Source organism: Silene latifolia, chromosome X (genome assembly GCF_048544455.1).
Source record: "Silene latifolia isolate original U9 population chromosome X, ASM4854445v1, whole genome shotgun sequence".
Lineage (NCBI taxonomy): Eukaryota > Viridiplantae > Streptophyta > Magnoliopsida > Caryophyllales > Caryophyllaceae > Silene > Silene latifolia.
The window spans coordinates 250672819-250744907 of NC_133537.1; the positions used below are offsets into that span (position 1 = coordinate 250672819).

At 39.8% G+C, this 72089-nt stretch overlaps 1 non-coding gene across 1 annotated transcript; it reads right to left on the minus strand.

Annotated features, from left to right (window-relative positions):
* Window positions 1–35097: 35097 nt before the first annotated feature.
* On the minus strand, window positions 35098–35204 carry LOC141626042 (small nucleolar RNA R71). The gene has a single exon (XR_012535773.1). It is a non-coding gene; the product is annotated as a small nucleolar RNA R71 (small nucleolar RNA).
* Between the last annotated feature and the right edge of the window lie 36885 nt (window positions 35205–72089).

Sequence of the window (72089 nt, forward strand, 5' to 3'; positions counted from 1 at the left end):
GGGATGCGTGCAGCCATTTCGGGAGCTAAAAGCACAAGTCAAAGCTTCACTAACGAGAACAAGTAGCTGCTGAAGTTAGTTTTCACTCGATTGAGTGATTTTCTAGTCGATCGAGTGGTTTTCGGTCATATAATAAGTCGATCGAGCACTTTATATGGTCGATAGACCAGTTGCCATTTAGTGTTTAGTCGATCGAGTGGATCTTTTGGTCGATCGAACGGTTTGAGCCTTATTTTGCTCGATCGAGTAGTTTTAAACCACTCGATCGAGTGGATTCTCTTACGGGCATGGGCTTTTTAGTTTATTTCCGTCATTAGGTTAAATAATTCCTATTTTCTTATAAATAGGAAGTTAGGACGTCATTTGCAAGTGTGCTTTTTGCTGGGGGAAATCACACGTTCCTTTCCTCTGGTTACTGTTTTAATACTACCTTCTGTTCTGCCTCCTATTTTTCCGAATCCTTACTCTGTAACTTTCTCTTCCCTTTTATTCTTCCTTGTTTCTTTATTGCTTTTATTATTTCTCTATTTAGTTATCATGTCTTATGTTATTAGATTAGCAATTGCTAGTGTAGTATCCCGAGCCATGCGTAGCTAATTCCTTTAATATGTTAGGACTAGGGAAACCGTGGTAGCAATATGTTAGGATCGACATGATTAGATTATTTTTGCGACAAGAATTGTATTAAGCAATATAATTGTGATTAGGTTTAATCAATGCATGCAGGAGACCGATTAAATAGTTACCCGCGACCTGGATCGAAAGATTGGAAGGGAAGGCTTGCTTAATTACAATAGGTGATACCTAATTAGGGCGAAAGCTAAGTTAGGGAGACCCTAGGGCGATTAGAGACCGAAAGGGTATAATCGTAGGTTTAAGGACCGAAAGGTGACGACCTCGCTCTTCTTATCAATAATTTAATCGATTCAGTTGACCCAATAGTGTAGCTGCCACGGTAGACCGATTCCCAGCATATTTCTTTCTTTTATCTGATTTACCGCTGTATTTCTTCATTATTTCCTCTTGCCTTAATTCTATTAGTTTAGTCAAAACATTTAAAACCCCCGATTGTGACATTAGACATATAGAATAGACAAGTAGATAGTAAACCGCCTCCCTGTGGAGATCGACCCTACTTATCGCTAGCTTCTTTTAGGTATATTTAGGTATTTATTTTTGGTACATAACGACCGTATCAGTTAGTATACATATAATCTGTTAAATCACATCCACTTGATTTTAGTATCAATAATTGATCCTTAAATCTACCAACGAACGATAACAATGTTGTGGTTCTAACTTCACAGACAGAGCCCAGCTCTAGAACAGACGCAAGGAGTGTTGCGCCCTCTTCCAGAAGACGCAGCAGATGCTGCGCTTGTTCTGGCTGGTCTCTGTCCCTGAACTCTTTCTCGCCTTGACGTAGTTCCTAATTACGTATTAAATCGACTATTACTCGTATTGTCGCCTCTAATCTAACATATTTTCATATCTTAAATTCCAATTTTATTTTCTTTTTATTTTCTTCTTCGAAATCCCGTTTTTGAGCGTGCTTTTGACGTAGATCAGATAAAGCCTTGTAATCTCTTGTAATTTTATTTCATTTATCGTTATTATTATTTATGCATGATTTAATGGCATTCACATGTAATGAATCTATCATCAACTTCGACCCAATTGTTTCCTAAAACACGTGTTCACCGACTTAGTCTAATCTCACATGATAGGATTAATCTCTGTTTGTTCCATTGAATGCATTGCATCGACGACATATCAAATATGAACGATTTCCCTAATCATTAGTAGAGGCCGCTATCGAGGCGGGCGGGATTAGGTGTTCGAATAAAAGCGCTTCCTAATACGTACCCTCACCCCTTACTCAGTTATCTCTGGACATCTGTGTCCATTGGTATCTCAAGAGTCATTCTAGACATAAAATGCTAAGGGTAACGAGTTCTTAGTGTTCATGTCATTACTTTGTATCTTGACATGGCACGAGGAATTCGAACGGTTTCCAATTTTTCCACAATAAATTGGCGGCGACTCCACAAATGCAGGCTTATTCAACCTTTCACTGGTTTCAATGCCTCACAAATCGGTAACGCCCCATGACGTTCTTTGGCAAACCAAGGTTCCGTGGGAGAAGTGTCGCCGCCTCGAAACCAATGTGCAGGTGCGCGTGGCGCGGGTGGCCCACGTCCACACTCTCCGCCCTTGAACCTACAAATATCAAAGAAGCTCTAGCTGAACCAGATTGGATCGTTGCCATGCAAGAAGAATTGCAACAATTCGAAAGGAATAAAGTGTGGCACTTAGTTCCTAGACCTAAAGATAGATCAGTTATTGGCACTAGATGGGTATTTAGAAACAAGCTGGATGACACGGGAGTTATTGTACGAAATAATGCTAGATCGGTTGTACAAGGATACAATCAACAAGAAGGGATTAACTATGACGAGACCTTCGCTCCCGTTGCTCGTCTTGAAGCTATTGGATTATTAATAGCTTTTGCAGCTCACAAAGGAATGAAATTATTTCAAATGGGCGTTAAGACTGCACTTCTTAACGGTTATTTGAATGAAGAAGTTTTTGTAGAGCAACCCCCAGAATTTCTGGATAGCATGTTTCAAAAACACGTTTACAAATTAGATAAAGCTTTATATTGTTTGAAACAAGCTCCCAGGGCTTGGTACGATAGATTATCTAAGTTTCTACTTGAAAGCAATTTTAAGAGAGGATCTGTCGACAAGACCTTGTTCCTAAAATCCGAGGATTACGACTTATTAGTTGTACAAATTTATGTTTATGATATTATTTTTGGTTCAACTAATAATAGATTTTGTAAGTATTTTTCAGATTTGATGACCTCAGAATTTGAAATGAGCATGATGGGAGAACTAAAATTTTTCCTAGGACATCAAATTCAACAAACTAGTGAAGGCATTATGATCCACCAGCAAAAATACATCAAGGATCTAATCAGGAAATTCGGAATGGAAAATTCTCATTCTATGTCCACTCTTATGGTCATAGATAAGAAATTGACATTAGACGAAGATGGTAAGTCTGTCGATAAAACGACTTACCGAGCTATGATTGGTTCACCTCTTTGATTAACTGCTAGTCGTCCAGATATTATGTTTAATGTATGCGTAGGTGCTCGATTTCAATCGTGCCCTAAAGAATTGTATATGAAAGCAGTTAAGAGAATCTTGGGGTATTTAATTGGTACATCCAAGTTTTATCTGTGGTATCCTCTTGAGTGTAATTTCGATCTCATAGGGTATTCACATGCAGATTATCCAGGTTGTTCGCTTGATAGAAAAAGCACTCCCGGCATCGCTACATTTGTTGGTCCATGCATTATATCGTTGGGGTCAAAGAAGCAAAATTCAGTTGCCTTATCTACTGCTGAAGCCGAATATATTGATGCTGCCTTGGTATGTTCTCAACTTTTATGGCCTAAGCAACAATTATCTGATTATGGTGTGAATGTTGGATACATTCCTATTTTATGCAATAACACGAGTGCTATTATTATCTCTAAGAACCCCGCGCAACACTCGCGTACTAAGCATATAGATATTAGACACCATTTCTTAAGATACCAAGTAGAAAAGGGGAATATAAAACTTGAATTTTGTAGCACTGAAAAAACAATGGGCTGACATTTTGACAAAGGCGTTGGCTAGAGAACGTTTTGAGACTTTGCGGATGGAAATTGGTTTAATCTGTGGCACCAAAACTATCATAAATATTTCCAAACCGTATGACTACCTAGTTAAGACGAGATTGTATGTCTGTGTCCGTATTTTCCGCTGCAAGTACATTCTTATATAGTATTTTATTATCTTATGAGAATATTCCATTTGCTAGTCTTTTATATTTTGTGTTGTATACAAACCATAATTTTCGTTCATCACTTATACATTCTAAGGTTTAGAGCTTCATAAACCAATGACATTCATGATTGGTTTCATTTAGGATGTGAGTAGTACTCCTTACATAACATGTAACACCAAATTGCATAAGCATGAAATTTGTCTCTTATTACCTGTATACACTCGGTTTTGTGTTGGTGATACATGTGGAGAGGCGATTCTTCCTTTAGGTTTTACCCACTAACCTCACATTAGCCAAATTTGCCTCGTTTTGACCCATTAGACTACGTATAAAGGCTCGCCAGCCATAAGAAGGAGTCATACCTGAGGCATCTTCGGGATATGCCCTTGAATCTTTTGCGCGCAAAGGCTCGCCAGCCGGTGTTGAAGGTGGTGCATTTTGAGGCTCGCCAGCCATAGGAAGGAGTCATAGCTGAGGCATTTTCGGGATATGTCCTTGAGTTGTACTTTGTTTGCAGACAAAGGCTCGCCGGATTGTGAAAAGGAGTCGTACCGGAGGCATCTTCGGGATACGTCCTTGAGTTGTATCTTGTTTCCGGACAAAGGCTCACCAGCCATATGCGTTGTAAGGCTCGCTAGCCATCTATGCTCGAATGATCGACTGTGGAAAATAGCATGTGTGACATCTATTTAAAAATCGGCACTCGCTGGGGAGTTACAAACTTCTCAGGACTCGCCGGGGATATGAGTTGCTACTCGCTGGGAGGTAGCGTAAGCCATGTAATCGGCGGAGTTAAAACTCTTGGACTTGATAGGTCGCCGTTTGTTGGGAAGAGCCCGGTACTCAGTTGGAGTGAGTTTGTCTTCTCAATATTACCTGCATGGTTAGTGACAACACAAATCCGCAGTCGCATAGACAAGCACGTTAAATGCAAGCATATAAGCACGTAAGTACATAAGCATGTGAGCAGTTAGCATATAAGCAAGTAGCATGTAATATCTCACGCGAAGGGAGATAGAAGTTTTGAATGTTATGGAGCTTAAAGGCGAGCCTTGTTACTCGTAGATCTATGATTTAATAGATTGGAGACACGTGACCGTTGCGATATTGACTCGCATGGACGCGTACCGACAGACTGACATAAAGGATGTCGTGAACGTGATGCAAATTCAGTGTCGACACGACGCAAGGGTGAGTCTAGCAGACTTTGGACATATGAGTGCAACTCCTAGCCAAGAAAGGGTGACAACACGTATCAGATCATCGGAGTAGAAGATCCGCTCGGCTGGGGAATAAGAATTTATTATCTCCTCCAGACATCTTCGCCTCTATTTGCTTGTTTGAGATCCCTTCTCAAGGTATGATGATTCGGAGAGTGGAACCAAGACCTTGTCATCGTCCGAACCGAGCACTAGGCCAAAGGTGGTTTTATTTCAGACTGTAGTTGAGACTCAAAAGATGTATGAGGATAAAGGATGGGTGGCGTCTCGAAAGAGAAGCCCCCCAGAGTGATAAGGTGGGAATTTCGACAAAAGGATGGATGGGCGACGTCTTAAGGAAGAAGCCCCCAGTAAAGAGGTATGAGATTAATTTTTGCAGCAAGGTGGGCTGCTTTTGAGGATTGATGCTGATGGTTGAGATTGTAAGGGGTATACGGTTGTGTCCTTGTTGAGGGACTGCCTACGCATTCGCGTGTTTCCTAAATTAAACCAGATCGTAGTTCTGCTGGGTGTGAAATGGGTTGCAAATTAGAGGTTTGAAAATTGAATGTATGTGGGGGTGTGGTTGTGTCCTTGTAATAGGACTGCCTACGTATTCACGTGTTTGCGAAATCAAACCAGATCATAGTTCTGAATGCGTGCCTAAGCGAGTTTTTAGGACCTTAAAGTGATTTTGAGGTCTATGGTTGTGTCCGTGAAGGACTGCCTACGTATTCATGTGAAATGAAATCAAACCAGATCGTAGTTCTGAGTGTGTGCCTAAGCGAGTTGTTAAGACCTTAAAGTGTGTGGGTCACAACGGTAAACTCCGTTTGGTGACTCGAGAAATTAATTTGAGATAATTCCTCCTTGATCATGAATCGAAGAGGTGTAATTTGTGAAAATGTTCCTTATCATGTGAGAACACTAAAATGTGGACCCTAAGGGTAGATTGGGTATGTCCCGTTCTCGGTAGCAAAGCATTCAAGGACTCCGTATCTGGGTCAGGGAGAAAATGGCTTCGACATTATGGAATGTGGACCTTGGTAATAATAGGTTTTTTTTACAGATAAATATCAGGAGTTGAGGGTCGCGACGGTGAATTTTGTTTGGTGACTCGAAAGTTGATTGGAGAGAATTTCCTCTTGATCATGAATCGAAGAGGCATAGTTTGTGAAAATGTTTTTTTTTTTTTGTGTGCACACTAAAAAGTGGCCTCTAGGAATTAAATGGACATGTCCCGTTCCGGGGAGCGATGTATTTTTGAAGACTCCGTATTTGGGTCAAGGTGAAAAAGGCTTCGACATTATGGAATGTGGAGCCTGGTAATAAGAAGTTTGTTTGACAAATAAAAATCTGAAGTTTGTATTTTGTGGTGTTTTGGCCGATGGGTTACGGCTTGCAATGTGGTGCGGAATGGGGTATAAAGTTTGATGTGGCCTGAGCATGAAATGGTTGGTAAATAATGTGGGATCAGATACCCATATCTGGACCTTAAAGGTTAAGGTGTGATATTTTAAACTTGAGGGGAATCCTTCGAATCCTAGATAGGTCTCCCTGTAGCAGTCTCTAGAAGGACTTAGGGGTGAAGCAGTGCTGGTTGAGGTTTTGGTGTTTGTGTTTTGGACTCATCGGTCCGGGATTTGGTGTGTTGGACACATGGGTCTTAGGCTTTGGACTTGTTGGTCCTGGACTTGGTGTTTTGGACTCATAGGTCCTGGATTTTGTGTGTTGGACTTATGGGTCCTGGGCTTTGGACTTGTTGGTCCTGGACTTGGTGTTTTGGACTCATGGGTCCTGGGCTTTGGACTTTGTTTTTTGGTTTGCTTTGGCATTGGGTTGATCGCCTTTCGGCTTTGGGATGTAAGGCCTTTTGAATGTGACCTTTGCTTTGGAGAAATTGGGAAGGGGGCTTGTTCCTTATGTGTTGTCGTTGTTTCGACATGTCGGTGATATTCATCGTTCATGGACAGGGTCATGGTCGAATTCATGAACAATATGAAGTTCCAGGTTTTGTAGATTTTTTTTTGGGTTAGACTAACATTTTTGTTAGACGTTGGTTTGTGTTTTTAGAATTTGGTAGACCTAGATCTACTCGTTCTTTGCTGTCCTTCATTCGAGGATGGTGAAGGTGCAGATGGGGATGTACCCGTTGGTGAGAGGTTGATATTTGGTGATGGGATGTTTTTGTGGGGAATGTGCTTGGCTTCCGTAATTGATCGTGAACAAGGAGATGTTCTTGTTTGTTATCTAGGTTCGTCGTAGAATCCCTTAGATAAAAGCTCGTTCTAAATTGGGTACTATTGAAAGGTTTCTATTACCAAACATGGAATAGGTAAAGAGAATGGACAAGGAGTTTCGAGTCCTCTGCTTACTCGGTACGGAACGTCACTCGAGTGTAGTCACATTGAATTGGAACATATTATTTGTTTTAAATCAATTCTCAAATCAATTCTCGTTGTCAACGGGAAATGGTAAAAGGGAGAATATATTATAATTGGCAATCGTGCTTTTATTTAGATAAATAAGAGATTAATAAAGACTCGATGAATACTTGTAACTCATGGGGACAGCCCCGAGTTGTCACTTAGGAATAAAAGGACAGACACTAGGATAGATATGAGAAAGCCTAAGACTCGGACTCGGACTCGAACTTAATCGTAGATACGAACTCCTAATCATCATGTTCCTCCTCAAAGGTCTCTTTCGCAGCATCCAGTGGCTTGAATGTCTGGTCTTGAGCATTGACCCACTTGAGCACTTCACTCTCATTGTTGGGGATGATATGAGGATAAAAGTCCATGAGGATTTCATCTCCTTGCAGAAAGAGATGTCCATTAGGGTTGTCTTCATCACTTTGTTGGCAAAGGGATGAAGCTATCAGTTCGTGGTTGTCGATCATATTTTTAATAGCATGTTTCAATTTGAAGCATGTTTCAGTATCATGACCTTTTCCTTGATGATATTGGCAATAGGCACTACCGTCCCAGAAACGGGTTTTCCTCTATTCAGACGGGTCCGGAGTGGGCCCGATTGGTTGTAGCTTCCCTTCAGTCACAAGCTTTTGAAGAGTTGGGCATATGTGGTGTTGAGGTTGGTGAATGTCCTTTGAAAACGTTCAACCTTGCTGTTTGGCTCGAGACATTTACGAGGATTGTCTTAACTGAGAGGTGAAATTATGATTTTGCCAGCTTCAATCATATCTTGAATGACATGCTTGAGTTTGAAATAGGTTTCGGTGTCATGGCCCTTGCCTTGATGGTATTGGCAATTGGCATTACCATCCCAGGATCGGGCTCTTTTGTGTTCGGGTTTGTCCGAAGTCGGACCAATGGGTTGGAACATTCCTTCTGAAACAAGTATCTTTAGAGCGGTGTCATATGTTATTCCCAGATCTGTGAATACCCTTCGATGTTTTCCCATGGTTCCAACATTGGTGTTTTTGGGGATGTTTTTGTGAGTTTTGTTTTTGTCAACCCCGAGCGGAAACAGGATTTGGTCGTTATCAATGAGAATTTTTTGGGATGTGGCTTGATATTTTGAAGGGGATTTTGGTGAGGTGCTTTCAAGTTCTTTGTTTGTAGGTTCGTGGATGTGGGAACCATCGGACGACTCCTCATTTTCAACAGCTGTTGGTTGGTGAATAGAGGGTTGGTTTTCTCCTTGGTGGTTAGGTGCATTTTCGGTGTTACCCAACCTTTTCTCCAAATTAGCTACTCGAGTGTTCAAGTCATCGATAGCTACTTGCAGCTTTGAGAATATGTTGTTGATAGAGACGGAGAGCATCATTATACCGCTTTGTATGCCATCCTCATTAATTGCACGAATTTTTTCATCGTCGGGAAGGATGAGATGAGAGAAATCCAAGGAAAGTTCCTGACTGTGTCCAATAGGGTTTTCTGGAGGGTTGTTTTTGTTGTTGTCAAGTAGCCGGCTTTCAAGGAGCTTAACCCTTTGCTCAATATCAGAAAAGGGAAAATTCCCGGTTATCATTTTGTCCTCAAATTGGGAGAGACGAGTGCACAAGTTTTCCATGGTAGCTATGAGTCGAAGCACCAAGTTGTTTGTTTCGGCAGAAGTCATGGCGGTTGCAGATTGATCAGCTTCTTGAGTTTCTGGTTGACAATCGATGGCACCCAAGGGATTCCTATTTGACATAACGACGGGCGTCATAACTTGTCTTGGCAAGGTATTGCACAAACAAAGGCAAGTGCGACACATATGTATAAAAGGCAGTTATGTCGTGGAGACGCGATAGTGTGACTAGGTTATGAGTTCATTAAAGATCGTGAATGACCTTTTGTGTTTGAACTCCTGGTGCATGACTTTGAACTTAGACTCGAGTGTCGACTTTGGCATAGTGATGCCTAGACAGACGACTTCTAAAGAGATTTGGAGGTTTGTTAATGGCGTGACGCCGTTAGACAAGACACGTACACCAACTTGACCTTTGACCCGTAATGTAGGGGAAATGCGGGTCTGAAACCCGACATGTTTTAACTCTCCTAACGCCATTGGAGATGTCTAAACAATTAGGAGACACGACCTAGACCACAAGGTAGGACTAATTTTGGCGGAGATTCGACGTTATCTAGACGACTTGACCTGAAATCGACTGGACTCTAATCCACTCGAGGCTGGATCAGAAAGGTGGACTGAAATTTTCGAAAAAAAAATAGAAATTTTCAAAACGCTTCATTTGTCATTTTATTGACGGCTTCCGAAGAGTAGGGATCTTTAGAAGGTCGGCCAGTTGAAAGGGTTGTCTGAGGTTTGCTTTCAAAAGACGGTTTAAGCTGAGATTGCGGCGGCTCTGAAAACAATGTGTTGTTTCCGAAAGCGGTTTTTTAAAATTCCGAATCACGGATTTGAAAATCGTATTTGGAATCGTCATCACAATGGCCATGAAAACAGTTAAATTTGTTTTCAAAGACTGGGTTTGAATTGAAATCTGAAAACGGTTAAATTTGTTTTCAAAGTCTTGATTTTGAATTCGAAATTTGAAAACGGTTAAATTTGTTTTCAAAATTTTGATTTTGGATTTGAAATTTGAAAACGGTTAAATTTGTTTTCTAATGGTTTGAAGTTGGATTTGAAATATGAGAACGGTTAAGTTTGTGTTCAAATATTTGATTTTGAATTAAAATTTGAAAACGGTTAAATTTGTTTTCAAATGATTTGAAATTGGATTTGAAATCTGAAAACGGTTAAATTTATTTTCAAAGATTTGATTTTGAATTGAAATTTGAAAACGGTTAAATTGGTTTTCAAAGATTTGAGTTTTGATTTGAAATCTGAAAACGGTTAAATTGGTTTTCAAAGATTTGAAATTGGATTTGAAATTTGAAAACGGTTACATTTATTTTCAAATATTTGATTTTAAAATTTGAAATTTGAAAGCAGTTTAAATTGCTTTCGATTATTTGAAATTGTAAATTATGAGGATTAAATTCGTCATTACGACGGGTTACAAAACCGTTTTAACCTTTAAAAGGAGGTATACAAATCGAAAAGTGTGAGAATAGAAATCGTCATTACGACGGCTTAGAAAAGCTATATTTGATTTTGAAAACGAGATTTGAAATTTGGAAAGTTTTACGGGTTAAAATCGTCATTACGACGGTTTGAAAAACGTTTTTGTTTGAAACTTGACTTCGAATTTTGAAAATTCGAGGGTAGAATTTGGCATTGCGATGGCGTAAAAGGGCGCTTTAACAATGCAAACGGTCGGCGAGGGACCGAGGTTTGAAATTGCCATTACAACGACGTAAAAGGGTATTTTGAAATGGCTTGTAAAAACCGAGTTAGAAATCGTCATTACACCGGCATGGAAAGGCGTGTTTAAATGGTTGTAGAAAACCGGGTTTGAAAATCGTAATTACGACGGCCTAGAAAGGCGTGTTGAAATGGTTGTAGAAAACCGGGTTTGAAAATCGTCATTACGACGGCATAGAAAGGCGTGTTGAAATGGTTGTAGAGAACCGGGTTTGAAAATCGTCATTACGACGGCATAAAAAGGTTCCAATGGTTGGCGAAAGACCAAGGTTTGAAAAGGCCATTATAACGACACAAAATGTGTTTTTGAAAGTTTGAAATGACACGGAAGGACTTATGATCACATAACACATAAGTCTCACAGTTCATTATATTATCCATAATGCTGACACGGGTTTTGGCTTAAAAGGGTGGGTTACACACCAAGCGATCAAGCCCCGATCTTCGAGTGGGATACCAGTCCAAACAAAATGTGTAAGGAGAATGCCCTAGCCTTGTGCTCGAAGGTGATGAAAGCTCTTTGACGAAACAGAAATGTGTAACGTCAATGGTATGCTTGACTCAATCGAGATTCAAAACGCGGGGATGAGAAAACTCACGCCGACGAGACGAGATAATTGGTCGATAAAGGTTAGGTTGTGGGCCCGGATAAGGAATCCGACTTATGACCGTAATATCAATTAATGCACTTTAAACACGACCTCGTTCGAGTTTAAACTCTAAGGATCACAAAGACACAAGTGTCCTAGTTTTCCCCAGCGGAGTCGCTAATCTGTGGACATAGGCCACAGGCCGGTCTGTGGATTTGGGCCACCTACCGATATGCAGTGACGGGCCACCTGCACGCCAAGCCAAACTGTGGACATGCAGCGGTCTTTTGAAAGCCACGCTCGGTGACGTAAAAATGCTTTCGACCGGATCGCTTTAGATCGGTCGGTTTCGTCTCGGTAAAGGTCTCGAAACGATACAGAGATGTTCGGAGTCGCCACCAAGCATTTGTGGGATGCTTGAAACCCATTCAAATCCACTTTATACCTAGGTCAACCAAGGCAAAAAGCGGTGTTTGACATAGGTACTAAAGATAAGGAATCGTCCCCCTTTTAGCATTATATGCCTAAAATGACTCTCGTACGCCCTGGATAAGGCCATCCACTATCCAAATGTTCTGAGTAAGGGGTGAGGGTACGTATTGGGAAGCCCTTCAATCGGAGACCCAATCCCTCCCGCGTTAGCGACCTCTACAGATCGATCCTGGTTGTTTAAGTGCAAAAGTTGATAAAACGGTTTAAATGCATGAATGCGCATCCAAAATTTTAACCTAACATGTAAAAGTTTGCTAAGTCGGTTTGTTTATCCACATAGCATGAAATTGATGTCAAAGTTGGATTTATATTGATTCGCATGTGAAAACGGAAATTAAACATCCATTTAACAAATTCGGGTCATGATGCCTAACACGATCCATTATTTAAAAAAAGGTGTCAAATGACAAAGTGTGAAAACATAAGCTTGTCAATCTGATCTGTCATGTAATTAACCATAATATCATCGAGTCACGGAATAAACCGTCATGGTATAAAGAACCAAGGATGATTTTTGTAATGGTCAAAATATGTTTATCATAAAAATGAATTAAAATGGTAAATAAAAGAAAGGAATTTCTTTTAAAATGTAATTAACCAATTAATATCACCGAGTCACGGATTAAACCGTCATGGTACATGGAACCAAGGGTGATTATAATTTATGGCTAAAAAGTTTGTCATAAAAACGATTTGAAACATTTGAAATGGTAAAAACCGATTGCACATAAGAAATGAAATAAAGAGGAAAGACGAGAACAAACACGGTTGAGTCTGACCCGGGCACCCCATTGAGGCGCGAGCCTCAGTGCATAACAAGGGGCTTCTGTCTCAGACCAAAACTCAGTTTTGGCTCGTCTAACCTATATTTGGATCGTGTTATGCATTGTTCATGCATATAAACACATGAAAACAGTAAAGATATGAAATAAGTGAGATCTTTACACCATCAAACTTACGTGTATTGATGTTTGCGAAGTAAACGACTTTAGAGACGGTTTTCTCGCTGTGACTAATCGCGATCAAAGAAGTTTAAAAAGGTGCCTTAAAAAAGGATTTTGTTTTGAAAATATGTTGAAAATATGTTAATTAAAACATGTTGATTAATGTTGAGTTGGTCGAATGGGTCGGTCGAATGCACGGCGACGGTACCAAACAAAATGTGTAAGGCTTGTGTTTACGATCGGTAGGTCGTAAACACGTGTCGATTTTGTGACTTAAGAAGTCGGGTCTAGAAGTTTAAGAGAGGGAGGGGACGGACGCTCGCGTGAGGATTATGTTGTATAATGGTGGGTATTTATAGAGAAATGTGGGGAGGTAGGTTGGTTGTGTTTTCTTAGAGGCTAAGCAAACACCCTATTTATAGAGCTACCTTGAGATACAAGTGGGTGTATTGTCCCTTTTAATTTGGACGTGGCCTTTGCTCTATCTATTTTTTGGTTTGTGGTATTAAAATGAGATGTCGTGTAACAATATGGGCATATAATAAGATGATTTTGGTGTTACTTGAGGTAGGTGTTTTGTGTGCTTGACTCGGGTTTGACCCGTGTGAGTCGGGATTTGAATTTGGAGTCGGTTTTTGGCCTGGTGTCAGCTTCAACTCTAAATAGTGTTTTCTTAAAGGAAATGACATGATAAAGACATTTATGGCATTATGTTTGACATTTGAGATTTGGGTTGACTCAGGTTGACTCGAGTTGCGGGTTTCTGAGTCGGTTTTGGGTCCGAAGACGGTTTTAACTCTAAATAGTGTTATTTTAATGCAAATGAAGTTAGAAAACTTTTGAAAACATTTTCATATCCGAGTAGTGCATTAAACTGTCTCATCTATAGCCAATCCATGCACGCATATCAAAAACACGTTATAGTCCGATCATCATCGGGTGGTTTTCGGAAGGTGCAGATACTGGGTACCTACAATTGGGAGGATCCTTGCTTGTACAAGACATGTGCCGATGGCATGATTAGAAGATGTGTACTGGAAGATGAATGTCAATCCATTATTTCTCATTGTGAAGACCTCCCTTGCGGAGGGCATGCAAGTATTACCAAGACCGGAGCCAAAATATTGCAATGTGGATTTTATTGGCCATCCTTGTTCCAGGATGTAGCTTCTTATGTCAAGGCTTGTGACCGGCGTCAAAAGAACCGGGACTATCTCCAAGAGGAATGGCATGCCACAAAACTTTATCTTGTAAATTGAGGTGTTTGATGTATGGGGAATTAACTTCCAAGGTCTTTATCCCTCCTATTATGGCAACAAGTACATACTAGTTGCGGTGGATTACGTATCAACGTGGGTTGAGGCAATTGCCACCTCAACGGATGATGCTCGCGTTGTTAACAAGTTTATGAGGAAGGTGATATTTCCAATATTTGGAGTGCCCCGTGACTTGATTAGGGATAAAGGGTCACATTTTCTTGAGACCATGTTTGAGGCTCTTTTGAAGATATATGGAGTTTAACACCGTTGTGGAATTGGCTACCACCCACAAACGAGTGGCCAAGTTGAGATATCCAATAAGGAAATCAAAGCAATATTGGATACATTGAGTAGCTCACTGAAGGATTGGGCAATGAAGCTTGATGATTCCTTGTAGGCCCATAAGACTGCTTTCAACACTCCAATCGATGCCTCACCTTGTCGCTTGGTATATGGGAAAGCGTGCCATTAACTGGTGGAGTTAGAGCACCGAGCCTATTAGGCGATCAAATATCTCAACTAAGATTTGAAAAGTTCTCAAGCAAAGCGGCTATTGGATCTCAATCTATTGGATGATGTTAGGCTTGATGCCTATGAAAATGCTAAGTTTTACAAAAAGAGGACGAAGAAGTATCACGACAAGAAAATTCTACGAAGAGAATTAAAGGAAGGCGACTTTCTCCTTCTCTTAAATCCGCGTCTAAAGCTATTTTTGGGGAAGTTAAGATCGAGATGGTCGGTTCCCTTCATGGTGACACGTGCCTTCCCTTATGGCACGGTTGAAGTAACTAGTGGTGATCGTACTTTCAAGTTCAATGGACTAAGATTGAAGCACTACATAGCCGGGTCACCATTAGTGAAGGAAGTAAGCAATCTTAATACTTGCCTCATCGGATCTTGATTCGAGTCCTTATCTCTCTTTATGTTAAGCTTGTACTTTAATTGTTGGCTTGGTGACTAAGTCGAGCATAAGACATTAAACAAAGGCGCTTTATTGGGGGGGGGGGGGACCCATGGGTCATGCATTTAGTTAGACTATAAGAGTATTTGGAATCATCATACTTGGTACAAGTTTGGGTTGTGTGGCGGGTCGTCACACCAAGATCGTTTTGGCTAGAGGCAAAGCACAAGTGTTACCTTTACTCGCTCTGATTCCCGACAAGGTGAGTTGATGTGAAGGCAGAAAACACGCAAAAACGGGCCAAGTAAAGAGGTTGGGATTTAAAAGATAAAGAAAATTAAGAGAATTACACGCATAAGGCCCCAGCCGGCACATCGGCAGCCGGTGCCGTGCCCGGCTGGGAATCTTTTGATGTTGAAAATGAAAAAATTGGAAAACTTGAAGGGAAGGAGATACTAGCCGGGTGACCGGCAGCCGGTCCATGTGCCGGCTGGGAACCTTCTGTAAGATTTGCATCAAAAATTGAAGATTTCAAGTGGAGGGGGGTGCGAGCCGGTAGGCCGAAAGCCCGTCAACCGTCTATGACCACCCCTATGAAGAAACCATGTGAAAAACTGAGGTGAGATGAGTCACCAGGTGGTTGGCCAGCAGCTGGCTCACCGGCTGGGACCCCACCATAAACACAAGACGAAGTAAAGTGAAGAGGAGAGAAGTTCCCTGCCGATAGGCCGGCAGCCGGCTTACCGATTGGGAACACATATGGAGGTAAGAATAGTTGAAGGAACAAAGGCATAGACTCCCAGCCGGCTGAGCGGTGGTCGATCCCCTGACCGGCTGGGAACCTCCTGATACACAATAATACACACGAAAACCCACATTCTTCCGCATTATTTCACATCTCCTCTTCTCTCTAAAATCATTTTCTCCCTCAAATCTCCATTAATCCTTCACAAAACTCAACCACCCACATCCCCATTTACACTAACCCTTCCTAATCCTCATCAACGGCACCAAATAGAACCCGACGCGTTACTTAGCTTTGGTTCAAGCGAAAATGGTGGCGGCGGCGGCCGATATGAGTCCCGATCCGGATTTTCAGGGACTCCAATTCATATCCGTTACGCAAAAAGGTGAATTTGAACTCTTGAAGCAACACCCCTATAGATACCCAGTATCTGTTGAATCCCCAAAAAACACTCGATTATTATCGGACTACAACATGCTTAGGAATCGCTACGTTTAATCGACAGTTTGTATAACTATACGTCGGAAAACTCAAAATGATTTCGAAAACAAAAAAAATTTAAAACTTTTCAAAACTACCTGGAGTATTTTATGCACGACGACGGGGTCGGAATGACACTAACTTGAGTCAAAACCAACACTGGACCAAAAACAGACTCAAAATTCAACTCCCGACTCCAACAACGAGTCAAACCGAGTCAAACAAAAAAAACAAACATCACAAAGCTTCCATGCTAAGTATACACGGTATACTTGATGTTCAAGTACAACAATTATGTCATCAAAAACCTAGGATAGAACAAATCATGATTTCAAATGCGTGATAGTGACAAGACAGCTCGAAGACCCGCAAAATGGCATACGCCTCTTCATGTAGCCCATTCGGCCACGTCTCTCAAAACGCACACAACTGCTCAATCTTCTATAAGTACTCCTCAAATGCCACCATTTGAAGGTACGCGAGTGTCCGCCCCCTCATTTCTCCCTCAAAATTCTATACTCGACTTCTCAAGTCACAAACCGACACGTATTTCCGACCTACCGATTGGAAATACGAGCCATACACATTGTTTGTAACCGTCATCGTGCATTAAATCACTTGACCGACCATTTCGACCAACTACATTATCACCAAAGAAAACAACACTCTTTACATTGCTAAAACGATTTTCAACCAAGTTTTCCGACCTAACAAGTTTTTACACTTCCGTCGATTTCTCACCAACAACCTAGCATGTAAGTATGAGGGTATAATTAATCTTTTTCTTTAATGTCCTCTTATCTGTTTTTATGACCTTAACATGCTAAAACATGCATAACATGTTCCAAAATAGGGATCGAATGAGCCAAGACCGAGTTTTGACCTGAAATAGGAGCCCCCAGTCACAACTAGGTGGCTCTCGCATATACTGGATGTCCAGGTCATAACTCAAACGTGTTTGAGTTTATTCTTTCCATTTTCATTTCATTTTACAATCGGGTTTTACCTTTCCAAATCATTTTTATGATAAATCATTTTAACCATAAAATATATCCACCCTTGGTTCCTTATACCATGACGGTTTAATCCGTGTTTCGGTGATAATATTTGGTTAATTACATTTTAAAACCTTTTGTTCATTTGTTTACGTTTTCAAAACCATGATATTAGTCATACATGCATAATCATCCTTGGTTCTACATACCATGTCGGTTTAATCCGAGTACGATAATAAACATTGACTAATTCAAAACAATGAACTTAACACAATTAGTTCATAATAAACATTTTTACATCCATTTTTACAAAACTATTCATGTCAAGCTTGCAAAACTGAACCCGGCATCGAATATTATCAACACAATGAAGATTATTCAAGTCCTGCTCTTCATATTAGCAAAAAAAGGGGTCTAAATGACCTTTTCAACAAAAATGGGTTCAAATACCCTTTTACAAACAATTTCATAAATATTTTCAACAACCAGAGGACAACCCTTTGGGTCGTCTGCTGCCTCGCGCCTAAACAGGCCCTCTTATTTCCAATTTTCAAACCTGGGCAGGCTCCTTTGCATCGTCCTAAGGCCCGCGCCTCAATAGGCTGCCTGATGCAGGTCATGTTTCCTTTCAAGCACTCGTCTAGGACGATCCCGACTTTGGTTACTCTAAATACAGGACGGATCAGATTGACAAGTCCACATTTTACTTTATATTTGCAAAATGCTTTTCTAAGACAAATGGATCATGTTATGCCCCATAAACTTAACTCGGTAAATGGATGTTTAATTTCCGTCTTGCATGCAAATCAACACTAAATCCAACTTGACATCAATTACTTGATATTTGGATAAACAATCGACATAGTAAATTTCACATGTTAGGTTTAAACTTGTGGATGCGCATTTATGCATTTACCCGTTTTATCAACTTTTGCATTAAACCAACCAAGATCAATTAGTGGAGGCCGCTACCGCGGGCGGGATTGGGTGTCCGATTAAAGGGCTTTCCAATACGTACCTTCACCTCTTACTCAGAAACTTTGGATAGTGGACGACCTTATCCAGGGCTAACGAGAGTCATTCTAGAGATAGGATGCTAAAGATGGACGATTCCTTATCCTTAGTACCTATGTCAAACACCTCTTTTTCCCTTGATTTACCTAGGTATAAAGTGGATTCGAATGGTTTCCAAGCATCCCACAATTGCTTGGTGGCGACTCCGAACATCTCTAACATCGTTTTGAGACCCTTGCCGAGATGAAACCGACCGATCTAAAATGATCCGGTTGAAAGCATTTAATACGCCACCGAGCATGGCTTTCCTACTACTGCACGTCAACAGATTGGCTTTGCGTGTAGATGGCCCATGTCCACATATTGGCGACTCCGCTGGGGATAACTAGGGCACTTGTGTCTTGCTGATCCCTAGATGGTGACACTTGAACGAAGTCTTGGTTGAAATGAATTAATTGATATTACGGTCATAAGTCGTGTTCCTTGTCTGGGCTCTTAACCTAACCTATATCGACCAATTCCCTATTGTTTTGTCCATTGGGGACAATGTCCATTTTAAGTGTGAAGATGGGGAATTCTAACACTTATTTCAAAAAATGATAAAAATTTGAACAAAATTGAAAAATCCAAAAACATGTTCGTTCTTTTGTAGTGTAAAATTGTATATATTGTATATATTTGTTTGTTTGTTATTCACTCCTATCACTTGGGACCGACTATGCCACATTCGAGGCATGAGGAATATGAAGACCGCATGGTATGATCTTTCCAAATCTTCTTTTTCCTCTTATATTTTAATGACAATGTGGCTTCTTTTTGTTTGATACGGTACAAACCTATGTGATTATAGGAGTTTGCATTTAGACTATATGGCATACTAGTTAATCGTAGCATTTGCATTAGGTTTTATATATGATAGTTTCATCATGGTATGTAGTTGCATGCTAGGAAAAAATTTGTGAAAATTTCTAGTTGAGAAGCTTGGCAAGTGTATATAAGGCCCTTGTAGATAATTTTTCTCCTTGAGACTTTGTTTGATAGAATAACCTCAAGACACCCTAGGATGTGTCATACTAGTATCTTTTGACCAATGGACTAAGGCCTAGTCAAGAATACCTTATGGTCTGATAACTCCTTGGCTATCATTTATTCCAAGGTAACCTTTGAAGCCATGCAACCGTTCTTTAATTTTTACCATCTTGTTTTGCCAACAAAAAGGGAATGGGCACAAAAGTCTCCAATTTGAGTTCAAGTACCAAAATGAAAATCAAAAAGTTTGAAAAAATTGCATTAATAAAAAGAGGAGCAAAAATAGACTCCTATGCTACAATAAAAGTACCCTTGCCACAAAATGGGGCTACATTGAAAATGTTCAAAAAAGAATGCAAAACTGAAACGAATTGCCAAGTATCAAAATGCCAAACATAAAAAATGGCAAGAATTATCCTTCAATGACAAATGCCACAAGAAATTGGGGGGAAAAACAAATCAAAAGCAAACTACCATTATGAAACTCAAACCATATTGATCTCTTTTATCCATTGATCTCATTTTTGTTGCATGGTGGCGAGGGGATGACCCTTCTTCTTGTCTAGGCAAGAGAGAGAATTCCGCGATCCTACAGTGTTTTTAACACCATAGGGACTTGGCTCTTGATGAAAGCATTTAGCGATTGAGGACAAAAGTAGCCTAGTTTGACACAACTTGGAGGTGATTTGTTGGTATCCTTTTAGACTTAGTAACTTGAAGAAATAATATCTACAATAGAATGTGTACCCTTAGATTGCTTCCCCTTTAGATGATTTCCGCCACTTAGATGAGGAAAGTGGTTATTATTTTGTAGATGCATCCTTTACTTGTTTTTGTGTTCTTAAATGCTAGGATTCATTGCCATTTTGGCATGCCCCACCTTGCCTTGCAAAAAGGCATCTTACCTCATATGTGTCTTGTTGTGAGTTGAAGGGGCGGAGTGAGACCCGCTAATTGTCTCACATTGGCTATTAGTATTAATAAAGGTCATAGTTTTAGTCACCTCTTTACTTGGGACGAGCAAAGGTTCGGTTTGGGGATATTTGATGTGACTCATACTTGCACACTTTTAGTCGCCGAACTAGCCTCGTTCCTATGCTTTCTTGCATGTATTAGGGTCGTTTCTTATCTTTAGCTTCCCACTTTATATATTCTTTGAGGTTTTGTGTCCTTGATAGGAGAGGAATGGTAACCTTGCATTTATGGAGCAATTTGGAGCTAAATGGATCGCATTTAACGACCAGGCAACAAGGAGGAGACCGATACTAAAGGGCAATGATGAAGACCCTCATGACCCCTCAATGATCTCCACGGATGTTGAGGCAGTCAAAGAAGAGGAAACCATGCTGACCTATAAGTCGGGCGTTCCAAGAGCAGCTCGAGCGGCTCGAGGCTCAACCCGGGCATCCCAAGAACAACCCTGGCGTCCCGAGCTCAGACCGAGCGTCTCACACTCAAGTTGGGCGGTTCCTTATGCAGTTTGAGCATCCAACGTAGAGAAGTCGTGGGGCTCCATAAAGACTTGCAAGGCGTTATTCTTCTTCTTAGGAACTTAATCGCCATTTAAGCCCTTAGTAACCCTAATTAGAACTTAGTATAAATACCCATTATGTTAGGGGATTAACCACGAATTCTTAATCAAGTTTTAATCAATTTATTTACGAATTCCTAATCTAGTTTAGTAGAGCTTATTAGTATTAATCAAGTTATAATTACACAATTAAATATTAATCAAATCCTAATCTCTCTTTAATCATTTATGTGTTCTTAGATTTAGTTGGGTAATTTGAAGACTATTTGGGGTTTATTGGAGAATTAACAACTCTTCATCATTCATAAAGTTTTCTTCTATTATTCTTTGCTTATTAATTGGATCATCCTTAAGTTGGTATAATCTCTTTTACACTTTTGCTTTATTATTGTTTAGTGCTTTACTCATTCGCCATGTTTAACCTTTTTAGTGTGATTGACACACTTATTAGCATGTTTACCATGATCATGAGTGAGTAGTCTCGTAGCTAGGGTTAATGGGGGATTAGGGGAATTAATCATGGGGGTAGATCCATACATAATTTAATATGTTTTCATAAGATTTCTTGCTTTTCGTAGTTTCAATTTATGCACATGTTATGCTTGATGAAATGCTTGATTGACAACCTAGCATGAATCTCTTATCCATTCAACAAGACTTGTAAGATATAAACTAACTCAAGGCTTGTTAGACCATGCATATAGTTGAATAGGAAGAAACTAAGTCGACTTTTAGGTGTTGTAAAGTCTTGACTGACTCGGCTCCGGGACCCATATCTTCCTAGGAATTGTAAGACATAAACTAACTCGATTCCATTACAACAATACTTTGTTTGAATCTACCTAAACTTGTTTGTATGATCTTTACCATGATTCCCCTATAAACCCATGACACCCTAGTGCCTTAATCAATTGTTTACAAACCCTGATTGTTTTCTTGCTCTATTTTGCTTTAATTTCTTTACATTTCATTGTTAAGTAGTTTAGTTTGCAAATCTCAATCTCAACCCAAAATCGTGACACCCTAAGACACAACTCTCTACAACCGATAAATCAATACAATACCTGTCCCTCGGGATCCGACCTTTACTTGCCACTCTACTAACAGTAGTTAGTTGAGATTATAAATATTTTTTTGATTGGTTAGCTTAGACGACAAAGTTTAGACCGAATCAAAGACTCGTTCAATGGCGTCACGCCCTTACGTTGAACGCGAGTTAAAAGTCCGGTGAACACCGTCACACCATAAATCGAGTTAGCACCAAGGCACCACACACGATTGCCCTCGTCTCGTTGGGTCCAAAGTGTTTTTCCATCTTCTATGTTATCTGCGTTTAGTCGTTAAACCGTGTCGGATTGAAATGTAACGTGAGCCATTTTCTGCCTCAGACCCATAGCCCCATCTTTAGCTTCGTTCAACAACAACAACGATGACAACAGAGATCTCACAGTTGCTCAACTAGCCAGCCTCCTCACAACCCTGAAGGTCTCTCTGGACCTTGTCGAGACCCGAATCGACACTCTGGAAACTAGGGAAACCGTAGAACACAACACTCCTCCTTTAACCAAAACAGAGATAAGGCTTAAGCTCTTGGAAGAGCAGCTCTTAGCCCGCGGAAACAACATCCACCTCCAAAACAATCGAAGGTTCGAACCCGTTGGGGATCAACTGCCTGACAACTTTACCTTAACTGATGTGCCCAAATTCAAGGGAGTGGAGGATCCACTCAATCACATTCGGGCCTTTAAGGACTACATGTCCATCAAAGGGGTCAAACAAGAACTCTTCACCCGGATCTTTACATCATCCTTGGAACCGATTCTCCGCAAATGGAACTATTCCCTTGACCCAAAGAGCACTACCACTTGGGACGAAGTCGTCGTTGAATTTGCTAGTCAATACGCCGACAACGTCGAAATCCAAGCTAACACCCGCACTCTTGAGGTCCTGACTCAGAATGACAAGGAAAGTTTCACCGAATTCTTAACCCATTGGAGGAGGGTGACCACCCCATTGGTCAGTAAGCCGAGTGAATCAACTCTGGTGGAGAAGTTTGTCAACAACCTCCATCTTGTTTATGGCAACCTGTAGAGATATCAAAACATCAAAACCTTCAAGGATCTGCAGATCCTCGGGACTCGCATCGAAGATGACCTACACAAGGGCGTTCTAGCCAAAACCACGGGTAAAGGTTACCAGGGGTCTACATCAACCGGATCTCGTCCCTACAGTTAAACAAACAAAATCGACGAGGTTAAGCTCCTCGAACCAACCACAAAGAAAACTGAGCGTCCTCAAAGGGCATTCACCAACTTGGGAACAACCTATGCCAGTGCCCTAAAAAAGGCTCATGGACCAAGGGAAGCTACAGCCAATCGATCCCACTCCGGATGCCTACTGCCAGTACCAGCAAGGCAAAGACCATGACACAGAAGCTGGCTTCAACTTAAACCACACCATTCATGATATGATTGAGAAAGGAGAATTACCCTTACCTCCGCCAACAAAACCGAATAACAAGACAAACCCCTTGGAAATCCACGCCATCTCCAATAATGAGCCAACCCTGGATTGCTCACACCTCATCCTGCCTATTGAGGACGAGGTAAATGCCTTGGAAAAGGACATACCGAACGGGATGTTCGTATTCAGTGCCGCAACCATGCTCACGATGTTCCAGCAGTTGAAGAAGCCATAGCCAGTTTCTCATAAAGGATCACCCGACTTAAGGATGCTTACCACCGGTTAATTTTCAACCTGTCAACGACAACACCACACCTAAGGGAGGGTCCTCCAAGCACCCAAAACTCCCAGCTCCAGAAGGGATTGCTCCCGCGACCATTCTAGCATGCACCCCACAATAATCAACCCCATAATAATCAACGCCACAATAATCGACCCCACAAAAACTTTCCTTAGAAAAACTATCCGCCGAGGAATACCCCTCTAAGGTACCCTCGCGTCCCCGAAATCAAAGGTATCTGGAAAGACGATGTAAAATATGTCTATATTGTTTCGGGAAAGGGCAAACGAGCAAAAGAGTCGATCACCTTACTCGATCCGGATTCCCCTACTAGAATTTGAACAACACAGCAACTAATCCAACAACAAATGACCAAATCGTCCCGGATGTGGAAGTTCAACTCAGGATTCCCGAGAACTCGATCCTTAAGCAACTACAAAAGGCCAAGGCCGAAATATCCATTTGGCAACTGATTGCAACGTCCTTCGAACATCGGTACGCTTTGCTACAAGCCTTGAAGAAGTTGACAGTTCCCTCTACCTCGTTTCCTGAAGAAGTTGTAGCACACATGACCAAGGATCTCCCCGACCTGAACAACCCGGTTATCTTCTCCGACGAAGATATCCCTCCTTTCGGAGCCAACCATAACTTGGCCCTATACAACACTGTGTAGTGATTGAAGAAGAATGTACCTATGGTCCTAGTGGATGACGGATCTGCAGTCAACGTCATTCCCCTCAAAACGTCCCATAAATTGGGTATCAAGGAAGCTGACCTGATCCCGACTAATCAAGGAGTAGGCGCCTATGACGGCACTCGTCAAAAGGTCGCAGGCCTCATCATCCTGACCATTGCAACGCGACCCCTAGAAAGACAAGCCAGTTTTTAAGTGGTTGATATCGATGCCTCATTCAACATACTCTTGGGGCGCCCCTGGATTCATGCGGCCAAAGCCGTCACCTCAACCCTTCACCAGAAAATCAGGGTCCTCTTCAACGGGAAAATAATCGCAATTCCTTCATCCTCGATCAAGGTTGTTATGAAGAAGGGAATAACCTCTCAAGTCATCGAAGAGGGCGACAACGAGATGTGGGGATTCCAAGCTGTGAATGCCCTAACCGATGAATCAGCACCCTTCAATTATGACTCGTTCTCGAACCTCATAGTCAACCACATCATGATGCGCTAAGGTTACTTCCGAGGCCTACCTCTCAACCCACTAAAAAGCACCTTGCATCCCATGAAACAAGCCAAGGTCCCCAACATCCCTTTCGGGCTAGGCTATGAGCTAACCGATGAAGACATCCAGGAAATGGGTCTCCTAGTACGGAAACGCAAAAAGCAAGGAGTCATCCTCCGTCCCTATCACTTGACTCTCAATGGCTACTTCGTCCCCGAGGGAGGATCCGAGCTTTACAACGGCTTTCCTGAGCCAATCTACGGCCCCGTAGCAAAGGTGAAGCACCCGGGTGTAGGAGTCTTTCAAGACTGCTACTTCATGCCCGACAACACCAAAGCTGCGTCATCTAAATCTGAATCAACCTTATGCCTCGAGGACAAGCCATGAGTCTCCTCTGCGGAGAAGACGACGTCAAGCACCTCGACTATGAGGACATCATCAACATTGCTCTCAAAGAGAACCAGTTCGATCTCACTGCCTTAATCTCTAACACTGACCCAAAGAAAGCTACCCAAGGCTGGAGAAAGACTGTCAAGTGAACCGATCATCAAGGTCGTATTCTCAAGATCACTGATATAAAACGCGGAAGCAATTAACAAATTAAATGTGACGATTTAAGACTCGAATTACGGCAACTAACAAAAACAGAATAGCGAAAACAAAAGGCTTGTTTTTGTGATTTTATGACGCAATAACAACAGCAATACTAACGAAACAACGGGTGAACAGTAACGGATGAATAGTGACGTGTGAACAGTAACGATGAATACTATGACGGTGAACGGTAACACGAATGAACAGTACAATCACGAAACAAGAAAGGGATATTTAGCCTTGAGATTCGACCTGAATTCGCAGCTAATAACGAAGGAGTTCGGAGCCCGAACAACAATCGCGAAAGACTTGAAGTACGTTCTCAAATCTAGGGTTTGGTGATCAAACTTGATCGGGTTTTCTGAGTTTTTATTAATCGATGAATGAGAAAAAGCATCATCTATTACAATGCCTTATATAGGCTTGAAAATAAGCTAATAATCTGACCTAATAGTATCTCCTATGAGATCTTATTCTTGCATAATAATATAAGATAAATAAACTCCTAGAAACTGAAATAGGAAATAACATAATAAGGAAATAACATAAATAGGAAATAACAGAATAAATTAAAGCTCTTAAACAGCAGCTCTTGCACACGCCTAAGGCAACTCCTCACATGTAACTTAAGGAACATCGATGATCAAGACTCCGAATCCTTGGACTTGGAAATGCGAGCCCAAGTAAGCACTCATTTTAAAATTAGCAACAACCAGCTCTTGTTCACTTGTCGGCCTAATCGTGACCTCCTCGACATCAAATGCATCATCCCCTCTCTCTTGAAAGGGAATTGACCTCAATTCCGACAGCCCCTCATCATCTAAGTATGGCGAAAGATCTCCCACATTGAATGTGGCGTGAACTCCATAGTCTCCGGGAAGTTCAAGCTTGTAGGCATTGTCATTCACCTTTCCAGCTACTTTATAAGAACCCCCGGCTCGAGACATAAGCTTGTTCTTGCGCTTTCCTGGAAAGCGTTCCTTCTTCAAATGCAACCAAACCAGATCACCCGGTTCAAAGAGTCTAGGCTTACGGTTTTTGTTTGACCTTTTCTTGTAAGCCTCATTTACCGTCTCAATTCGTTTCTTAATCTGCTCATGTAATTTCAGCATTGATTTGAGCTTAGACTCGGCATCCTTGTGCACCAACTCATCACTTGGAAGCCGAATTAGATCAATAGGCAGGTAAGGATTAACGTCATACACTACTTCAAACGGAGAGTGCTTCATAGCTACAGTAGGAGTCCGATTGTATGCAAACTCGGCATGAGCTAGCTTGATATCCCAATCCTTTTGTGTCTTGCTAACCAGCCCTCTAAGTATAGTTCCCAAAGTACGATTAGTAACCTCGGTTTGCCCATCGGTTTGGGGATGATGCGAGGTACTAAACAGCAACTTCGTACACGATTTCCTCCACAAAGTGTTCCAGAAATAGCATAAGAATTTTGAGTCTCTATCGGACATAATTGTTTTTGGGACACCATGTAAACGCACTATTTCTCGGAAATACAAATCAGCCACATTCGCAGCATCGTCGGTCTTATGGCATGGTATGAAATGTGCCATTTTCGAAAAGCGATCAACCACAACCATTATAGCATCCTTACCTCGCTGTGTTCTTGTCAAAGCAACGATAAAATCCATTGATACATCCTCCCAGAGCCGATTAGGAACCGGTAAGGGCCGATATAAACCCGGCTTGAACTTACTCTTCGCGAGATGACAAGTAGCGCACTTGCTCAACAAATTCTGTATATCACCCAACATCTTCGGCCAATAAAAATGCTCGTGTAATCTTTCGAGCGTCTTTTGAGTACCGAAATGACCAGCAATGCCGCCACCATCAGCCTCTCTAACCAACAATTCTCTAACTGGATGCTTAGGAACAAATAAATGATTTCCCTTGAAGAGAAACCCATCTTGCAGTATGTAATCCTTGAATGAACCAGCAGCACATTCATTAAAAATCTCGCCAAAATCAGCATCGCTTGGGTAATACTCTTTCAACATCTCGAAACCAAGTAGCCTTACTCCAAGAGTTATAAGTAATGCATACCTGCGAGATAACGCATCAGCTACCACGTTGCATTTACCCTCCTTGTACTTGGATGTGAAATTAAACGATTGAAGAAACTCGACCCATTTAGCATGTCGTGGATTAAATTTTTGCGGCCCGTTAATGTATTTCAGAGATTCATGATCAGAATGCAATATAAAATGATTCGGCCTCAAATAATGGCTCCAATGATCCAAGGCTCGAACAATAGCATAGAACTCCTTGTCGTATGTCGAATAATTACAGCGAGCTCCACCCAATTTCTCTGAGAAATAGGCTATGGGATGCTTTCCTTGGACAAGAAAAACCCCTATTCTGACACCACTAGCATCGCACTCAACTTCAAATGGTTTTGCAAAATCAGGAAGTGCAAGAATCGGTGCTTCACATAGCTTCTGTTTAATCAACTCGAAAGCTCGTTGGGCCGCTGTACCCCAAACGAACGAGCCCTTCTTCATGCACTCGGTAATAGGACTCATAATGGTACTAAAATCTCGAATAAAACGACGATAAAATGAAGCCAACCCATGGAATGAACGTACCTCAGTCACGGTTGTAGGTACTGGCCAAGAACGAATAGCTTCTACCTTAGTCTTATCCACGGACACCCCATGCTTAGAAACGACATAGCCAAGAAAGACAACTTCATCGACCAGAAATGAGCACTTCTCGGTTTTGTCATATAATTTTTGAGCCCTTTATACCTCAAAAACATCCCTTAGATGACGCAAATGCTCATCTATGCTTCTACTGTACACGAGTATATCATCTAAATAAACAACAACGAATTTGCCAAGAAAAGGTTTGAGTACCTCGTTCATTAGTCTCATGAAGGTGCTAGGTGCATTCGTGAGCCCGAAAGGCATAACCAACCACTCGTACAAGCCGTGCTTGGTCTTGAATGCAGTTTTCCATTCATCTCCTTCCTTCATTCTAATCTGATGATATCTTCTTCGCAAATCAATTTTCGAGAATACCACTGAACCATGAAGCTCATCTAACATATCATCAAGTCTCGGGATGGGAAATCGATACTTAATGGTTATGTTATTGACAGCCCTGCTATCGATGCACATTCGCAACGAACCATCTTTCTTTGGGACTAACAAGACCGGAACAACACATGGACTTAAGCTCTCTCTCTCACGCGCATAACCACGCTCCTTCAATTTGTCAATTTGGCGCTGCATCTCCTTAGTTTCCTTAGGAGTACTTCGATAAGCAGCCTTATTAGGTAATAGAGCTCCTGGAATCAAGTTGATTTGATGCTCGATTCCTCTTATTGGCGGCAAACCACAAGGCAAATCATCCGGGAATACATCTGCAAATTCAAGAAGCAACTCGTTGATAGCACCGTGCTCACTTACTTTTGGTTGGGGCTGATTTAAGGCTATGAGCGCATAAACACACCCACCATTGTCGAGCACCTGTTCCACCTCTCTTTCATTCGCAAACATGCTTAAACTTGGCTTCTTACCTCTGCCCGAATACATGGAACGAATTGCCTTCGGGGTCATAAGCTTCAATGTTAACTTCTTACCATCAGAGAACAAAGTGTACTCGTTGCTCCTCCCATGGTGCTTTACATCCTTATCAAATTGCCAAGGACGTCCCAAAAGCAAATGGCACGCATCCATAGGTATAACATCGCATAAAACCTCATCCTTATAAGGACCCATTATAAAATTCACTCGGGCCTGTTTCGAAACCTTCACTTTACTACCGTCATCAAGCCAATGCAAAGTATAGGGCTTTGGATGTGGTGTAGTCACGAGAGCAAGCTTTTCAACCAACTCCGTAGCAGCAACATTGGTGAAACTCCCGCCATCGACAATTACGCTACACCACTTATCACCAACCTGACATTTTGTGTGAAAAATCTGATCTCGTTGTTCTACTACCACCGGTTCAACCTTAGAGTACAACATACGTCGTAAGACCAAAGTATCATACATAGGAGCTTCATAAGACAACTCCTCATTCTCGGTCTCCTCTTGTTCATTCAACACAAACAGTCCCTCTTCCTCAACAGCTAAATCATAAGATAACTCATCACGCAAATCCATAGCCTCCCATAATGTAACAACTCGTTTGTTAAGGAATCATTTTTGAAGTGACCAAACCCCTGGCATTTGAAGCAACGAACCTTAGCTAGGTCCCTTTCTTTGTTACTCGATTCAGGCTTATCACGGGTGAGTGTTTTAGGTATGGTGGCAGTCGTGACCACTGTAGACACGGGTCCTCCAGCCTTAACTCCCTCGGGTTTAGTCCACCCATTACTCTTAGGAGTGAAACTAGTGCTGGAACGATTTAATTTCGATTGACTCTCAAACTTTAAACACAATTGTCATAGCCTATCATAGGAATCGTAGTTCTGCAACTCAACAATATTAGCAATGTTTTTATTCAATCCCCTAAAAAACCTCGCCATCTTTTGTTCCGCTAGTTCCTCTAAATCACTCACCAAAGCGAGTCTTTCAAATTCAGCAATGTAATTGGTAATTGACAAACTACCCTAACTTAATTCAGCAACTTTTCTATATAGATCAATCTTATAGCTTCTCGGAAAATACCTCTTTCTAAGCTTTCCCTTTAAGGCTTCCCACTAGTTCAGCTTTTCCTTGCCATCCCTTGCTCGATTTGCTTTGAAATTTTCGAACCACAAAGATGCATTCTTAACCAATTTCAGAATAGAATACTTGCAACGCTTCTCATCAGGAACATCCTTGAACTCGAACAATTGTTCCATCTTTCATTCCCACTCAAGATAGTCCTCGGGATCAGTGCCTTCGTCAAACTCAACTAACTCCGTCACCTTAAACTCGTCTACAACCAGCCACCTGCTAGGACCGCGGCCACCCTCCTCTGGCACGTTCCTCAACAAGTCACGCAATTGACGAAGTAAATTGTTGTCGAAATCACCCATCGACCTTGCTCTTATTACCACAAATGATATAAAACGTGGAAGCAATTAACAAATTAAATGTGACGATTTAAGACTCGAATTTCAACAACTAACAAAAACAGAATAGCGAAAACAAAAGGCTTGTTTTTTGTGATTTTATGACGCAATAACAGCAGCAATATTAACGAAACAACGGGTGAACAGTAACGGATGAATAGTACAATCACGAAACAAGAAAGGGATATTTAGCCTTGAGATTCGACCTGAATGCGCAGCTAATAACGAAGGAGTTCGGAGCCCGAATAACAATCGCGAAAGACTTGAAGTACGTTCTCAAATCTAGGGTTTGGTGATCAAGCTTGATCGGGTTTTCTGAGTTTTTATTAATTGATGAATGAGAAAAAGCATCAGCTATTACAATGCCTTATATAGGGTGGAAAATAAGCTAATAATCTGACCTAATAGTATCTCCTATTAGATCTTATTCTTGCATAATAATATAAGATAAATAAACTCCTAGAAACTGAAATAGGAAATAATATAATAAGGAAATAACATAAATAGGAAATAACATAATAAATTAAAGCTCTTAAATAGCAGCTCTTGCACATGCCTAAGGCAATTTCTCACATGTAACCTAAGGAACATCGATGATCAAGTCTCCGACTCCTTGGACTTGGAAATGCGAGCCTAAGTAAGCACTCATTCTAGAATTAGCAACAACCAACTCTTGTTCACTTATCGGCCCAATCGTGACCTCCCCGACATCAAATGCATCAATCACAACTGGAGAAGGCCTCATGTTCAAACAGGGAAATGAAGACGAGACTGAGTCTGAGTCTAAGTCTGATGACAAGCCCGAGTCAGAGTATATCTTAACTCCTAGCACTCCCGATGCCCCGCTCAAAGTCCCTTTTCTGCTATTTTATCACAAACTTGTGGCTGTCTAAGAGGCTGAGTCAACTAGGGTCACCCCCACTCCCGCAGAAGGTAGCAGCCTAGAGCTTGTTTCAGGGGCCACCTCCTCTACTGCGTCACCCCTGACTGCCCATGAGAGATATGTCCTATCTGAGCTTTTCTCTCAGGTCGACTTAATAAATGCTAAGTTTGCTTACGACTTGTCTCAATTTAACTGCAATGTAATTCTGAACGAATATGAGGAATTTGACTTGAGTGGCAACCCACCTCACCTAGCCAAAGAACTTAACAAACGAAAAAATAGGACACCCATCATTGAGGTCACCGAACCAATCAACGTAGGGACCGACAATACACATTAAGAACTTAGGATAGGGACCACTCTTGACCCCTCGGAAAGATAGCAATTCATCGACCTCTTGCATGAATACAAGGACGTATTCGCATGGTCCTACAAAGACATGTCTAGGATCGACAGAGAGATTGTAGAGTACAGGATACCCATCAAACCCGGAGCTAAATCCGTGAAGCAAAAGTTGCGCCGTATGCGCTATGAGTGGGCCCTTAAAATCAAGGAAGAGGTAGACAAACAATTCAAAGCCGGATTCATCAAAGTTTCCAAATATTCTAACTGGGTGGCTAACATAGTCCCCATATCTAAGAAAGACGGGAGAATTCGGGTTGGCGTCGACTTCAGAGACCTGAACAAAGCAAGCCCAAAAGACGACTTCCCTCTGCCGCATGTTGACATCTTGGTGGACAACACCGCCAAGCACGCCCTATTGTCATTCATGGACAGGTATGTTGGGTACAATCAAATCAAGATGGCTGACGAAGACATACACAAGACTGCATTCACTACACAATGGGGTACATATTGCTACACTATTATGCCCTTCGGACTAATCAATGCCGGAGCAACCTACCAAATAACCGCCACCACTCTCCTACATGACATGATGCACAAGTGGAGGTATATGTCGATAACATTATCGTCAAATCAAAAGAACAAGACGGCCACATCAGCGCCCTTTTAAAATTCTTCGCTCGCCTTCGAAAATACAACTTGAGACTAAATCCTCAGAAGTGTACATTAGGGGTCACCTCCGGAAAACTCCTGGGAGACGTCGTCAGCAAAAGGGGCATCCAAAATCTATCCTACCAAAATTAAAGCTCTCCAACAAATGCCTCGGCCTAAGAACGAGAAGGAGATTTGGGGATTTCTCGGTCAACTCCAATACATCAGCTGCTTCATAGCCAAGCTCACCATGATTTTCGAACCTATCTTCAAGAAGCTCCGCGCCTCCGATCACACCGATTGGGACGACGATTGTCAAAAGGCCTTCGACAGGATAAAGGAAATCCTATCCAAACCTCATATCCTCATGCCACCTCCGCAGGGAATTCCCTTATCCCTATACCTGACTATCACCGACACAGCTGATGTGACCATAATTGGCGCATATTTAGCCCCCGAATTACCATTGTTTCCATGCTTTTTAGTGCCTATTTGGGTCATTTCTTATCTTTAGTTCTTTGTTTTGCATATTCTTTGAGATTTTGATCCCTTGGTAGGAAAGGAGTAAGAATCTTGCATTCTCATGGCAAAACAAGGCTAAATTGATCATATTCAATGACCAAGCATCAAGGAGAGACAAGACTAGAAGGCCTTTGTAACTAGCATAGTAGAAGAGCATTGTTGAGAAAAGGATCCTTGAGTCCCCAAGGAAATCCCCAAGGAATTCATGAAGAAAAGGAAAGAAAAGAAGAAGAAAAGATGCTGCTAGACAATCCGAACGGATTGTACACAGTCCGTCCATCCAAGCCCAATCCGAGCGTCCCTCAAAGGAATCCGCTTGGATTCCCCCTCTCCAATCCGAGCGTCTTGCCCAAGAATCCGCTCGGATTCCTCAGCCCAGATCCGGCCGTCCCGACTCCCATCCGCACGGATTTCAGCACAGCACGTTTTCATTCTTCTAGCAACGATAAGAGAAGCCCTTCTCTCGGAGAATCCCGGAGTCTCCTTGCTCAACTTAAAAAGTGTAATTACTAGTTTAGCCCTTAGTTAACCCTAATGCATCCTCCCTAATTTTCACTATAAATACCCCATTAGTCTAATTAGAGGAGCATGTTCCTCTTATCAATAATTAGTGTAGTTAATATCAATCAAATCTCTCTTCAATATTGTAATCAAATATTAATCAAGTTTTAATCCAAGTTTTAGTTCTTTAATCTCTCTCTTGTTCCTACTTTATTTTGGGTAATTGAAGATTATTTGGGTTATTATTGGGAGATTGACAACCTCTCAATCTAGGATTCAAGTACTTCTATTATTCTTGCTTTATTATTGGAATCATTAGTAGGTATAATCTCTTAATCCCTTTTTAATTATTGCTAATTACTTTCATTTATTCATCATGTTTTATTATGTTAGTATGATTGACAACCTTTCTAGCATGATCAATATGATAATGAGTGAGTAGTCTCTTAGCTAGGGTTTAATGGGTGATTAGGGGAAACCAACATGGGGAATGATTCATGCTTAAATTAATATGCTTTCATATCTTATTTGCTTGCTTGTTTTGATCTTAATACATGCACATGTTATATTTGATGAAAAGCTAAGCCTATGAATCCTTGCATTTACTATCATCACCTATCTTTTCAATGAGACTTGTAAGACATAACCCAACTCGAGTCTTGTTAGACCATGCATGTGTTATGTAGGGAAGATTAAGTCGACTTGTAGGTGTTGTACAATCCAAGAGATTCGGCTCCGGGACCCAAACTTTCCTAGGATTGTAAGATATAACCCAACTCAATCCATCACAACAATAATTGCTTGCTTATAATTTGAGAACATGTTTGTATGATCATATCCCATGATTCCCCTATGAACCCATGACACCCTAGTGCCTTTAATCAATTGTTTACACCCCTTATTTTATTTACCTTGTTAGTTTATTTTCATTGCTATTTTAGTTTAGTAACCTTCTACATCAACCCAATTTGTGACACCCCTAGACACCACTAGTTACAATAGAATCTTCATTTCAATACCCGTCCCTTGGGATCCGACCTTTACTTGCCTCTTTACTAATTGTAGAGTTGTTTGTGAAGTATAAATTGTGTTTTGTATCGACCATTGACCAACGACCACATATGCTTAATTTGTGAAACGAAATGGACTCGATCAAAAATGGGCGCCGTTTCGGGGACGGTGTTTAATTGATTTAAGATTTCTTTTATTGTTATTAGTTGTGTCTTTTTCACCTTGGGGAAGTAAAACTCCTCAAGGTTTGTTCTAATTGTTTTCGAGTTGTTTGATATTTTGCATGTCTAGAAGGTTACAAAGAGATTTGTTACCTTTTGACCGTGAAATCGAAAGAACCTTGACGAATAATAGGAGACTTGTTAGGAGGAATTTGGGAGGTGTTGGTGAAGTTGTTCAACCCACTAGTGAGTTTGTCAATCCTTTCGCAATAGAAGGAGAAGAGAACCCATTAAACAATACCACACAAAATCCACCTACAATGCCTAAATTCTCGTCACACTCTATACCCACCGAGGAGGATTTACCAAATGGTACTCCTACCCCACAACATCTTACCGGAAACTTTATTGCCAAGTCCGCCTTCATCCAACTAGTTGAGAGGAGCCAATTCGGGGGATTGCCTAGTGAGGACCCTCATTCTCATATGGAAACCTTTTGCGATTATTGTGAAGCTATCTCTCAAACGGGCGTGACTCAAGACCAAATAAGATGGGTCTTATTTCCTTTTTCGTTAATCGGCACCGCAAAGCAATGGTTGAAGGGCCTTGATAAGGCCACCCTTGGAATAGATTCTTGGAAGAAGCTAGCTCTAGCTTTCTACAAAAATTTCTACCCACCGGAAAAGACTAATATGCTAAGAGCTCAAATTACGGGTTTTAAGCAAAGGGATGAAGAATCTTTGTATGAAGCTTGGGAGCGGTTCAAAGGTATTTGTCGCTCATGTCCTCACCATGGACTTAGCGAATGGTTTTTAGTGCAACAATTTTGGAATGGTTTATATGAAGATTCTAGGAACATTCTCAATATGGGATCAAATGGAATGTTCACCGAAGTTGATGACAATCAAACATGGAACAAGATTGAGGAAATGGCGGTCCATAATTCACAATATAGTAGACCTCGCAAGGCTACTAGAGGAGGAAAGTATGAAGTGGACACCGTTACTCAATTGGGTGCTCAACTTAGTGCTCACATTGACACAATCAACTTGAAGTTTGAACAAGCTATGGCTAGACTTGAGGAAAACTCAAAATCATCGAAGCATCATGTCAATGCCATGACGGCATCCTCATCAATCCCAAGCGGGATATGTGAGAATTGTGGAACCTTGGGTCATGACTCAAGTGAATGTAGGGGAACAACCGAACAAGTTAATGCTTTCCAAGCTTACAAAAGTGGTACCCCTTATTCAAACTTTTACAATGAAAACACCAAGTTCCATCCAAATCTCTCATACAAAAGCCAAAATGTCCAAAACCCTCAAACAACATACACTCCTCCACCCATGAGAAATCAAAATCAAAGACCCTTTTACAATCAAAACCAAGGCTACCAAAATCAAAATCCATACAATCACCACAATGACCAAGGTTTTGATGTCCAAAAAGCGGTCCTCCAAATGCAAAAGAATCAACAAGAATTTTTCACCCAAATGCAAAACGATAGCCAAGCAAAAGACACTACCATCAACAACATTCTAGCTCACACCAAGATGTTGGAAACACAATTGACCCAACTAGCATCTTCGAGCTCACAAAGACAAAAGGGGCAATTACCACCACAAAGTAATCCCCCTAGACATGAAACGGTTAGTGCCATTCACTTGAGAAGTGGTACAAGATATGAAGCACCGAAGAAGCAAGTTGAGGATGAAGTTGTGAAAGCTAGTGAGAATGAAGTTGTGGTGCAAAGTCCCAAAGAAGGGGAATCATCAAAAGAAGAAAGTTCAAAGAAAAATGAAGACAATGCCAAAGAAAAGGAGCCCATTGTGATTAGACTTCCTTTTCCAAGTCGTCAAGCCAAGCCTAAATTTGATGATCAACTTGGGAAGTTCATGGAGACTGTGAAGAACTTAGAAGTCTCAATTCCTTTCACGGAATTAATCAATCACGTTCCGGCCTATGCAAAGTACATGAAAGATATCCTCACAAAGAAGAAGTCGATCCGGAAACTTGAGACTATCGCCTTCACTAAGGTGAGTAGTGCAATACTTCAAGGGAGTTGACCTCTAAAGTTAAAGGATCCGGCAAGCTTCTCAATACCGTGTACCATTGGCGACACAACGATCAACAAAGCCTTATGTGATCTAGGGGCTAGTGTGAGTGTCATGCCGTACTCGGTAAGTAAAAGGTTGGGAATGGGAGAGCTTAAATGCACCAATATCACTCTTCAAATGGCCGATAGATCGACGAAGACACCATTAGGGGTATGGGAAGATGTCCCCGTGCGAATTGGGAAGTTTTTCATCCCGGTGGACTTTGTCATTGTTGATATGGAGGAAGATTCCAACATTCCAATCATCTTAGGAAGACCTTTCCTACACACCGCGGGTGCGGTGATTGATGTGAAACATGGAGAGCTCACTCTAGAAGTGGGAGATGAAAGCATAACTTTTAATCTTGACAAAACCATGAGAGCTCCTCGTTTGCATGAGCCATGTTTCATGATTGATCATTATAGCCGGAAAGATGAAAGGAAGAAATCGGAACTCCAATGGAGGAAGAAAGTTGAAGATGCTCCATTCAAAGAGCAAGTGAATTGTGACAAGGAGAGCTTGCAAAGCTCATCAAAATCAACCAAGGAAGAAGATGATGGCCTCATTGGCCAAGAAAAGAAATTGGGAGAGTTGTCTCCATCTAAGCAAGAGATTTTCAATGATCAACTCAATGAAGTTTGTGGTCTTTGGGACGACGAATTTGAAGGGATCTTTAATCCCTACATTGGGCATGCCATCGATCATGATCAACAACAAGGGCCACGGTCTATTGAGGACCTCTACCATAACAATGAACAAGCTTTTGATTACTTCTTCAAGGTGTTGAGCAACATCAACAACACCTTGAACATGCCCTCTTGACATCTCATCAAGAATGAGAGTTTGGTGGAGTCCTCCCTAAACCACCACTTGTAAATATTTCTAACTCCCTAACTTACTTTTCAATTTTTGTATTGCATTTTTGTCATTTTTGGATTTATTTTTACTTTGATCAAAATAATTGTCATGTAAGAGAGAAGTGAGGGAGGGACTATTGATTTTAATTGATGTGTAGTGCTTTACCTTAGTGTGGGGATGGCAATTGCCTAGGCTATTCATGCCTTAGTAGTGCCCCCACAATGAAGAACACAAGATTTGAAAGAAAGAAAGAAAGAATGATAAGAGAATGCGTTGGTGCACGGATGGAACTGAATCCGTGTACACAAGGACCAATCCGAGCGGATTCTTGAGAATCCGCCGTCTCGCAAAGCAAATCCGAGCGTCTGCGTCGAGAAGACGCCCGTCTTGGCTGAGCTGAAATTGCAAAAATTCTTGATCGTTGAAGAATCTCGAGCGGATTACTAGAAAGACGCCCGTCTCACGAGTAATCCGTCCGTCTTGTGAACAATCCGCCCGTCTTGCAGCTGAAGAAAAACAAAGAAAAATCTCTGGACAAGAATCCGTCCGTCCTGCACGAAATCCGCCCGTCCCATCTCAGAAGAATCCGAGCGGATTCCCCAGAATCCGCCCGTCTGTAGACGGGATTTTGAAAATTTTGAAGCTGTAGAATCCGCACGGATTGCGCCCAATCCGCACGGATTGTCCCTGCGTCCTAAAATTGTCGAGTTCTTTAAATACCCACCCCACCTTCATTCATTCATTCATTCATTCATAAACACTACCCATAACATCAAAACCCTCATCCTCTCCATCTCAAAAACAAAAACCCTCAACAAAACTCACCAAAATCAAATCAAACCATCTTTCAAACAACAAATCAATCACTCCATCTTCATTAACAATCAAAACCAAGAGCAAATTCTTCAACCTTTGAATCGATTTTTGTTCTTATAAAGGCAAAGCCTTTCACCTTCAAATCGATTTGGGCATTCTACAAATTGAAGATTTTTGATCTTTTTCTTGGTTAAGCTCATCAAATGGCAAGAACAAAGGGAGCAACAAGAGCAACAAAGGCACCAAAAGCAAAGGCTCTCTCTCAAAGGCAAAAAGCTCTACAAGCAAAGAAAGCTTTGGCAATGGTGGTATCAACACCAAACTTGGTAGTGCAACAACAACAACAAATTCCTATGGAAGCATCACCCTCTACTCCGGTAATTAATCAACTCTTGCATTATCCGGAGGTAACATTCATTTCTGATTCCCATAGAAATACATTTGTCAAGTTTGCTATGAAACAAATTCAATCCACCAAATTCATATGTCAAGATGCTTTAGAGAAGTTGGGTGTTCTTGAACAAACAAGAGTCTTTTTCAATGCCATGGGTTTGAAGAAATTGTTTGAAATGAAGGAAGTAACATACCCCTCCCTTGTCTTGGAATTCTTAAGTTCTTTAAAAGTGACAAAAGTTGAGAATAGGGAAAATATTGAGTTTCGTCTAGCTAACACTAGTAGACGCATTACCTTTCCGGAATTGGGTGAAATTTTGGGTCTTAGCGATGAACATAAATTTTATAAGCAATATGGGAAGTATGATCCCGAGCCTCTTTGGGAGGCAATCTCCGGGAAGAAATTTGAAGATTTTAAAGCTTGTCGTGCTCTTTTGGTCCATCATCCGGGCATAAGAATATGGCACAAAGTTGTGGGAAATACCATAATTGCTAGGAAAGACACCAATCATTTCACGGGACTCGATTTTATTCTCCTTGAATCAACTTTGAATATTGGAAGAATTCACACCAAGCCTTACAATTCTTTGAGGCTATTGGTTGATAGATGGCTCCATGTAGATAGTGGGAAGAAGGGTCAAACCGTTATTGTTAATGGCGGCCTTGTCACGGTCCTAGCCAAGCACTTTGATCCTAATTTCAATAAGGATAGCAAGTACAAGGCTAAGGATGGTGGCCATCTTATTGATATGTCCATCTTGATTAACAAGTTTAAGTGGGTTGCTCACAATCCCCTTGACACCAAGTATGGGTGGCTTACTAGTGAGGCTCGATCATTCACTTTACCCGCAAAGATTTGCCGTCTTAGTGTCCACCGGACCAACTATTTACTTCCCCTATCCGAAGAAGCCGAGTACATCATTCAACAACAAAAGGGTGATCATGAAACTCCCTCCTCTTCCATTGTTATACCGCCTTACCCCTTTGTGTATGAAGAGTTCAAACCGCAAGGAGTTGAAATTGGAAAAGACTATGTCACTCTTCTTATGCAAGCCATGCACAAGCAAGCTTATGAAGATCGGAAGAATGCATATTTGGCTCAATATCCTCCCCTCCTACATCTAGCTAGGCAAGGACTCCTTGATCCATCTTGTCCTTTGCCTAGTTGGGCGGATAGAGAAGCCTTATTTCCGGGTGCATCAAGGGACGTGGTAGAAGACAATGAGGTTGTTGGAAATGATGAGGAATTTGATGATAATATTGAGGAAGAAGCAAGTGGAGATGAAGAAAGAGATGGTGAAGATAATGATGAGGAAGATGATGGTGAAGAAAGCAAGGAAGAAAGTGATAAGGAAAGTGGCAATGTGACCACTTCTCATGAGGGAAGTGGTGATGATAATAGCATGATGGAAGACTAGCCTTGGAGACTCCTACACTCCCATGGTTTGTCTATATCTCTTTGTATTTTATCTCATTTTGATCATTGTTGGTTTTAGTCCTAGCAACACCAAAGGACTCACACCTCGGTACCATTGAGGTGTTCTTTATTGTTCCCATTTTTGAAAATCCAAAATGACAATCTAGTTTCATGCATAGCATAGTGTGTGCATGAACTCCCCTATGCTTTAACATTAGCAATAGTGTCTTATTTGGTTTGGGGAAGTTAATGCATACACAACGGGAGGTAATCTAAATTATCCTCTCCGTCATAACAAAAACCATGCATCATGTAGTATAGCTTAGTGTAGAATTGCATTTAGTATAGAAATCATGCATCATTTTTGCATAATTTCCATCATTTTGGCCATTGAGGACAATGCCCATATTAGTGTGGGGATGGGAATTCTAACACTTAACTTTTATTCAAAAACCATAAAAATTGAAAAATTTCAAAAATCATAAAAATTTGAAAAATTGAAAATCCAAAAACAAGTTCATTTCCTTTGTATATATTGTCTTGTATATATTGTGTTTGTTTATCCTTGTTCACTTTGATTGACTACGCCACATCCGAGACATGAGGATATTGAAGACCGCATGGTATGATCTTTCCAATCTCCTTTTTCCTCTTTATGTTAATGACTATGTGGCTTTATTTTGATTGATGCGGTATAACAATGTGAACTTAGGACTTACATTTAGTTTATTTGGCATATTAGTTGGTAGAATCATATGCATTAGGATGTTTATATGCTAGTTGCATCATGGCATGTAGTTTGCATGTTAGAAAATTTTGCGAAACCGTCTATTTGGGAAGCTTGACAAGTGTATATAGGCCCTAGTAGATGCTTTTTATTCTTAAGACTTTGCTTGTTAGAATACTTGTAAAACACCCTAGGATGTGTCATGCTAGTATCCTTTGACCCATGGTTTAAGGCCGAGTCAAGAGTACCTTGTGGTGTGATAACTCCTTGGCTACCGTTTATTCCAAGGTGACCCTTGAAACCATGCATACTTCTATCATTCATCCATGTTCTACCACATTTTTGTCATCAAAGGGAATGGGCACAAAACAAAAAGAAATCAATTTGAGTTCAAAGAAATGAAAAGTGAAAGAAAGTTTGCAAAAATGCATCAAATGAAAAGAGGAGCAAAAATAAACTCCTAAAGCTTCAAATACAAGGCACCCTCGTTACTAATTGGGGTGACTTTGAAAATGTTCAAAAAGAAATGCAAAAAGTTGTCAAGTGTTGAAATGCCAAAAATCAAAAAGAAATGGCAAGAAAGTGTTCTCAAATGTTATATGCCACAAGAAATTTGGGGGGAAAAACAAAAAAAAAAAACAAAGCAAACTCCCAAAGTGAAACTCAAATATCTATCGATCCCTTTATCCATCGTATCCATTTTTGTGCATGGTAGAGAGGGGACGACCCTTCTTCTTGTCTAGGCAAGAGGGGGAATTCCGCGATCCTCCAGTGTTTCTAACACCATAGGGAGTCTACTCTTGACAAAAGCATTTAACGATTGAGGACAAAGGTACCCTAGCTTGACACATTTTGGAGGTGATTTATTGGTATCCTTCTAGGCTTAGTAGTTTGAACAAATTGTATCTATGAAGGATTGTGTACCCTTGAATTGCTTCCCTTGTAGATAATTTCCGCCACTTAGATGAGGAAAGTGGCTATTCTTTTGTAGATGCATCCATTATGTGATTTTGTGTGCTTAAAGTTTGGATGTGTCGCCATTTTGGCAAGACCCACCTTGCCTTGCAAGAAGGCATCCTACCTCATGGTTGTCTTGTTGTGAGTTGAAGGGGCGGAGTGAGACCCGCTAATTGTCTCATATCGGCTATTATTATTAGGTTAAGTTAGTATTGGTCCTAGTCTTTGTCACCTCTTTACTCGGGACGAGCAAAGGTTCGGTTTGGGGATATTTGATGTGACCATAATTGGCGCATATTTAGCCCCCGAATTACCATTGTTTCCATGCTTTTTAGTGCCTATTTGGGTCATTTCTTATCTTTAGTTCTTTGTTTTGCATATTCTTTGAGATTTTGATCCCTTGGTAGGAAAGGAGTAAGAATCTTGCATTCTCATGGCAAAACAAGGCTAAATTGATCATATTCAATGACCAAGCATCAAGGAGAGACAAGACTAGAAGGCCTTTGTACATAGCATAGTAGAAGAGCATTGTTGAGAAAAGGATCCTTGAGTCCCCAAGGAAATCCCCAAGGAATTCATGAAGAAAAGGGAAGAAAAGAAGAAGAAAAGATGCTGCTAGACAATCCGAACGGATTGTACACAGTCCGTCCGTCCAAGCCCAATCCGAGCGTCCCTCAAAGGAATCCGCTCGGATTCCCCTCGCCAATCCGAGCGTCTTGCCCAAGAATCCGCTCGGATTCTCAAACCAGATCCGGCCGTCCCGACTCCCATCCGCACGGATTTCAAAGACAAAGACGTTTTCATTCTTCTAGCAACGATAAGAGAAGCCCTTCTCTCGGAGAATCCCGGAGTCTCCTTGCTCAACTTAAAAAGTGTAATTACTAGTTTAGCCCTTAGTTAACCCTAATGCATCCTCCCTAATTTTCACTATAAATACCCCATTAGTCTAATTAGAGGAGCATGTTCCTCTTATCAATAATTAGTGTAGTTAATATCAATCAAATCTCTCTTCAATATTGTAATCAAATATTAATCAAGTTTTAATCCAAGTTTTAGTTCTTTAATCTCTCTCTTGTTCCTACTTTATTTTGGGTAATTGAAGATTATTTGGGTTATTATTGGGAGATTGACAACCTCTCAATCTAGGATTCAAGTACTTCTATTATTCTTGCTTTATTATTGGAATCATTAGTAGGTATAATCTCTTAATCCCTTTTTAATTATTGCTAATTACTTTCATTTATTCATCATGTTTTATTATGTTAGTATGATTGACAACCTTTCTAGCATGATCAATATGATAATGAGTGAGTAGTCTCTTAGCTAGGGTTTAATGGGTGATTAGGGGAAACCAACATGGGGAATGATTCATGCTTAAATTAATATGCTTTCATATCTTATTTGCTTGCTTGTTTTGATCTTAATACATGCACATGTTATATTTGATGAAATGCTAAGCCTATGAATCCTTGCATTTACTATCATCACCTATCTTTTCAATGAGACTTGTAAGACATAACCCAACTCGAGTCTTGTTAGACCATGCATGTGTTAAGTAGGGAAGATTAAGTCGACTTGTAGGTGTTGTACAATCCAAGAGATTCGGCTCCGGGACCCAAACTTTCCTAGGATTGTAAGATATAACCCAACTCAATCCATCACAACAATAATTGCTTGCTTATAATTTGAGAACATGTTTGTATGATCATATCCCATGATTCCCCTATGAACCCATGACACCCTAGTGCCTTTAATCAATTGTTTACACCCCTTATTTTATTTACCTTGTTATTTTATTTTCATTGCTATTTTAGTTTAGTAACCTTCTACATCAACCCAATTTGTGACACCCCTAGACACCACTAGTTACAATAGAATCTTCATTTCAATACCCGTCCCTTGGGATCCGGCCTTTACTTGCCTCTTTACTAATTGTAGAGTTGTTTGTGAAGTATAAATTGTGTTTTGTATCGACCATTGACCAACGACCACATATGCTTAATTTGTGAAACGAAATGGACTCGATCAACAGCCATGGGAGCAATGCTAGCACAAACAGTCGACGGCGAAGAACGAGCCATCTCAACATCAGCAAAAAGTTCATCGAATATGAAACAAGATAAACCCAACTAGAAAAGACATGCCTTGCCCTAGTTTGGTTAATAAAGAAGCTGCGACATTATATGCTCAGCTACACAGTTCACATCTACTCCAAGATGGACCCTGTCAAATACATCTTTGAAAAGCTCATGCTAAACGGAAGGCTGTCTAGGTGGACACTCATGTTATCGAAATTTGACCTCAAATTCGTACCCCTCAAGGTTATCAAGGGAAGGGCAGTCGCCGATTTCCTAGCATAAAATCCCGTCAACGAGGGTCCAACGACCGACACATGGTCACTCCCTGATGAAGAGACCCTTTGTGCCGACACCGACGCATGGGACCTATACTTCGACGATGCATCAAACCTGAGAGGCTTCGGGGTAGGAATCCTTCTAATATCACCAGAAGAGGAACATGTTCCGATCTCATTCAAGCTAGACTTCGTCGTCACCAACAACGTCACCGAGTATGAAGCATGCCTCATCGGCCTACAAGGAGCCATAACACTTGGCATCAAAATGTTGAGGGTCCCAGCGATTCCTCACTCATCATCAATCAGGTGTCCGGATCATGGAAACTCTGAAGCGACAACTTAGCACCCTACCAAGCAAAAATCAATCAGTAGGCCGAATTCTTTTACCAAATCGACTACTTCCATTTGCCATGGGAGGAAAATCAATTTGCCGATGCCCTAGCAAAACTTGCCGCGCTCGTCAACATATCCGACGACATGACATCGATGCCCCTATATGTCGAAAAAAGGAACGAGCCTTGTTACCAAGCCATCCTCAACTACAAAACATAAAACGAATTCCCTCCAAATTCTTATACAAGAGGACAAAGAGCCATCCGTTTACTTGCATCACAATTCGTGATAAACCAAGAACAACTATACAAAAGAACAACCCAGGGGATCCTTCTCCTTTGCATTGATCACCACAAAGCCAAGAAAGTCATTGAAGAGGTCCACGACGGAGAATGCGGCCCTCACATAAGCGCAATGATGCTAACCCAAAAAATCATGCGGTTGGGCTACTACTCGACCACCATGGAAGCCGATTGCAGAAACTACGTCAAACATTGCCACAATTGCCAAATCTTCGGCAACATCCAACACATACCACTATCCGTTTTATACACCCTGACATCACCCTGGCCTTTCTTGACCTGAGGCGTCGACATCATCGGAAAAGTAAACCTGATAAGCACCAAGGGACACTGCTTTGTCCTTGTCGCAATTGACTACTTCAGCAAATGGGTGGAAGCCCAATCCTATACAGTCTTACCGCCAAACAGGTGGCCAAGTTCATTCAAGAAAACATCATCTGAAGATATGGGGTACCCCATGAAATCATTAGCAACCAAGGCTCCCACTTCCGGGCGGAAACACAAGCCTTGAGGGATAAATAAAAAATCAAACAGCACCGATCATCCCCCTATCGTCCCCAAACCAACGGAGCGGTAGAGGCAGCAGACAAAACTTTTGTCACCGTCATCAAGAAGATGCAAGACAATTACCGCGATTGGCCAAGCAAACTCCCATTCGCACTCTAGGGATACCGAACCTCCATTCAAACACCAACAGGAGCAACACACTTCTACCTAGCATACGGTATGGAGACAGTACAACCAGTGGAGTTGGAGGTCCCGTCTCTACGCATCCACTAGAAAGTCAAGTCCCTGAGGCGGAATGGAACCCTCGAAGGTTCGAGCAACTCACACTCCTAGACGAACGACGACTCAACGCCTTATACAACGTCCAGCTATTCCAATGACGTATACAACGGGAATTGTACAAAAAAGTCAAACCCAGAAACATCAAAGAAGGTGACTTGGTCCTTAAGTCGGTTCGAGAACCATTACCCGTCGATCTGAGGGAGAAATTCAAACCCAATTGGGCCGGGCCTTACCTAGTCAAGAAAATCCTTTCGGGGTGCGCATCGAGACTGAGTGACCTAGACGGGGAGGATTTCACAAACCCGACCAACCTAGACCAACTTAAGAAATACTACCCTTGAACCTTAGTAACTAATAGACCTTCCCCTAGTTTCACAACTAGTAACCACAATCTCCCTTTCAAGTCAATTCCTCAAAACGTTCTGATTTGAATTTGTATGTTTTATCGAGTCCAAGTTACGGCACCTTGCCATGTTTCAAACAGCCTTTGATCAGTCAAAGGCAACATCCATTTGCACTCAAACAAAACACCTGAACTACGAGCATGGTTTGGTTCCACATCATCAGGTGAATACATAGGCAGTCTTTTTTACGCAAGAAGGATACAACCACAACACCCAAACAAAATTAAAAAAACTTTTGAACTACGAGCATGGTTTGGTTTCACCTCTTCAGGTGAATACGTAGGCAATCCTTTCTTACACAAGAAGGATACAACCATCCCCCACACACATAAAAAAACAATCACCTATACAAATTCCAAAAAAAAGGGAAGCACTCCCTTTTCCACAAAAAAGAACAAAGAAAAAGCCTTTCTCCCTTCCCACAAAAATCCCCTTCACATGTGCAATGTTTAGGATAATTCAAACCGAATTGCCTTTATGAAATGGATGGAAGAGACAACAAGCATTCACAACTCTTTTTTGACACAAGCAATCCTCTTATTTAATTAATAATGATAAGGATTACAAACTTGATAACAAATAAACAAATAAAGCTAAGCAAGTCCACAACTTGCCAAGCTGGAACGTCAACTAAGACATCTTACATAGTAATACTAGCACACAAAAAAAAATACATAGCTAGTACGACATAATAAAAACATACAAACACTATTACAACATAATAGTAAAACGGGTAATGGAGGTCTTCACTCTTCCATTCTACCCTTGCCTTTTCCTTCGGGGTACATCTTCCCCTTGTTCTTCTTGTTAGCCCGCCTAGCATGGATTTCCTCTTCGGAACAGATCCTCAACGGATCTACAACGGCGACGGCATCAGGTCTCCTACAAGACCCAATACTCGGTCCAAACCGAGCCCACACATGGCCCACCATCTCTTTGGGACCTAAGCTCCTCCTCTTTGGTGCCTCACCACATCCGGGCTAACATCATCAGTAAAGTCGTCAAAGAAGGCACGGTTGGCCTTGCCAAGTTCCCTATACTTCAAGTTGACAACTTCGTCTTTACAAAACTTGGACCTTTCCTCCAAGGTTTGAGCTCTTGACCACTTGACATAAGCGGCAATCACCCATGTCGTTAAAGCGGGGTTTGGTACCTCCCAAGTCGGCCGAGTGGCCCACCACATCTCGAAGATCTTCACAAGCTCGGAGTTTCGAAAAACACTCTCTTGGACGAGAGTATCTTGAGCGGGCACCTTTTGTTGGCGGCCCATTTGCCTTATAAGCCTTTCAGGATAGATGAAGGAAGCAACCTTCAAGCCCACAACCATCAAAGAGCAAGAACAAGCGGTTGGAGCGGGCAACCCCGTGAAGGACCTCAAGTGCCACCACGGCACCACCCAATGGATATAGAACCACCCTCCTCCACGAACTTCGAGGTCCAATAGGCCTCGGTGGATGCAAAGCTATCTGAATACAACTTCTTCCTCATAGTAAGGTGACGGAACGAGTAAGAAGAAGCATCAACCGGAGGCTCTACATAACTTAGCCTCTCCGTGAGCCATACTTGGAGGATCCTTGGAGATCCAAACGAGGGAGCTTCTCCACAAGAACCCTTCTTGTCCAAAGCATGGACGATCTCACCAAGCACCAACCACGATGGATCCCACCCGTGCTCCATTTGCTCAACCACATGAACAAGGGTCATGCTACCATACCATCTTGACCCCTCCTTCTTCAAGGCATCGACAAGGATGTACGCATGCACTAGGCAAAAGGCAAGAGCCCTTCTCCTAGCCACCTCCGAGACATTAACATCCAACCGATTTGAGAAGATGTTGATGAGAGACAACATGTCAACCCGGCCACCCTCCAATGGCACCCACTTCTTAGGCAAGAGGGCAAATTTCACCTATCGGGAAAACGAAAACATGATGTTTCGAATCCCAAAACCGAGAACATGCTTGAAGGAATGAGGATTGCACCTTAACTTGACGAAGCACCAAAAATTGACCAACTCCCATTACAACTAGTTGATACTTCTCAGGAGGCGATAAATCCCGACACCAATGTCACAACCTATATTCGAAAGTATCCATGATTTTTTGTGGAAGAAGAAGAAAGGTTTTCGTAGAGATGTTTTTTGTGTTTCGGATGATGAAACAATGAAGCACAAACGTCCCTATGTATACAAAACAATCAGCTCCTTTTTTACGAAAAAGGGGAAGCCACCTTGTGTCGCCCAGGGGCTCGTGCCTCTTTGGGCTGATTCAAAGAATCTGCGCCTTGACTTGTTCCTGTCAATTTGTGCTTCTTTCTGACGCATCGTTTTTCTCGCCTTAAGGCTCGCGCCTCTTCAGGCCTATCCGGAAATTTTTGTGTTTTCTCACACTGACATTTCCTTAGATTCGCGTTTTACGAAATCCGACACGGTTTCCATAACGCGGCTTTAAACATACGGATTTTTCTCCTTTTTTAAGAGGGAAGGGCTTGTCGCCCTTTTCCGCGACAGATCGTTTCCATGTCAGTCGAATTTTCCGAAAATTTTTCGCATTTTCCACAAAAATCAAATTTGATAACAGGACATCAATTTTTCTCAAAATACTCTTGCAAATCCGAGTTTTGATCTCGCAAAAATCAACACACACACAAAATCTTTTTTGAAATTCATCCATGACGGTTTGAGTTTTAATTTTCGAGTTGCAAATCAATTTCGGCAAAATTCGTTGTAATTTAATTCAAACACGAATTAATTTCTCAAAATCCCGGGTACTGTTCACTTACTCGATCGATTAAGTAAGTTACTCGATCGAGTGGCCTCTACTCGATCGAGTTGGAGCTACTCGATCGAGTTTTCGCTGGCAGTTTAAGCTATTTCGATCTTATAACTCCTCAACTAGATCGAATGAGGTCTACTCGATGGAGTAGGCACTCATACTCGGTCGAGCAAGATTAAGAACAAGGTTAAAAGTTACAAGTTTAGTGAACGGTTCCTGCAAAACAACAACTCGTGTCGATTCCAAAATGTATTTGGAAATCGTCACAGATTATTATATTCATTCTTAACGCACTATTACTACTCAAATGTAACTCAACGATTTCATCTAAACATGACACGTATTACTTCATTCTCTAACTAACACTATACAAAATGATTTATCATGTCATTAACTTATTCATGCATATACTCACTTCTAATCATTCTTTGCAAATTCAACAATCCAACTTATACTAACAACACTCTAAGCATTCATCTAACAATAAACCATCATTTACCATCCGAGTTTGCTAACAATTCAATCATGTCACAACAAATTATCACTAAATTATTCAACTTAACTATGCTATATTATAAAAGTACTCAACAATTCATCTATTGCAATTCTAATTACCACTTGACAAACTTTACAATCCAACATAAAACTTACCATTCCTTTAAGTACTCATACGTATACAAAGACTTACAATTCCTTTATAACTAGTACGCATAGGAAGACTTAAAACGCATTATCATCACCACATCACCCAACATTGTCAAGTACTATTATTGACACTTCACCATTTCTTCTACATCCACCCACACTTCTACTCAACCATAATCCTACACAAGTGCATCATCACAATTATACACGCTAGACATTACCAGAGGATATTCTAACTTAACCATCATACACTTTAAGCACATAATTCCCGACTCAATATTCCCATAACCGGTGACTGGCTTAAGCATAATGGGGCCGTGATTTTGAAATGAGGGCGCCTACTCACCCAAAATCAAGCATCAGCTGGGGCTCCCAACATACATACACCAGGTTCATTTTATTAGACTCATTATATTCATTAGGCTCGTTTGTTACAGGTTCCAAAATCGTCGCTCTGATACCACTTTGTAACACCCCCATCTACCAAAGAGCCTTAACAAGACCTTCCCTAGCCGATAAGGGCATTACCATCTCAGTTGCCCGAGGCCAGTAATAATCAAATGTCGATAAACGAACGTTTAAGTTATATTACAAGTCATTAACAAACAACAGACGATACGAAAGATATAACTCAAAACCACAATCAGCTGTGTGAGCCTACTTCTGTCGTGACTCGTGATAGACTCATCCTCTCCAACGCCCAGCTATGATCCAAACCACAAACTGCTAAGACTGACTGCTCACTATGGATCACGGCAGACACAACATAAACAAACAACACCACAAAACCACACAAGGTCAGTGACTGAGGTAATAGACATACAAGAGAAGACACAACACAAGCACTACGCACACACAACACATCTCCTCCAACCACCCACACTCCTCTAACTGCCTGAAGGTCCAGTCCTGCCGGATTACCAATCGCAACCAGTAATCCACACCGCCAGTGGGGGACCGCAGCCGTTCCCACCTAAGCCCCGCTCATCTCATCTGAGCGATAAACCCTTGTTCCTTAATGTGCACATCCCCTCCTGTGGCGGGTTCCACGGAGGGCGAATCAAGGGCGTGAAGCCACTCCCGTAAGTGACTCCACTCAGCTGAGGACGCACCTCGAGAACCACAGACAAACAATCACAATCAGTTGTACAACAACAATCACCAACTTCTATACCAACACAACATTAACAACTACCACAACCAATCAACAACACTGACTATAAACCAACCAAACAACATCAATAGACTCTCTAGATAATCAACAGTACTGAGTAGGCGAACCTACCTTTAGCCAATCGCAGCGATTCCGCATCCGATCACAAGATACCAACCAACCACGAAAACCACTTATACAATCAATGCAACCATCCATTACCACCACCACAACCCTAACTGAAAACGACGATGACGATGATGATGATGGTAACATACCTATACGAAGCAATCCGGCGTCAAGACTGCTACCCGACTCAAGCATCCCATCCCCATGGTATAAGCATCCTCAAAGGCCTCAAGGAAAAGGGTTATGGTGGAGGATAAGTGGAATGACGACATTTAGGTTTAGGAAGAAAAGTAGAGAAATGATTTGGGATTTCACGATTGACGATTTATAATTCCCCGCTGCCAACCCGTTACTCGATCGAGTAACGAACTTACTCGATCGAGTGACCTCTACTCGATCGAGCTCCCAAGTTACTCGATCGAGTAGCCTTAGCTAGATCGAGTAACACACAAGCCAAGACTCACTACGACACAAGTTATCACTCGTAAGGTTTCCAAACGTGAGGATAGGTGTCTAGGGTCGGTCAACATCAATCAACGGGTCCCTAAAAGGACGGGTATTACAGCTGGCGAGCCTCATCATATCTACAACATGGCTGGCGAGCCTCAAAACGTACCTTCAACACGGCTGGCGAGCCTTATCATATCCGCAACACGGCTAGTGAGCCTCAAAACGTACCTTCAACACGGCTGGCAAGACTCATAATATCCGTAACACGGCTGGCAAGCCTTTACGCGCAAACAAGAAACAATTAAAGGACATATCCAGAAAATGCCTCAGGTATGACTCCTTCCTATGGCTGGCGAGCCTTTATACGTAGTTTAACGGACTTCAAACGACCCACACGGACAGTCGACAAACTCTAAACTGTTTCCAATGACAGGTCCTTCACTCGAGTCCCCGAGTCGCCTTGACGTTGCCCTTCCCAACGGCAGGTCCTTGGCACGAATTCTTTCGAGCCGCCTCGACGTTGCTTCGGTCTCTAGGTTATAATCTTCGATTGACCTGGGGCTATACTTTGACTATCGCCCTGTCCAAGCCTCAGTCAACGTGAGGGCTCTGTAGATACCCAGTATCTGTTGAATCCCCAATAAACAGCCGATGACACTACAACAAATTGTCACTTACGCCACAAATTAAGCAACGGGAATTTATAATTCGTGGCTAAATTCTGCTTAGCCACGGGAAAAATTTATTCATTATTTTGGAAAAACATTTATACCACTGGATAAGTTTTCCCGTGGCAAAAAGTCACTTACGCCATGAATTACGCTACACCCATGGCAAATAATCATTTTAGCCACGAACTATGTCACACCCGTGGCGAAATTTTGTGTAGCCACGAATTGTTCCGTGGCAAAAAAAAAATTAGCCACGAACTGACAAACACCCGTGGCGAGTATCTTGTCCGACTTAAATTAACATATTTTCATGTTAAGGCAAACCTAAAAATTGCTTATTTAAAATAAAATACAAAATCTGAATGAAATTTAATCAAGTATAAATAATATGAAAATAAATTTAAATATTAAATTTTTCAAACACTTAGATTAATTTAATCAATATTTATTTATTGTTTTATTTACTTTAATAAGAAATTTTAAAATTTTATAAACTAATATGCAAGCAAAGAAAAGTTTGTCTTCTAAATTTTTGATTTTTTTACAACATCACAATTACGTTTTGCAGGTTTTTCAAAACATTGCTAATTTAAAAAATTTGTTTTAACATATAATTCTGTTTATTAAAGTGGTTAAATTCTTTTAATTTTTTTAAGTAAAACATTATAATCTTGAATAACAATCTTGAATGATCGTATCACATTTAAAGACATAACATATAAAATTAAATAAATAAGTTATTTATCATTTATCTTAGATGAATCTAAAATTAACATATTGTCAAACTGTATCATTCAAAATTTGATTTACACTTTTATTTGTAAGATATTTTTAGAAAAAAATTGAATTTTATATAAAATTTAACTTGGTGAGAAAAAAAGTTTGGGAAAAATATTTTTTAGGAGTGGAAAAGAAACGACAATTAGATTACAAAATTTGATTAAGTAAAATGAGTGCAATAAGAAATGAAAGTAAAAAAAATGTTATTCCACAAATCAATTTAAAAAATACATATTGGAAAAATCGCGAAAGTGCCAATTCGCCCCCTTAACATTGTTCGATAATGAAATTAGGCCCCTTAAGTTTCTATCGTAGCAATCAAACCGCTTAACTCTATCAAAAAGTGAAATTCAACCCCTATTTTTATTTTTCGCTTAATTCTCAACAAAACTTCATTTTATATTTACTTTATACAACTTATATAATATACAAAAAAAAAATTATTAATGTATATAAAATTATTCATTTAAATAATAATTTTGCATTCATCTATAATAAACAAAATAAAAAAATGATAAAATTTCATGAACTATTCTTACATTTATAATAAATTTTCTAACAACAGTATAATTATAAGAAAATACTCGCCATTACAATTATATTTTATAAAAGTTATAAAGTTATAAAAATTAAATTTTGTATTTTAATAATTGTATTATTAAATGAGTTTTGGTGGAATTTCATGAAAAATCAAACAATGGTGTTTAATTTCACTTTTCACTAAAGTTAGGGAGTTTGATTGCTACAAATAAAACTTAAGGGGCCTAATTTCACCATTGGACAAAGTTAAGGGGGCAAATTGATAAATAATACCAATATAAGGACCCTTTTTCATAATCAATACCAACAATAAAATCAATAATTAGTAATCAATAACAAAATATTAACTTTATTCTACGATAGGTACTAAGTCGCTTGAAAATATAATCTCAACCAACTTGAAAAAGTCCAAAAATGCATCATTCAAGTACAAATCTTCAATCAACCATTTCCAAAATCCCTCTCTTAGATGAAAACACCTTTAAAGTAGAAAAAAAAAATTAGAGTAAGAAGGTGATTTGGTACCTATCGTAGAAAAAAAAATTATTTTAGTATTGATTACTAATTATTGATTATGTTGGTATTGATTATGAAAAAGATGACCAAAGTTGGTAGTGTTTATCAATTTACCCAAAATTCAATATGGAGAAAATTTTTTCATTGAAAATGAGCACCACGCTGGAAAAATATAGAAATTATAATAATTTAATGTCACATATGCAAATAATGTGAAAAATTTGAGAAAAGAAACGATAAATCATAACAAAGAGAAATCAGTTTAAGAAAATAAGCGATTTTGTTGTACGACAGTGTTTTCCGTGTTTTTTTGGGTAAAAGTGACTACTTTTTGGTTAATAGTGACCACATGGAGGGGGAGACCATTAGTTATAAGAAGTGGTCATTATTTTACCAAAAATTGGTTATAGTTTTCATATCGTAGGTACGACAACCATACAATAGAATTTGCGTAAAAAAATTTACGAAAAAATGAGTACAAGAGAAATGAAAATAAGAATGTCAATAAACTAAAGAAATAAGAAAATGTTAGGAAACACGATTAAGTTTACTTATTAGAGAAAATTGTTCTGCTAACTTGGGCAAAAAAATGACGTCAAAATCATTAGTCGGGAGGGTAACATCGAAAATTTGATTGTCTTGGCCAAAATAATGTTTTCCCCGCAAAAAATCGTAAATCATGTAACATTTTTGTAATTAAATAGTACTAAAGATAAATTTTGAAAGAAAAAAAATAAATTTAAAAGGATTCAAAGTACTAATTTTATCAACAAAGTTAACTTTCAATTTCGGTAGCACAACAAAAGAACTTTAGAGTTAAGCGTGCTCTGGTGAGAGTAGCGTTGGGATGGGTGACCTCCTGGGAAGCCTCTATGATGCGCGCGAATGCATGACTGGTGAAACCAAAGAACATTCAAATGAATCGAGTTAACTATCGAAACCAGTATCAAGATTGTCACGGTTTCATATATGATAAAATATCTATCGTGAAAAAAAAAAATTACGTTTTATTTATTTAATTTTCATATATTTTGTATGCCACAGAAAATTTTTTTTCGCCACGGGAAATTTTGTTGGCCACGGGAGATATTAGCCACGAGAGAATCCGTGGCCAAAAATTTAATAATAGCCACGTTCTTGTTTTTCCCGTGGCTATCTCTTGGCCACGGCCACTTGCGCCACGGAAGGTATTCTCGTGGCCAAATGATTTAGCCCCGGAAATTTAACACTTGCGCCATGAATATAGCCGTGGCCCAAGTGCTCATTTGTAGTAGTGTGATTATCGGACTACAACATGCTTAGGAATCGTTACGTTTAATCGACAGTTTGTATAACTATATGTCGGTAAACTCAAAACGATTTCGAAAACAAAACTTTTTCAAAAAATTTCAAAAGTACCTACACTACTACAAATACAGGCAACCACAACGGCCCTTTAACAACGATTATTCACGAAAATCACAATAGACGTTGTAGAATGTATGGCGCGAATTTTACTAAAATCAATTACAACGGGTATGGTTATAAAACCGTTGTTATTAGTTTTAACAACGGGTCACACATGCACAACCGTTGTTAATAATTTGGCGCAAAGTTAGTGAAAAGTAATCACAACGGTTATTTTTGAAACCCGTTGTTAAAACTTATTTAACAACGGGTGTTTTTTACAACCGTTGTTAAAACATATTTCACAACGGTTGTTGTTTAATAACCGTTGTCAATACCTTCCATACTATAAACCACACAAACAGAAGTATGTTGCAGCCACAAAACACAACCCTTAATACACAAACACAAACACAGCAGACAAACAAACACAAAACACACACTCTCTTTCTCTCTTTCTCTCTTTCTCTCTTTCTCACTTTCTCATCGTCGCTTTATCTTCTCGCCGTCACTGTTGATTTCATCGTCTATTACGTTCTGTATTTATCAGGTAAATCTCGCCGTCACTGTTAGTTTCATCGTCATTATTTTCTTTTTCTATTTATTTCTTTTGCATGTATGTGTTTTTATCGACCATTATGTTATTTGAATCTAGTTAGTTAGTAAAACAATGAAGAGGCAAGATGAAGAAGCAAGATAAACATAATTAATATATATATATATATATATAATTAGAAATACATAAATTTTAAAAAAAATTACATATATAAAAATGCAATTCTTATATTTTCATAGAGGATCTTATTCTGCTCTATCGTATCCGTCCTCTCCTCCTTGGCTATTTGGAGGTTCCGTTCGGATTACTATATCGTCATATAGCCGCAATCTTTGCTTTGCTCCGTCAAGCCATCTTCTTTGGCGTGCTTCAGTGCGGATCGAGCATCCGCAAGGTAGCTCCTGAAACTTTCCTCAATATGGAGGAACCGGTGGATGAAGTTGTTGTTGTTCTCGATCATGGTAAGAGTCTTAAGGATGAAATCATTCATTTTGTTGGAGTTTTTGGAGTTTGTTTTGAAAGATTAAGTAGAGTTTGTTTTAGCAGTTAGGGTTTGGAGATGAATATATTGAGATAATGGAAATGTTAGTTGAGATGAATGCAATGTATTTATACTAAGCAATGTGTGGGTTGAGTTGCTTTTTAATTAATATATATGTTAGGAAGTTGTGCCATAATCATCATCATATCTCTCAATAATGCTGCTTCAAATCTTATTACTAACCCTTCTCATTCCATATTATCCGTTCATATGTACAGTGATGTCAGTAATAATGCATGCATCGGAATTCTAACAGGCCGTAATTATGCATGCATCTAGTAATATTTAATTTAATTTTTTTTTATTTTTTAAGAACAAACAACAACGGTTATTTACAAACAACCCGTTGTCTTTAGTTATAACAACGGTTTTGTATATTAAAACCCGTTGTTATAACTTTCCCCCCAAAATTGAGTCACACTTTCCACAACGGGTTTTTATACTTAAAACCGTTGTTAATAGTTTTAACAACGGGTTGCTTAAGAAAACCAACCGTTGTTATAACCTTTTACAACGGACGCTTTAACAACGTCCGCTTTTTTATATAACAACGGTTTTTGACCGTTGTTATAGCCTGTATCTGTAGTAGTGCTAGAGTTTTTTATGCACGACGAAGGGGTCACAATGACACTAACTAGAGTCAAAACCGATGCCGGACCAAAAAAAACGACTCAAAATTCAAATCCCGACTCCAACAACGACTCAAACCGAGTCAAACACAAAAAACAAACATCACAAAGCTTCCATGCTAAGTATACACGGTATACTTGATGGTCAAGTACAACAATCATGCCATCCAAAACCTAGGATAGAACAAATCATGATTTCAAATGCGTGATAGTTACAAGACAACTCGAAGACTCACGAAATGGCTCGCGCCTCTTCAAGTAGCCTATACGGCCACGTCGCTCAAAACGCACACAACCACACAATCCTCTATAAATACCCCTCAAATGCCACCATTTGAAGGTACGCGAGTGTCCGCCTCTGTTGGAGCTTGTGTCCTCCACAAATTAGTGTGATAACATTTATAAATCTCTTATAGGTTCACAAGGGTATACTTCGTATTTTATCAGTTGATTAACGATTACCTAATAACGGTTGGCTTGCTAGAAAGTTTGACGTTATTATCATACAGATAGCGGTGATCAACTAGTCCCTAAAAGTCACACCTAAAGGATGTGTTTGAGAGATGTGATTATGGAAATGTAATCACATTGATGTCTTATATGACTAAAAGGTTAGTTCATATAATTGACTAAATAGTTAGTCAACGTGTTGATGAGACGATTATTTAATGCCGATTAAATAATATTAGCTGAGACGAATTAACTGTCAATTCGTAAATTGAATATAATAAGTTATATTTAATTAATGTATATAATGTTAGCTTGGAGGAATTAATATGTTAATTCGTAATTAAATGTAATCGGTTATATTTAATAAGCTAATTAAAAATATGCGATATTTATAATTAAAGTATATATTATACAATATTGTCACAGACCGGCATTAATAAATCCACTGCAAGCTATAGTGTGTAGACTTATTAATACGGAATTATATAAATGACAATTTATAAATAATACATTTTATACATTTTGTATACTACCAAAATAAGAAGATTTAATCTCCTTATTTTTGGTAGGTAGAGAAAACCGAAAAAAAAAAGAGAAAATACTTTCTCTTATTTTCGGATATTTGGGCCGAAATTAGGTGAGAAAAATATCTCCCCATCACTCCTCTTTTTCGGTTACAATAAGAGGAGTAGAGAGATCATTTTTCTTCAACCATAATTCTAACCTAATCTTGCCTCTCATCAAAACATAAAAACACAAAACCCTAAATAATTACAGAAAATTGGGGATCGATTCTAGCAAAGAACAAAGGCATATCTCATATCATCTTGGGTGCAACTGATAGGAGAATATCATTGCGATATTGTTCGTAGGCCATATTAGCTAGGACCGAAGGTTATTTCTTCATCCTCTTCAATTTTGTTTATGTAATTTTCTTTTATGACTAGTTATCATCATAATAAATTCGTTATAATCCTTATAATTAAAGGGAAGCATACAGTTAATTCCCACAAGTGGTATCAGAGCCAAGGCCACGATTTTATTTTTGATGATTTTCATAAAATGAATTTAAACAAAAGGTTGTTGAATCGGAAAAAAAAAAAAAAAAAAAAAAACAAAACGGCTGAAATTTTTTTTTAATGCCAAATTGATTTTTTTTTCCCAGCCGGTTTTTGTTCTTGTTTTTGATGTTATATTTCCATTTTGATTTTTCATATTGTTGTTTTAATCAGTTAAAATGATTATACGAAGAATTGGTAGATGTTTGATTTAATGAAGATTAAGTTAAAATGTAAATGGAAATCGTCATGTTAATGATATAAAAATTTGTTTTTGCTATATAGTTTTTTTGGCATATACGGTTAATCATGTTTCATTAATTCATATGCTAATCTTGTTCTAATAGCAACTATAAACAATTTCTTCATCTAAATTATTTTGTTTTAGGGCATTTTGCCGCAAAGAAGGAAAAAAAAGGGGACTGTTTTTTTTAGGGTTTGCCGAGCCAAAAAGAAAAAAAAAATTCTGTTTTTTTTGTTGTTTTGGCTAAAACCGTGAGCAAATAAAAAAAGGCTGTTTTTTTATTTTTTGAAAAATGCCGAGACCTATATAAAAAAAAATTGTTAGTTTTTGGCCAATATTGATTATACATTAAATTTATAATGTATGATTAATTGTTGTGAAGAAGTTCACAATTTTAAGATACCTAATTATTTTAACGAAGTTTAAAATAATGTTGGATTAAATTCATATTACAAGTTTAATGTGAATTAAGATTGGAATTAATGTGATTAATTGAGGAATTGTCACTTATTTTGATCATATAAATAGGTGGTTTGGGTAAATTAATCTACATAATTAAGGAATTATGTCTTGCATGTTTAATTTATTTAGTTGATGCATTTTTTTAGTTGAATGAATCGTTGAATAGATTTATTTATGTATGTTTGCAATTGGTTGTAATTTGTAATACCTAGTGTGGCCTTAGTCAAATTATGTTTTCGTAATGATGGAAACATAATTTTTAATGTAATTTGAGATCTCGTATCTCCGTTTCGTTTTCTTTATTTATTACGGTTTTGAAATTAGAATGTAAATAGGTTTATTTTGTAATTTTAAATTGTAATTTTTGAGAAGACTAAAGATGGAGATTGGAGCTCACTCCCGCTACATGGATCAAGATGGAACATCAAGACAAGCTTCTCGGGTCCAAGGATGGATTCCAAAGTTGTATTTATGTTCATTTTGATAGATAGGCCACACTAGGACTTTATTTTGTTTTGCGTTTTACCGTTCTTATTGCTTTTCATTCACATGATAGTTAGTGCATCATATTCCGCCTAAACCAAACCACCTACTAAAATGCATGACAATTGACTCATATAAATTGTATGTTAGTTTTCATAGACATACAGATGTCACTCGGTTTAAGCCATCACCTTAGTTTATTCATTCACGCATGCTAGATATTAGTTCACATAAAATGAATTAAAATAAAGTTGATGGGATCTTCCTCTAAAACGGAAATTGAAACTAGTCTTTATAAGGGCAAACAACTATGAATCCCTTCTTCGTCGGTAGGCATAATATGACCCCTTCTACGTTGGGTAAGTAGTTTGTGTTGACTTAGTTTATCTCAACATTATAGTCCGAAGAGTTTCTCGTGATTATGATGGACTAAAGATAGAATTTACAGAAATTTATCGACCAAGAATTCTAACAGTAGAATTAGCCAAAAGGTTGGCTTATCAATTTACAGATAATTGAGTCTTGGGATCATTTATATAATTCTTGAGGGAGGTCAATTATATAAATGCTTGAGTCTTCGCTTATAATAGTTTTTGCATTAAGACTTAAAATCAAAACGATGCATATGCTTATTATTTTTATTCTTCTTTTCGCAGTGTAGAATACGTTTATTTTGATAATACTGTTACAACAAATGGCTTGAAATAACGAAATCCCAATGCCGAGTGCCACACTTGGACGCGAGTCGTGGCTTAAAGTTTTTATGGACAACATGAATCAGTTCACACGCCTGAAGAATGATGGGTCCAACTTTGCGGATCGGGAGGCAAAGACTACGTAATCTTGCCATTCGACGGTAAGCTCAAGTACTTAACTGAGCCAATACCGGTAAACCCAGGCCCCAATGCAGGAGTTAACGAGTCACTTGCTTATAGTGATTTCGTCATGGAAGCGGGTGCAATAAAGAACGTACTCATCTTTGCAATGGAAACCAATTTGCAGAGACGCTTCATTGCCCAAGGTGCAAACAAGATTTTCACCACACTCACTAACGAGTTCTCAAAAGCACCGAGAATCGTTACTTATGAGCATACATGTCGCTTCTTTGATGCGAAACTCCAAAAGGGCCAACCGGTTAGCCCACACATTCTTAATATGATTGAGAATGTCGAGAAATTGGAGGCACTTGATCGCAAAATCAGTGAGAGCATAGTCATTGACCGAATGCTTCATTCTCTTCATGATGGGTTTGCCTTTTCAGGGCGAACTACTACATAAATGACTTAAAGAAAAGTCCTCATGAGCTACACTCACTTCTCGTACAGACCGAGAAGGATATGAAATTGAGTGGGAGCATGAAGAAGGATGTTCTCACGATTTCCAACAAGAATAAAGGTAAGGGCAAAGCTCCAGGCGACCTAACTGTAGGTAAGCCAAAGTTCAAGAAGCCAGGAAACGATAAGAGTGGGCCTGGTGAGACTAGTGGCTCACAAGACAAGGCAAAGAGCAAGGGCGGTGACATTGAGTGCCACCATTGTCACAAGACTGGACATTGGAAGAGGAACTGTCTCGTGTACCGTGAGGACATAAAAGCAGGCCCTATCGTTCCTGTTGGTATGTCATCTTATATTCATATGATTGAGATTAACCATGCAAGTTTCGGAACTTGGGTACTTGATACTGGTTGTGGTTCTCATCTGTGTAATCATTTGCAGGCCCTAAGAAACATCACACCTCTCGGAAAGGGTGATGTGGACCTGCGAGTCGGGAATGGAGCTAGAGTTCTTTGGTCTCGAAGGGAACATATGTAATCCAACTCCCTAGTGGTTTTGAGTTATTTTTAAATAACTGTTACTATGTACCCAGTTTGTCTAAGAACATTATTTCTGTTTCCGTACTTGATAAGGAAGGTTTTTCATTTTTAATAAAGGATAATAGTTGTATTTTCTCTTTCAATGAAATGATTTATGGCAAAGCAGTTTCCATGAATGGAATTTACATCTTAGATCAAACCACGGAAGTATTACACGTGAATAATAAGAAATTAAAGGTTGGTGATAAAGATCAAACCTATTTATGGCATTGTCGAATGGGACACATAAATGAAAAACGCGTAAAGAAACTCGTCGATAACGGGACTATTCCCGCATTCGATTTTTCTACATATGGCACGTGTGAATCATGTCTCATTGGCAAAATGACTAGAATTTTCTTCAAAGGTGTTGGAATGCGCGCTAGTGACCTATTAGGACTCATACATACTGATGTTTGTGGACCTATGTCAATTACCGCTATAGATGGCTATAAATATTTTATCACTTTCACGGACGATTTGAGTAGATACGGATATGTCTACTTAATGAAGCATAAAAGTGAGTCCTTTGAAAAATTCAAGGAATACCAGAACAAGGTTGAGAACCAACTGGGTAGAAAGGTTAAAGCACTTCGTTCAGATCGGGGTGGCGAATATCTTTCAAATGATTTTGATCAACACCTTAAAGACTGTGGAATCGTTTTACAGTTAACTACACCTGGAACACCTCAATTAAATGGTGTGTTCGAACGGAGAAATCGAACATTACTTGATATGGTTCCATCCATGATGAGTCACACGGTAGTACCTGATTCATTATGGGGTTTTGCTCTTTTGTCAGCTGCTCTTATACTTAACCGAAGTCCGACTAAAGCTGTCGACAAGACTCCATATGAAATGTGGAGGGGAACGGTCCCTAACTTGTCCTTTATTCGGGTTTGGGGCTACGAGGCTTATGTCAAGTGGAGACACGAGGATAAGCTCGGCCCGCGATCGGTCAAGACATACTTTATTGGTTATCCAAAAGGAACGTTTGGTCATTACTTCTATTCGCCTGCCGAACATCGAGTTTTTGTTGCGGCTAGTGCGACGTTCTTAGAGAAAGAATTTCTCGAGAACAAGATAAGCAATAGAACCTTCGAGCTGTCGGAGATTCATGAACCAACAACCGAGGAACAGATGGAGGAAGTTGTTCCTCCAACTGATGATACGGTTAATATTCCTGAGGAACCTAGGAGGTCGGGTAGAGTCTCTAATCCTCCGGACAGATACATTGGTATGGTCGAGGAGAATGACGTTTTGCTCCTAGAGAGTAATGAACCCGCTACCTATAAAGGTGCTATGGCCTGTTCTGACTCAAAGTTATGGCTCGAAGCCATGCAGTCCGAGATGGACTCCATGTATAGGAATGACGTATGGGATCTTGTTGATTTACCTAATAAGGTAAATCCTCTACAGTGCAAATGGCTTTACAAAATAAAGCATTCTGTAGACGTGCAACCAGATACCTATAAGGCACGACAAATGGCAAAAGGTTTCACTCAAGTGCACGGATTGCATTATGATGAAATTTTTGCACCTGTAGTCATGCTACGTTCCATTCGGATAATCTTAGCGATTGCCGCTTTTCATGACGATGAAATTTGGCAAATGGATGTGAAAACCGCCTTCCTAAACGGTTATTTGGAGGAATAGTTGTACATGGTGCAACCCGAAGGTTTCATAGATCCTGAACATCCTAAGAAAGTATGCAAGCTTAAGCGTTCCATTTATGAACTTAAGCAAGCTTCTCGGAGGTGGAATCATCATTTCGACCAGGTGATAAAAGAGTATGGTTTCACTCGATCGGTCGAGGAACCATGCTTATATATCAAGTCGAGTGGGAGCAAGATTGTTTTCTTGATATTGTATGTCGATGACATACTCTTGATTTGGAATGACATTCCTCTCTTATCTTCGATTAAAGGATGGTTGAAGAACCATTTCCAGATGAAAGATCTGGGTGAGGCACAACGCATATTGGGAATCCGTATCTACCGAGATAGATCACGACGGACGTTATCACTTAGTCAGGAGTCTTATTTGGATAAGATTCTTGAGAGGTTCAGCATGACCAACTCCAAGAAGGGGAACCTTCCAATGACGTCTAGGATGCAGTTGAGCAAGTCTCAGTCACCCACGACGCCTGAAGGGATTGAGCGCATGAGTCGTGTTCCTTATGCATCTGCAATAGGATCAATCATGTATGCCATGATATGAACACGTCCATACGTGGCATATGCATTAAGTCTGACGAGTCGGTACCAAAAGAATCCAGGTGAAACACACTGGATAGCTGTTAAAAACATCCTCAAGTACCTACGGAGGACTAAGGATAGGGTATTGACTTATGGAGGCGATACTAAGCTAAGCGCAATCGGTTACGCAGATGCTAGCTTCCAAACGGATTGAGATGATTCAAAATCTCAGTCCGGGTTCGTCTTCACTCTTAATGGTGCTGTGGTCAGCTGGAAGAGTTCCAAACAGAGTGTTGTAGCAGATTCTACTACTGAATCCGAGTTCTATGCAGCTTCGGAAGCAGCTAAGGAAGCTATATGGATGCGTCAATTCTTACAAGGACTTACGATAGTTCCTAGTTCGAATGACCCGATCACCATCTATTGTGACAATAGAGGTACCATCTTCTAGGCTAAGGAGCCTAAGTCTAGCAACAAATCTAGACATGTACATCGGAAAGCTCACCTGATCCGTGATTACGTGGAGCAAGAAGAGATAGTGATTGACAAGATAGCTACGGATGACAACATCGCGGATCCTCTCACTAAACAGTTGAATTTTTATAAGCATGAAGGGCACGTTATTTCCATGGGAATTAAACATGTTCCTGAGTTGTAGTAGTTGATTATGGGTTTGATACATTATCTTTTTCATATACTATTTATAACTTCATCGTTTTAATATAATATTTTGTTTTTCATGTGGATTGTACTGACAATATTGAACGCCACAAAGTGAACTGAATTACATTATATTTGTTTTTGTCTGTAATCGCCCATATGAGCTGATAACTCTGGCTATTATATTGTGCAGTCGATTGATAGTGGGTTCAACGAGCCATAAGTCAATCAGTTGGCTATCGATCACAAATACGGGTTATAACGATACCTCGTAGGACAATTTTTGGTGACAACGTAATGGAGTCATAAATGTTTAAAAAAATTCGGTGCCAGGTTGTGGATTGGACGTCCATTGTGTTCCTAGAGTCGATTCTTTTTACTATCGACTGTCTCTTGAGATTAAGGCAGTTTTTGTGTGACTTTGGTTTCTTTCTCATGGTCTGCCGTAACTGGAGACTAAGTAGATTTTTTCTGGGTCATTTCATATTGTGCTTACATCTGCAGGATTCGAGTTGAGGAAAATATCCAACCCTTATCAGGTTTAGTTATTTCTCAGGGCCACTCGAGGAGTTGTAACTGAAATGCATGGCCATGCTCGAATGATGATTCGTTTATCAGTTAAGTTACTCTCTAGTCTGGGAAACCACTCTTGATATTGATCACTTGTAAAATACGACCTTTGTGACTACGGATTTTGCAAATTGTTTTACATTGAGTGGGAGAAATTTTAGGATATGAGAATCGGTTATCGCACATACACTTGTGAGGACAAGTGGAGTTTGTTGGAGCTTGTGTCCTCCACAAATTAGTGTGATAACATTTATAAATCTCTTATAGGTTCACAAGGGTATACTTCGTATTTCATCAGTTGATTAACGATTACCTAATAACGGTTGGCTTGCTAGAAAGTTTGACGTTATTATCATACAGATGGCGGTGATCAACTGGTCCCTAAAGGTCACACCTAAAGGATGTGTTTGAGAGATGTGATTATGGAAATGTAATCACATTGATGCCTTATATGACTAAAAGGTTAGTTCATATAATTGACTACATAGTTAGTCAACGTGTTGATGAGACGATTATTTAATGCCGATTAAATAATATCAGCTGAGACGAATTAACTGTCAATTCGTAAATTGAATATAATAAGTTATATTTAATTAATATATATAATGTTAGCTTGGAGGAATTAATATGTTAATTCGTAATTAAATGTAATCGGTTATATTTAATATGCTAATTATAAATATGCGATATTTATAATTAAAGTATATATTATATGATATTGTCACAGACCGGCATTAATAAATCCAGTTCAAGCTGTTGTGTGTAGACTTATTAATACGGAATTATATAAATGACAATTTATAAATAATACATTTTATACATTTTGTATACTACCAAAATAAGAAGATTTAATCTCCTTATTTTTGGTAGGTAGAGAAAACCGAAAAAAAAAAGAGAAAATACTTTCTCTTATTTTCGGATATTTGGGCCGAAATTAGGTGAGAAAAATATCTCCCCTTCACTTCTCTTTTTCGGTTACAATAAGAGGAGTAGAGAGATCATTTTTCTTCAACCCTAATTCTAACCTAATCTTGCCTCTCATCAAAACACAAAAACACAAAACCCTAAATAATTACAGAAAATTGGGGATCGATTCTAGCAAAGAATAAAGGCATATCTCATATCATCTTGGGTGCAACTGATAGGAGAATATCATTGCGATATTGTTCATAGGCCATATTAGCTAGGACCGAAGGTTATTTCTTCATCCTCTTCAATTTTGTTTATGTAATTTTCTTTTATGACTAGTTATCATCATAATAAATTCGTTATAATCCTTATAATTAAAGGGAAGCATACAGTTAATTCCCACAGCCTCCTCATTTCTCCCTTAAAATTCTTGACTCGACTTCTCAAGTCACAAACCGACACGTATTTCCGACCTACCGGTCGAAAATACGAGTCATACACATTGTTTGGTACTGTCATCGTGCATTAAATCACTTGACCGACCATTTCGACCAACTACACTATCACTAAACAAAACAACACTCTTTATATTGCTAAAACGGTTTTCAACCGAGTTTTCCGACCTAATAAGTGTTTACACTTCCGTCGATTTCTCGCCAACCACCTAGCATGTAAGTATAAGGGTGTAATTAACCTTCTTCTTTCATGTCCTCTTATCTGTTTTTATGACCTTAACATGCTAAAACATGCATAACATGGTCCAAAATACGGATTGAATGAGCCAAAACCGAGTTTTGACCTGAAATAGAAGCCCCTAGTCACAACTAGGTGGCTCGCGCCTATACTGGCTATCCAGTTCAGAACTCAAATGTGTTTTAGTTCTTTCTTTCAATTTTTATTTCATTTTACAATCGGGGTTGACCGTTTCGAATCATTTTTATGATAAATCATTTTTAACCATAAAATATGTTCACCCTTGGTTCCTTATACCATGACGGTTTAATCATTGTTTCTGTCATAATATTTGGTTAACTATATTTTAAAAGGTATTTTAAAACCTTTTATACATTTGTTTACATTTTCAAAACCATCATATTAGTCATACATGCATAATCATCCTTGGTTCTACATATCATGTCGGTTTAATCCGAGTGCGACGATAAACATTGACTAATTACAAAACAATGAACTTAACACAATTAGTTCATAATAAACATTTTTACATCCATTTTCACAAAACTATTCATGTTAAGCTTGCAAAACCGAACCCGACATCGAATATTATCAACACAATGATGATTATTCAAGTCCTGTTCTTCATATTAGCACAAAAGCGGTCTAAACGACCTTCTCAACAAAGACGGGTTAAAATACCCTTTTCCAAACAATTTCATAAACATTTTCAACAACCAAGAGACACCCCTTTGGGTCGTCTGCTGCCTCGCGCCTAAACAGGCCATCTGATTTCCAGTTTTCAAACATGGGCAGGCTCGCACCTCAATAGGCTGCCTGATGTAGGTCCTGTTTCCTTTCAAGCACTCGTCTAGGACGATACCGACTTCGGTTAACCTGAATAAAAGACTGATCAGATTGACAAGTACACACTTTACTTTGTATTTGCAAAACGCTTTTCTACGACAAATGGATCACGTTATGCACCATAAACCTAACTCGGTAAATGGATATTTAATTTCCTTCTTGGATGCAATTCAACACTAAATCCAACTTGACATCAATTACTTGATATTTGGATAAACAACCGACATAGTAAACTTTACATGTTAGGTTTAAACTTATGTATGCACATTCATGCATGTACATGTTTTATCAACTTTTGCATTCAACCAATCAAGATTGATCAGTAGAGGCAGCTACCACGGGCGGGATTAGGTGTCTGATTAAAGGGCTTCCCAATACGTACCTTCACCTCTTACTCAGAAACTTTCGAAGTGGACGACCTTATCTAGAGCGAACGAGAGTCATTCTAGAGATAGGATGCTAAAGAGGGACGATTCCTTATCTTTAGTACCTTATCAAACACCGCTTTTTGCCTTGATTGACCTAGGTATAAAGTGGATTCGAACGGTTTCCAAGCATCCCACAATTGCTTTTTGGCGACTCCGAACATCTCTAACATCATTTCGAGACCCTTGCCGAGACGAAACCGACCGATCTAAAACGATCCGGTCAAAAGCATTTAATATGCCGCCGAGCGTGGCTTTCCGACAGCTACATGTCCACAGATTGGCTTGGCGTGTAGGTGGCCCATGTCCACACCCCCTGCACCCTTCCCGATTTATTTATCGTCAATCCATGAAGGATTTAGGGTTAGATAAGACCACCCTTGATTTGTTTAAGGGAGTGCGAATGAAAAACATGTACGACATCCAAGAGAAGACTTACCCCTGTCTCACTTGGGAATTTTTAAGTTTTCTTAGGATATATAAGCAAAGGCAATCGGGGAAGGTAGCTTTTCTTCGTCGCCTAATGAACAAGGACCATAGCCTTACCCTACCCGATTTTGCTAGAATTTACGGGCTTGATGCGGCACCTGCTCATAAGGTGCCCGAATATTTTGAACATGGCTTGGTTTGGAGGGCCATTTCCGGCCTAAATGATGTTAAGGGGGTGAAGAGACCGGCAAATTCTTGCCCTAATGCCGCGATTAGAATTTGGAATATGTATATGGGTTGGACCGTCTTTGCGCAGGATGAACCACACAATTTTAGAATGGATGAGTTGGAAATTTTAGGTTTCTACCTCTTTTAAAACTCTAAACCCTTCCAAATTTGTGTCTCATATCACATGGCGCTTCACCTTTAAAAATTAAGCAACTCTCCGGGGCAAATGGTACCCATTTGCGCGAGTGGCATCATCACCCGCATTGCCAAGAATGCACTCCGCACCTTGAACTTGAATTCGATTAACTACATTGAAGGGGAATCATGCCTCTCTAAAGACTACACTCAACACACCTTAAAATGGATTAAGAGGAACACTCGTGACCGACAAGAGTATTGGAAAGTCAGCTTCATGGGCAAGGATAAAAAATCGGTACCACTCCCCAATGCACCAAAAATGAAGATAGTGCCAGATTCCGAGCACTATTTGTTAAAACTTGAAGTGGAGGAGGAAGATGTTGGTCCTTCGCAAACTAAAGACCAATCCTAACCAATTTTTTATGGGCATAACCATTCATGGCCCACCCAAACGACCATACATTACATTTTGCCTCCCTCGTCCTTCCACCAAGGGCCCTTCTAACAACCTCCACCTTGTTTCACCCAACAAGGTGAGGCGTCATCAAGCCAACAACCTCCTCAAAAATTTCCGCCCGACTCACTCGTAGAGTTCATGAACAATGTCAACTTGAACCTACAAATGGTCACGAGTGAGCGGCTTGAAATGCAAAAAATTGGACCGAATTTACTATGGCCAAGCAGTTGGTCAATTCCCCGTTTATGACGACTTCATGAGATGGGGATACAGGCATCCATCCGGTCTTCACCCTCCTACTACCTTGCCCTGGATGAGGGATATGCTAGCCAAGATGGGTCCATCATTTATGGGCACCTAAATCTTCAACATGACTACTTTAGCAATCCCGTCTTCCCCTACTTCGTCCGCTTCTCAAGGGGAGGGGCATGATACTACATGGTATGGAGGAATGGCCAACGTCTTTGGTGGTGTTTTCAAGGTTGAAGGCTCTGGTTCGGGGGGTGGCTTCATGGAGGGAGGTGGGTCCATGACGTGGGATCTATGCCGATGAATACGGATGACCTTATTTGTGAAGATGAGTTCGGGGATGACAATGACGAGGAGTCGGGTTTTGAGACCGTCTCTTAGGTGGCTTGTCTTGCTCCTAACCAATCCACATGCATATTATTATCCTTAAAATCCAAATCTCTCATTCATGTTTAATTTCTGTATGCATTTAGTTTATTGTATAATATTTAGATTAAGTGTGTCATGTAGTTGCATTCATATAGTTTGCATTTAGAATTTAATTTCTTGTAATATATATGTCACATTTAGAAACTGCATTCATATAGTGTAATTGCATCGTATTTCAATTTTGTCTTTAGGATAGAACATGCATTGCATTTTATTCAAAAAAAAATAGAAAAAAAAATTGCAAAAACATTTCTTTCAAATTCAAATTTCCTCCACACATTTATTTCCATTGGAAATTATGTGAATAAATAAGTGTGGGAGCAAATTCTACTATTTAAAATACCAAAAACATGTATTTCCTTTTCAAAAAATTTAAAAATCAAAAATACGCATTTTACTTTTCGAAAATATGAAAAATACAAAAACATGTTTTAAATTTAGAAAATATTGAGAGACACAAAAATACGTTCTTTATTTTTCAAATTTCCTTCTTATATTAGTCCCATTGAGGAAGATGTGAAAAATAAGTGTGGGAGGGAAATATCATTTGTAAATAATTCTAAATATATATACATATATACTTGTAAATTTCAGAAAATTGCAAAAATGCCTAAAATATGAAAATTTTTAAAAAATCCAAAAATATATGCATTGTATATATATGTTTTGTCTAATAAGTGGCACAGACACATAGAACATTTGAAGCAAAAGGAGACTAGATGACCGCTTGGTACAGCTGTTCTTATCTCTTTCTCCTTTACTATTCTTTTCCTTTATATTATTGTATATATGGAGGAGGATGAGATTTTGCTGCTGAGAATGTTCCCTTGGGGAACTGTTGGTTTTGTGTTGATGTGCTGCTAGGATTTAGACATTTGTTGTGTTTTTTTCCCATTCATGTTGTTTATGTTTTTCACATGCATTTGTTTCATATGTATATATGTGTTGTGATTCGTTCTTGTTGCATTGAGTTTGGGTATAAGTTTTTGAATAAATGTGGTTTAGGGAGGGAGTATGATACCTATATGATGAGATACGCCCCAATTGTGACTTCCCCCTCCCCGTGGCTCGCACCCGTGTCCACCTGGTTAGTACCTGGAAAAATGGGCATGTCTGAGAGTCTTGACCACCTTGTGAGACCGAAAGGACTGTAGGCTAGACCTAGACTTTGACCTAACTTCATATATGTGAAGTTTATGGCCTCTTATAGGTCGGTACGTTCATACCCGACCCCCGTTTAGGATTGTGAGTACGTTTCCTCGCGAGACGTGTCATGTTCATTGGCATAAATGTGTCGTTCGGTCCTTAGACCATGAGGTGTTCATTTTTGTGCACAATTTTGAATTAAACTCGTTGCATGTACTTGTTTTAACCTCACATTGCCAAACTAAGCTTTGTTTTGACCCTTTAGATTAGGACCACCTTTTGCTTAACCCCCTTAAGCCTTACCTTTCCGTTTGGAACCTACTATATCAACTACATCCCAAAAACATCCTTCCCCGATCAAGAAGTTGTCATGGGTTGTGTTTGCATGAGTCGGGGTATTGAGTCCTAATTGGGTGAATTTGAGCTGAATTCACCTGTGTTGGAATATTTGTATCTATTTTGGCATGAAATTGAATAAAGAGGTTTTGAAAAACAAGAAAGAAAAAAATAGAAAAGAAGAAAAATATGAAAAGAAAAGAAATTTACTTGTTATGTATTTATATTATGTTTGATGAGAAAAAGGCAGGCAACACTTCTTATGCATCATGGACGGGGTAGAAAAAGGCATTGCAAAATAAAGGGGAAATGATGTTTTTCCAAATGAGTGGGATTTTTAAATTTTTGTGTGATTTAGGTAACTAATATCATGTTTTTGATTCATTCACTTGTTGTAATAAGTCGAGGGAAATGGAATTTTGACAATTTATTGATATGTAACCTCTCATTATCCATAACGATGCTTGCACCAATCCCGTTCCGACCTAATCCATAAGCCTCATTGTAACCCTTTGTTTTTGCTTGTGTGCATTATTCCTTTTTGCATATCACATGGTCATAGGATAGGATTACACATTTGATTGTGGGCACGTTTCAGGAGTCGTAGTAGGTGAGTGTTTTTGGCGAGTTTTTGTCACATGAAAACACCCGTTCTTCAAATGAGTGCTGAGTGGAAATCGCGAGGAAGTTGGTAGTCTAGGTCGGATTAGTCATAGGTCTCTCTTGGTTGAATCTTGAGTCGTGTCATGTAATCCTTGAAGGACTAGCCTTGTTTTAGTTGATTTATGTTCAGTCTGAGGTAACTATTGTGGAGGTTGATTTGAGTTGGTCTACAGCTAACAGTAAACAAAGATAATAAACTAAAAAGATGGATTAAATAGATAAAGAAGGGGTACTAGGATGATCGGTTCATTATAGCTTCGGCGGCAGCAAACTAAGTCGGTCTGAACTAACACAGGTGAGGCGGGAAATAAAGAGGTCCTCTCGGTCCACTCTTAACAAATAGCATCTTTCGATCTTGCTACAGGTCCCTAATGTCACTAATACTAACTTTCGTCCTGAAAAGTGACTAACGGTCTAAACTATACCTATCTTTCGATCTTAGCACAGTTTAGTCGAATCAATTGATGGTCTAACAACTTACCCTATCTTTCGATCTATTGGGTCAGTCATAAACTAGGTATCTAACTGGTCGCATGCATTCG